This window comes from Mesocricetus auratus, unplaced genomic scaffold (assembly GCF_017639785.1).
Source record: "Mesocricetus auratus isolate SY011 unplaced genomic scaffold, BCM_Maur_2.0 Super-Scaffold_100676, whole genome shotgun sequence".
Taxonomy (NCBI): Eukaryota; Metazoa; Chordata; class Mammalia; order Rodentia; family Cricetidae; genus Mesocricetus; species Mesocricetus auratus.
In genome coordinates, this window is record NW_024429266.1 from 167,935,403 (window position 1) to 168,007,491 (window position 72,089).

A 72,089-nucleotide genomic window follows, 5' to 3' on the forward strand; every position below is an offset into this window, starting at 1 on the left:
AGCAATCAAGTTTTCATCTCTTAAAATTGCATTGCTCCCTTTTGTCCCATCTTCTATATTTCAATCATTCCATCATCCCCCAATATGGATTGGCTGACTACCAGTACCAAGCCCTGGAATACATACAAGTGCCACAGGATCTGAATTTTAAACCACTTAATTGATTGGACACTATATGAAGTGGTGGTGGTATGTATAACAGAAACACTGTTAAAATTGTGCTGCAAGGTTTAAAGTTTACACGGGCAGTGGTGGCGCATGCCTTTAATCCCAGCACTCGGGAGGCAGAGGCAGGCGGATCTCTGTGAGTTCGAGGCCGGGCTGGACCGATAGCCTCCGAAACAATACAGAGAAACCCTGTCTCATAAAAACCAAAAAAAAAAAAAAGTTTACAACATAAAACAGATATGGTTGCATCAAAACAGTCCTAAAATCCTAAAATCTGGAAAGAATGAAAGTAAGATGGATATATTAAAAGGGAGAGAGAAGAGAGAGGAGAGTGTGTGAGGGGGGAATGAAGAGAGGGAGGGAGGCATGAGTGGAGGGAGGAAGGGAGGGAGGGAGAGAGACAGAGAGAGAGAGAGAGAGAGAGAGAGAGAGAGAGAGAGAGAGAGAGAGAGAGAGAGAGAGAGAAGAAGGTAAGGGTGGAGGGAGGGGGAGGGACAGAGGGATGGAGGGAGATAGAGAGCAATTCCAGAGTAAGAAGGCATAGAGACAGAAAACAAAGGTCATCTCTGAATATCTGAAAGTGGTTGCAGGGTTTGAGGATTGAGAAAAGTAGGCTGGTAATTCAGAAAGAATACTGGACTAGAAAAATTGGGTGAAATAAAACCAGAGGGGCAGACAGACGGAGAAGAGTCATCCAGAAATGAGAATAAGAGAGGATATTATTATGTGGGGATGAAGGACAGAGTATAAGCAAAAAAAAACATATGAGTCATGAAATATGACATGAAGGCAAAGTTTCTAATTTTAACCCCAACGTAAATTACTGACCTCTTGGTGTATCCAGAAATTCAACTTTTTATGTGTTGAAGTAGAGAAGTAGAAGAACCTTTTGTTTACACTCCAAAAGCAGCTAACATGTGTTATTCTCTGAAATAGTTTTCTTTGTAATTCCACTAACCCAGTCTTAATAAACAAACAAACAATAAAATAATGCCAGGTCATTTTATGATAGCACTATTTAATACATAGATTATGTTGCCATATATAAACCATCCTGCTTGCTTTTTTTAATTGAAATGTTTACTTCCAAATAATAGAGAATGTGATAATTAAAAATCCTCAATCTATCAAGAACCCCAGGGTCAGCCTCAATTTCAGTTACCTTTTCCAAGATCATGATCTCCCTGGAAAAGGCTTCCAAGTCTGAAGTCCTGATCACTCCGCCCTGCATTAGACATTAAAATTGTTCTCCATGATGGAAAGACATGGCAGCAGGAATGTGAAGCACCTAGTCACACTGCACCCACGGTCAGGAAGCAGAGAGAAAAGAGATCTGACGTTCTGAACCCTTTCTTCTGGTGATTCCGTTCCAAACAATGGGCCGCAGGACAGTACTGTCTGCCACTCACAACTAGGGATAACCATGCTCCCCTCTTCCTAGCTTCTGGCATTGCTGGCACTCCTTGGCATTTGGGACTGTACAATTTTTACTGCTTGACACTTCATTATACATCTTTGGTGTTTCTGCTAGTAAAGCACAACCTGCCTCATTCTGACCAGTACATAACACCTATGCATCTCAGAGTCTTGTTTGTGCATCCTGTGGCTGAATGCATCCTTCCTGAGGTACATGAATCACTGAGAGTTTGAGAGTTTGATGGGTTTTGCTAATAAAGTGCAAAGTCTCTTACCTTGATTTGTCTACAATGTTGATCTCATAACATTGTTATGAGGTTTAAACACAAGATTTGCTTAGCACTGTGTCTGCCACATATAAAGTCCCAATTAAATAGAGTTTTCATTATGTCCAAGAAGGTAAATATACTGCAATATTAACATGACAAAAAATCTTGTCAGTTAATTTTCATTCTTGTGTTTGAGAGGAAAAAATAACTCATAGGTACAGTTTGTCTATTCCATCCACATTGGTAATAGTCACTGAATGCCTCCTATTCTACCAAGTACTATTGTATTAGCTTGACATGCATTAACTCTTTCGTTCTTCAGCGTGGCCATTGTTGAGAATGCTAGAGTTATCTATTTTCAAAAAATAAGGAAATTAAATCACAACACTTTAATCCCAGCACTCAGGAGGCAAAGGCAGGTGATCTCTCTGAATTCAAAGCCAGCCTGGTTACAGAGTTAGTTCCAGGACAGGCTACAAAGCTACAGAGAAACCATATCTTAAGAAAGAAAAATAACAAGTCCCATTCTCCACCCATGGGACAGGCAAGTTAAGCATGGGTCTATCTCCAGCCTGAGCTGAACCACCAGAGACCTAAGGACTAAGCACAGTGGATCCCATCCAGATGGGATTCAGCCCACCCAGAGAGTAGCAGCTTCCAAGTCCCAGTCTCTACCATGGGACAGGAGAGTTAAGGCAAGACTAACTTCTGGTGGTCTGTGCAGAAACACTAGAGACCTGAGGACTGTGCACAGCTGATCTGGATCCCAACCCAATGGGATTCAGCCCGCCAAGAGACTACCAGCTTCCAAGTTCCATTCTCCACCCATGGGACAGGCAAGGTGAGGGTCCAGACTACCCAGAGTTTGCTAAGGTCCTGATACTAGGACAGCCTCCATCCACACAAGAGGAAAGCCACCAGGGTATTGGACCTGCTCCCACCCACTGGAAAGGAACCATGGTCACTCCATCTGCACCCACAGGAAGAAATGATGGGAAGGATACAATACAAAAAACACACCCACCAACAGAAAAAGCAATATGACACCACCATAAACTAGAGAATCTATACCCGCAAGACCTGAAGAATCCATTGCGGAAGAAGCAGATGAGAAAGACCTTTAAAACAACTTCATGAAAATGATAGAGGCCATCAAAGATGAGAAAATCCCTTAAAGACATTGAAGAAAAAACAAACCAAAAAATATAAGAAATGGAGAGAAAAATAAAAAAATGCAAGAATTGCAGGAAATGGAGGAAAAAACAATGCAAAAATGCAAAAATGGAAGAAAAGATAAATCAAAAACTTCAACAAATGCAAGAAAGACATTACCTCAGAGTAAAGAGTTGGGAAAAGATTTTCCAAAAAATGGACCCAAGAAGTAAGTGGGGGTAGCAATCATAATATCTAACAAATTAGATTTTAAAATGAAATCTATCAAAAGAGATGAAGGAGGGCACTTTATACTCATCACAGGAGAAATCCACCAAGATGAAGTTTCAATTTTGAACATTTATGTCCCAAATACAAAGGCACTCACATTTATAAAAGATATATTACTAAAACTCAAATCACATATAAAGCCCCACACACTTATAGTGGGAGACTTAACACCCCACTCTCACCTCTAAACAGGACTACAGAAACTTAACAAAGAAGCAAAGGAAAAGAAAACAGAAGTTATTGTAGGGTGAAGCCTTCCTGACAGCCTGGTTTCAGAGCCACATCAGTCCCAAATAAACACACAGGAGGCTATATTAATTATAAAGCTATTGGCGATTTGCTTCGTTTCTTACTGGCTATCTCTGACTTAAGTATTTACTCCCATAATTGTTAGTGTAAGTATTTCTCTTACCAGAGAAAGGGTCCGGACTTCTTACCCTTATGGCAGATACATCGTGACTCCCTGTGTTTCTCCTTCCCAGAGGCCTCCTTAACTCCTAGTCCCGCATATCTTGCTTCCCTATTGGCCAACAGTGCTTTATTCAACAAACAATAAGAGACAGATTTCAGGACATTAGCAGACATCCATAGAACATTCCACCCAAATGAAAAAGAGTATATGTTCTTCTCAGCGCCACATGGAACCTTCTCAAAAATCCACTACAAACTTGCCAACATACCTAATCTCAACAGGTACATAAAAATTGGAATAACTCCATGCACCTTATCAGACCAACATGCATTAAAATTAGAATTCAATAACAACGCAAATTGCAGAAACCATAGAAACTCATGGAAGTTGAATAATGCACAATTGCACTATTCCTTGGTCAGAGAAGGAATAAAAAAAGAAATTAAAACTTCCCAGAATTCAATGAGAATGAGGAAGTAACATACCCAAACTTATGGAACACTTTGAAAGCAATGCTACAAGGGAAGTTCATAGCACTAAGTGCCCACATGAAGAAACTGGAGGATAGTTACACTAGAGAATTAACAGCACAACTGAAAGCTCTAGAACAGAAAGAAGATAATTCATCCAGGAGGAGTAGATGGCAAGAAATAATCAAATTGAGGGTTTATTTTTTTAACATGCATTCAAATACCTTTCTTTTTTTTCCAGTTTAAATTTAGATAAGAAATGAGGTTGCTTCACAAGTCAGTTCCAGGTCCCTCTCCCATTCCCTCCCCTCCTCCCGTGCCCTCCCCCCAACCCCCCCATTATCCCCTCATTTCCCCAGGGAGGGTGAGGCCCTCCATGGGGGTGTCCATAGTCTGTCATTTCATATAGGGCAGGGCCTAGACCCTTCCCTAAGAGTTCAGAGTGCACCTCACATTGTTCTATGGGAGTCCAAAGTCCGTGTGTATACTTGGGATGGGTACTGATCTGCTGCCCAAGGCTCAATAGGTTCGCTAGGCCTCCTCACTGACACCCAAATTCAGGGGGTATTGATCAGTCCCATGCTGGATTCCCAGGCTGATGCCTGGGATTCAAGAGTTAACCTTTGTCTGGTCAGCTGTTTCTGGGGGTTAAACCAGCCCAGTCTTAATCCCTTTGATCATCAGTCCTCCCTCTCTGTTACTGGCTTTCTTGAGTTACTGGCTTTCTTGAGTTCAGCTCAGTACTTAACCAGCCGCTAAATGAAGTTTCTGTTTCCCAGACTCTCTGGCCATAGGATTGTAGGCTGGCACTCCCCAGATCTATGTCTAAAATCCATATATGAGAGAGTACATGCCATGTTTCTCTTTTTGTGACTGGGTTACCTCACTCAGGATGGTTTCTTCTAGTGTCATCCATTTGCCTGCGAATCTCATGATTCCGTTATTTTTTTCTGCTGAATAGTACTCCAATGTGTAGATGTACCACATTTTCTCTATCCACTCTTTGGGTGAGGGACATCTAGGTTGCTTCCAAGTTCTGGCTATTACAAATAAAGCTGCTATGAACATAGTGGAACAGACATCTTTGTTGTATGAATGGGCATCTTTGGATATATGCCTAAGAGTGCAGTTGCTGGGTCTTGTGGTAAGTTTATTCCCATTTTTCTGAGGAATCTCCATACTGATTTCCAAAGTGGCTGAACCAGTTGGCACTCCCACCAGCAATGGAGGAGTGTTCCCCTTTCACCACATCCTCTCCAGCATGAATTGTCATTGGTGTTTTTGATTTTAGCCATTCTGACAGGAGTGAGATGGTATCTCAAAGTTGTTTTGATTTGCATTTCCCGGATGGCTAAGGATGTTGAGCACTTTCTCAAGTGCCTCTCAGCCATTTTAGATTCCTCTATTGAAAACTCTCTATTTAGTTCTGCAGCCCACTTTTTAATTGGGTCCTTTGCTGTTTTGGAGACTTGCTTCTTGAGTTCTTTGTAAATTTTGGAGATCAACCCTCTGTCAGATGTGGGATTAGTGAATATTTTTTCCCATTCTGTGGGCTGCCTTTTTGTCTTGCTGACTGTGTCCTTTGCCTTACAGAAGCTTCTCAGTTTCAGGAGGTCCCATTTATTAATTGTTGATCTCACTGTCTGTGCTACTGGTGTTATGTTCAGGAAGCTGTCTCCTGTACCAATTCGTTCAAGGGTACCACCCACTTTCTCTTCTAAGAGGTTCAGTGTGGCTGGATTTATGTTGAGGTCTTTGATCCATTTGGACTTAAGTTTTGTGCATGGCGATAAACATGGATCGATCCGCATTCTTCTACATGCCAGTCTCCAATTATGCCAGCACCATTTGTTGAAGATGCTTTCTTTATTCCATTGTATATTTTTAGCTTCTTTGTCAAAGATCAGATGTTCGTACGTGTGTGGGTTAATACCCGGATTTTCAATTCGATTCCATTGGTCTACCTGTCTATTTTTGTGCCAATACCAAGCTGTTTTCAGGATTATAGCTCTATAATAGAGCTTGAGGTCAGGGATGGTGATGCCTCCGGACGTTGCCTTGTTGAACAGGGTTGTTTTGGCTATCCTGGGCCTTTTGTTTTTCCATACAAAATTGATTATTGTTCTTTCAAGGTCTGTGAAGAATTGTGCTGGGATTTTAATGGGGATTGCATTGAATCTGTAGACTGCTTTTGGCAGGATTGCCATCTTTACTACATTGATCCTACCTATCCAAGAACATGGGAGATCTTTCCATTTTCTGAGGGCTTCTTTAATTTATTTCTTTAAAGATTCAAAGTTATTATGATACAGGTCTTTCACTTGTTTGGTTAGCGTTACCCCAAGGTATTTTATGTTGTTTGTGGCAATAGTAAAGGGTGATGTTTCTCTGATTTCTTTTTCAGCCCTTTTATCATCTGTATATAGTAGGGCTACTGATTTTCTTGAGTTGATCTTGTAGCCTGCCACTTTGCTGAAGGTGTTAATCAGCTGTAAGGGTTCCCTGGTAGAGTTCTTTGGGTCATTGATGTAAACTATCATATCGTCTGCAAACAGTGAAAGTTTGACCTCTTCCTTCCCAATTTGTATCCCCTTGATCCCCCTTTGTTGTAGTATGGCAATAGCTAGAACTTCAAGTACCATGTTGAAAAGGTATGGAGAGAGTGGGCAGCCTTGTTTTGTTCCTGATTTTAGAGGAATTGCGTTGAGTTTCTGTCCATTTAGTTTGATGTTGGCTGTTGGTTTACTGTATGTAGCTTTTATTATGTTTAAGTATGTCCCTGTTATCCCAGATCTCTCCAAGACCTTTATCATGAAGGGGTGTTGGATTTTGTCAAAGGCTTTAACTAGGAAAACAATACAAAAAAATCAATGTGACGAAGAGTTGGTTCTTTGAGAAAATCAACAAAATAGACAAACCTTTGTCCAAACTTACCAAACGACAGAGTATGAACATGCAAATTAACAAAATCAGAAATGAAAAGGGGCACATAACAACAGACACTGAGGAAATCCAGAGAATCATCAGGTCATACTTTGAAAACCTGTACTCCACACAATTTGAAAATCTAAAGGAAATGGACAATTTTCTGGATAGATATAAATTGCCAAAATTAAATCAAGAACAGATAAGCAATTTAAATATACCTATAACCCCTCAGGAAATAGAAGCAGTCATCAAAAGTCTCCCAACCAAAATAAGCTCAGGGCCAGATGGCCTCAGTTCAGAATTTTACCAGAAATTCAAAGAACATCTTATACCAATTCTTCTCAAAGTTTTCCATGCAATAGAAGCAGAAGGGTCTTTGCCAAACTCTTTCTATGAGGCTTCAATTACCTTGATACCCAAGCCACAAAAAGACACAACTAAGAAAGAGAACTTCAGACCAATATCCTTCATGAACATTGATGCAAAAATACTCAATAAAATACTGGCAAACCAGATCCAAGAACACATCAGGAAACTCATTCACCATAATCAAGTAGGCTTCATCCCAGGCATTCAGGGTTGGTGCAACATACAAAATTTCATCAATGTAATCCACCATATAAACAGGCTGAGAAACAAAAATCACATGATCATCTCACTGGATGTTTGAAAAAGCCTTTGAGAAAATCCAACACCCCTTCATGATAAAGGTCTTGGAGAGATCTGGGATTACAGGAACTTACCTCAACATAATAAAAGCCATATAAACAAACCAACAGCCAAAATGAAACTAAATGGACAGACATTCAAAACAATTCCTCTAAAATCTGGAACAAGACAAGGCTGTCCACTCTCTCCATACCTTTTCAATATTTTACTTGAAGTTCTAGCTAGAGCAATATGACAACAAAAGGAGATCAAGGGGATACAAATTGGAAAGGAAGAGGTCAAACTTTCACTATTTTCAGATGATATGATAGCTTACATAAATGACCCAAAAAACTCTACCAGGGAACTCCTGCAGCAGATAAATACCTTCAGCATAGTGGCAGGATACAAGATCAACTCAAGAAAACCAGTAGCTCTACTATATACAGACGATAAAAGGGCTGAGAAAGAAATCAGAGAAACATAACCCTTTACAATTGCCACAAACAACATAAAATACCGTGGGGTAACACTGACCAAACAAGTGAAAGACCTGTATAGCAAGAACTTTGAGTCTTTAAAGAAAGAAACTAAAGGAGACATCAGAAGGTGAAAAGATTTCCCATGCTCTTAGGTAGGATCAACATAGTAAAAATGGCAATCTTACTGAAAGCAATATACAGGTTTAATGCAATCCCCATTAAAATCTCAGCATAATTTTCACAGACCTTGAAAGAACAATAATCAGCTTTGTATGGAAAACAAAAGACCCAGGATAGCCAAAACAACCTCATTCAACAAAGCAACATCTGGAGGCATCACCATCCCTGACTTCAAGCTCCATTATAGAGCTGTAGTTGTGAAAACAGCTTGGTATTGGTACAAAAATAGACAGGTAGACCAATGGAATCAAATTGAATACCATGATATTAACCCATACATGCATGGACATCTGACTTTGGACAAAGAAGCTAAAAATATACAATGGAAAAAAGAAAGCATCTTCAACAAATGGTGCTGGCATAAGTGGATACTGGTATATAGAAGAATGCAGATAGATCTATGTCTATCGTCATACACAAAACTTAAGTCCAAATGGATCAAAGACCTCAACATAAATCCAGCCACACTGAACCTGTTAGAAGAGAACGTGGGAGGCACCTTTGAATGAATTGGTACAGGAGACCACTTCCTAATCATAACACCAGTAGCACAGATACTAAAATCTACAATTAATAAATGGGACCTCCTGAAAATGAGAATCTTCTGTAAGGCAAAGGACACAGTCAGCAGGACAAAAAGGCACCCCACAGAGTGGAAAAGATATTCACTAACCACACATCTGACAGAGGGCTGTTCTCCAAAATTTACAAAGAACTCAAGAAGTAAGTCTCCAAAACACCAAAGGATCGAATCAAAAAGTGGGGCACAGAACTAAATAGAGACTTCTCACTAGGGGAGTCTAAAATGGCTGAGAGACACTTGAGAAAGTGTTCAATATGCCTAGCCACTCGGAAAATGCAAATCAACTCTGAGATACCATCTCACTCCTGTCAGAATGGTTGAATTCAAAAACTCCAATGACAGTTTATGCTGGAGAGGATGTGGAGAAAGGGGAACAGTCTTACACTGCTGGTGGGAGTGCTGACTTGTACAGCCACTTTGGAAATCAGTATGGAAATTCCTCAGAAAAATGGCAATCGGTCTACCACAAGACCCAGAAATTCCACTCTTAGGAATATACCCAAAAGATGCACATTCATACAACAAGGATGTCTGTTCCACTATGTTCATAGCAGCATTATTTTTAATAGCCAGAACCTGGAAGCAACCTAGATGCCCCTCAACTGAAGAGTGGATAGAGAAAATGTGGTATTTACACAATGGAGTACTATTCAGTGGAAAAAACAATGGAATCTTGAAATTTGCAGGCAAATGGTTGGCACTAGAAGAAACCATCCTGAGTGAGGTAACCCAGTCACAAAAAAGAAACACGGTATGTACTCATTCAGTTATGGATTTTAGACGTGAATCAGAGGAGTGCCAGCATACACTCCCACTGCCAGAGAGTCTAGGAAACAGAACCTTCATCCAGTGAATAATGAAAGCACAGGCAGATACCCACAGACAAACATTGAACTAAACTCCTAGAATAGTGTCAGAAAGAGAGAACTGATGGGCAAAGGAGTTAAGACTTGGCTGGCTTAACACACTGAAACAGTTGACTGATCTCTTGGACCCCAGATTGATGGATGTATAGAAAGTATGGGACTGACACAGACCCACTGAATGTGGGTATCACTGAGGAGACCTAAGTAATCTATGGGTCCTTGGGTAGTATTTATCCCTGGCTTACAAATAGACTTTGAATGCCCATGCCACAATATGGGAGGCTCTCTCAGCTAAGACTCTTGGGGGAGGGCCTATGCCTTGCCCTGTATGAAATGACAATCACTAGAGATCCACCATGGAGGGCCTCACCCTCCCTGGGGATCAAAGTAGAGATTGGGTGGGGGACTGGGGGGCCTGCTGGGGAGGGTGGGGGAGGAAGTGAGGGAGAGGGAGCTGGGATTGACATGTGAAACAAGATTGTTTCTAATGTAAATTTAAAAAAACTAATAAAAAATAATAATTAAAAAGAAAAAATAAAACAAACTGAACAAACAAATAATAACTTTTCCAAAGTTCCACCAACAGGGCATGGCAGAGTCAACGGATGCACCCATGCTGTCTGGACTCATCAAGAGCCTGGCCTTGGACTTGCAGTCTCACAAAGTACACACATAATATAGTGGTAAAGTGTACCTGAGAACCTTCCAGTATGACCATGGAAGGAAGAGCAGATGCCTAGAATGAGGCATTGTTCTGTGAAGATGCTCCAGAGTCAAATGAACCATTATCCCAGGGGAGCAACAAGATGCTGCTAGGTCTCATCTGTTCAACTTGGGCAAGACAAACAAAACATTTGTGAGCTACAGTCTTCGTTTTGTAGCTCCATCAACAACACACCACACATTTGGCTTAACTAGACCTTTCTGAACAACCAGGGCATGGTGCCTCCAGGCTGAGCACACACAGAAGTGACAGATGCTGTCCACAGAAGGCTAATGCCACTGTTCTCTGAGACTGCAGGAAGAATGAGAATTCTTGTAGAACCTGAGCATCACACATTTATTACAATTCCCTCAAACTATTATTTCTAGGTTCACATGATTGGCTGTCTTTCTTACTCTCCATGGAAAGCCCTAGTAGAGTAGGTAATAAAAGCACAGAGGCTTTTGTTGAGCTAAATTTTATTTGCTAATCAGGATCTTTATTTCTGACTTCAGGATCTTGAAGTCAGAAGACCAGATGTATATTTTATGTTATGTGGCTTTCTATCGGGAAACATTTAAAAAGACCCATCTGTATCAGATTCCTGGGTCTGACAGACAAAACATCATAGTCTGGGTGGCTTAACCAGTTCAGATTAACTCTCTAACAATTTTGGAAGCTAGAAACCTGGGACGAAGGATTCAATGGGAGTGCTTTGTCCTAAGGGCTTTTCACTTGACTTGCAGATGACATATCTTGCTCTATTTTCTTATAACTCAGATCCTGGTGCCCACTTCTCATGATTGGACAATAGCTTAATAGCCGGACTTTAAATTCATTATTTCTGGAATTATTCTTCCTCCAAATACTGTCACATGCCATAGCACTAAAGGGAGGTGAGAAACTCAACCTAGAAATGTATGGGGTTGGGGGAGAGGACACAACTGAGGAACCATCTGCATATCACTAGGGTAACTGGTCCCACCACCTCATAGATAGAAGCCATGTGGAATTCTCTGAATGGGATTATTTCTCTGAAATTTATTCAGTTGGTGATAACACTCAAGGGCTTTGGATATCCTAGAGAAGTACTGTACCACTGAAATCCACCAAAAGCCTCTATATTTTTTTGAAGCTAGTTTAATTTAATCCATTATTCTCTTTTATTTGATCCAAGAAATGTGAAGATAAGTGAAAAGGCTACTTCTATTTCTATAGATGTACTTGTGGTCAGAAACTAAAGATTGATGAAGGGCAGTTCTGAAATAAAAACATCAATCCATCAACCAATATAAAGGTGATCCACCAGTCAGTTGTATTGAATGTATAACCAACCTCTGTTCGACACCATGGGCCATTTCTATGTAAACAGCAAGCAATTTGGAATTTCAATACCAGGTAGAAATAGGGTAGGAACAGAATTGCTGGGATCCTATAGCTTCTAAGAGCTCAGTAAGCACAGACATGCCTCCTGTGGAAACTAGTGCACAGTACAGAAATTCTCTGTCTCTGTCTCTGTCTCTCTCTCTCTCTCTCTCCCTATCACTCCCTTCTTTTTAATGACTATTTCAGTTAGAGGCTCATAGCCACAATGACAGATGAGTAATGTCTCTCAAACAGAGCTACTATTCTATAAATGACTTAAAAAAAAAAACAAAAAGAAGATATTTGTCATTTTTGGTCAGGGACTTTCAACCTCAGCACAATTGAGATTTTGGCCCAAACAATTTGTTACTAGGGCTCTCCTGAAACTTACATTCTAGTTAGAAGAGTTCTAGGCCTCTGCCAACAAATAGTATCCTACCAAATAATAATAATAACAATAATAATAATAATAATAATAATAAGTTATCCAAGTATTTCTCCTCCTGGGTCTCAAAATTCATGATACTATAGTAGGTTCAAAGAAAATGACCTGTGCAAATCTTTAGGAAGCAAATGTAGCTAGCATGTGCTCTCACAGTAAAAGTCCATCAATAAAATTTTAGCTTAGATATGGTACTTTATTCATTCCTCTCTAGAAACCATTAGCTGGAGAAATTTTTTTTTAGTGACCTAATCACTGTAACCCCAGTACTCTCACCATAAAAACAGAAATATGAGTCTTTTGGATTCTATCTCTTCTTGGGTTCCTATAATTCTAGACATTATATTACTCATTAAGTTCATAATTATGCCACATAAGTAATATACAATGCTCTGAATCTTTGACTGAAATTATTCAGCAGTCAGACATACATAAGCAGTTCAGTGTGTGTGTGTGTTTGTGTGTGTGTGTTTGTAAGAGAGAGAGAGAAAGAGTAGCAACAACATATGTGTATACATATTTAAAGATATTGTAACAACAAAATCTTAAATGCCATAGTCTGTTTCAGAAAATGAGTTTTGCATGTGAAAAAACCCTAAAAAAAGAAACAATTGAGAATATTGTAGAAATAAAAGTAAGATAAATCTGCTGATGAAATGGAAATAATGTGTAATAACTTACCCTATGAGATAGTAAAATTACCCATTATATGACTAATATATTATAAGATACAAGGACAGTGAAAAAGACAGATGAAACAAAATTTCATAAAATAGGATCACATCAGAGATTTAGTAGAAAAATAATGCCTAGGAAATACACATAATAATATTTAACTATTATTTTTATCACAGAAACATCAACTAGAATGTAAATCTGCAAATATCAAATGCCAAATTCACAGTATAAATTTTGTAAATCATATACTAATAGCCAAATAAAGCCCCCAGAGACAATAAGTCTTAATGATTTTCTGTTTTGTTAATCATTTTTCATAGATGCATAAAATAATACCTTTAATTAAAAGACAAATCTCATTTTCTTTTTTAAAAATATAATTACAGCTCATAGTTTTCATGGAAAACTTTGAAAATATGAATATATATAACGAGTAAGATTGAAGTGACCTTAAATTCTATCCACTACACATAGCCATTACTAATGGTGAGTTTTTAATCCAGTAATTCATTCATATTTATGACTCTGGATGATCTTGGTGAATGTTTTGTTGGTATAAAAGAATACCTACAACTCTGGTATATACAAGCAAATGTGTTTTTCCAGTACTGAAGGCTAGCAGGCTCAATATCAAGATGTCACTACTTGATGGAGGCCTTTTTTCTCTACCATGATGGCAGAATACATCACATAATAGGTGGAGGATTGTGTGAATTCAGGTATTTTGTCTTCCTCTTGAGAACCTAAGCTCACTGTTGGAGCCTAGACCCCACAGGGTCTCTGAGTTGTTTGTCAGCTGATAGCCACAGGTACATCCTGTTTTCTAGTCTTCACTTACTGCCCCCACATTGCCTCACTGACATCAACATCTAGCAGGAGAAAAGCACGTTCTCTTCCACCTGGGGTTTTTCTACTGTGTTGAAAACTATATATAAGACTGCTCCCTCCTACAAGAGAGACCTCTAAGCACTTGCAAAATAAAGACACTTCTTCTTACAAACAGCTGGACATATAGTCTTTCTGTTCCTGATACCTCGGAGTTGCTTGTGGCACAGGCACTGCAATTGGAGGTCACACTGAGATCCAGAGAGACTTGGAAAGACTGGGAAAGATCAGTCCGAAAGAAGACTCGGGAGAGGAGAGACTGGAGAAAGAAAAGATTTGAAAACAGGTACCTCAACTTCTAACAGTAAAATTGAATGGTCAAATCCCCCTGGATTTTGCTTGAGAGATCACCTTCTAAGGAGAAGGTCTATTAAATTAATCTCCAGCCTTTTGCCTGATCCATTGAGGTCAGGTAAGTAAGGGGGAACTGAGAGACTGCCCTCAAAGGCTGGCCAGCAAGTAAGGCTATGAAGATGTATTGGAAAGGAGTACCAAGTTAGGGGTACCAGGTTAAATCTCCAGGCCTTTGTCCACAAGGTCGGGAAAGAAAGGGGAATCTGAGAGATCGTCCTCAGTTGGAGGGTGGATTGAGTAAATCTTAAGGCTTTTGCCTGAGGGATCATCCTCAGTTGGAGGATGGATTAAAAATAGGTAAATTGATGCCGGGCGGTGGTGGTGCACGCCTTTAATCCCAGCACTCAGGAGGCAGAGGCAGGCCAACAGTGAGTTCAAGGCCAGGCTGGACTGACAGCCTCCAAAACAATACAGAGAAACCCTGTCTCGTAAAACCAAAAAAAAAAAAAAATAGGCAAATTGAAAATTGGTAACTGTTAGTAACAGAGACACTGGTGTTAAGTAAAACAAAAGAAGAAGGTAAAAGTATATGGAATAAAAAATACATGGAGAGTCTGGATACTGTGTGCTGTTGTGTTGTCTTTAAATTGTTTAATTGCTAAAAAGGAAACAAAAACTACTAAAAGACATCTGATTACCAATGCTGCTGAAATAATCCAACTTACATATTTTGAAAAAGCTTTGACTTCTAAATTTAAATATAAGGACAGGTTACTTGGGAAAAAATTTTCTGCTTTTGGTTCCACAGAAAATAAAAAGCTATGGGTTCCTTCCAGACTAGTATGGTTTGATGAAGCAAGACCTCAGGAAGCAGTGGCCTAAGTGATTCAACATCTAAAAGAGCTAAAATATGCATCCTTACAGACCCGGAAAATAAGGACTTATACAGGTTTCTGCATTTTGTCATGATCCCCATGGTATGAACAGTGCTCCTTAACAGCAGGAAGTAGTTTGGAAGGAATGACGCCCACATTCCCAAATATTGTTTATGTTTGTTTACATTTATACAGGGTTGGTTATTGCAACAAATTTAAGGTAGATTTTTTTTGTAATCATCTCTAAAAACTTTTTACAAAGAGTGGGTATGGCTGTAACCCCTGATAAAAATAACAGAAGCCTATAACATGGCCTGAGAGCCAAAGAAATCTGTATGAAAGATTCTATAGAGTAGCAAACAGTTCAAACAAAATTTTAAAAAATAAAAAAGGGGGAGATGTTGGGACCTAGCCCCCACAGGGTCTCTGAGTTGTTTGTCAGCTGATAGCCACAGGTACATCCTGTTTTCTAGTCCTGGCTTACTGCCCCCGCATTGCCCTACTGACATCAACATCTAGCAGGAGAAAAGCACACTCTCTTCCACCTGGAGTTTTTCTACTGTGTTGTAAGACTATATATAAGACTGCTCCCTCCTACAAGAGAAAGACCTCTTAGCACCTGCAAAATAAAGACACTTCTTATTACAAACAACTGGACATCTGGTCTTTCTTTTCCTGATACCTTGAAGTTGCTTGTGGCATGGGCGCCACAGCTCTCTATAGTTGTCCTATGCTCATGACCTCATTCAAACTTAATTACATCTCAAAGGGGAATCTATTCTTAAATATGATCAACATCCTGTTTAAAGAAAAATGTTTCTAACACATGAACTTTTGAGAGACACATTGAAGCCATGACATATATTATATTGTAGGTTAAACTTTACTCTATTAGTTACTATTTGAAATTATATAGTAATAGTTACTAAGTGCTCAGATACGTGTTCTCCAAAGGGTATTTGACAGATGCTTGGACCTCAGTTGGTGCTACTGAGATGTAGTAAAAACTATACAAGATGAAGATTTGTCACTGATGGTTTGGGACTGGACAGAATGATCCCAGGTTCTTGACCTCTTTACTAAAGAGTTGAAAATAAAGGTTTAAGCCGGGTGGTGGTGGCACATGACTTTAATCCCAGCACTCGGGAGGCAGAGGCAGGTGGATATCTGTGAGTTCAAGACCAAGCCTGGTCTACTGAGCGACTTTCAGGGCAGGCTCCAAAACAATACAGAGAAACCCTGTCTCAAAAAAAAAAAAAAAAAAAGAAAAAGAAAGAAAAGAAAGGCTTAAAGGCTTACACAGATTTACAAAAGAAGCATGATGACATTATTTGAACAAGGAGATATTACATATTAAAGAGGAATATAGGTCAACAATGATATCAGGTCATATAATAGACACTACATGATGGCTCCACTGACTTTCCGAGCTTCCTTTTGTGGGGTTAAAGAAAAGGAAAAGCTAGTTACTGTCTTAGTTACTATTCTATTGCTGTGAAAAACACCATGACCAAGAAGCAGTTGTTGAGGAGCTTGCAAATCCCAGGGGATAATCTACCAGTAACTATTCTGCTAAATAAACATAATATTATATTTGTGTCTTTCTAACTGTAGCTCTGAGACCTCATCAGCAATAGACAACCAGTCAGGCAGTGGTGGCACATACCTTTAATCCCAGCATTCAGGAGGCAGAGGCAGGTGGATCTCTGTGAGTTTGAGGCCAGCCTGGTCTACAAGGTGATTTCCAGAACAGCCAGGATCATTTCACAGAGGAAACCCTGCCTCAAAAAATCAAAACAGAAAACAACAATAAAAGGAAATTGACAGCGAGCCAATGTTCAGAGAATAAGTAACTGACTCAGGAGTGTTCAGTCACGAATGGAACATTCATACAAAACCCACTCGTCAAGGCTCAGGGGCCATCAAAGGAGAGGTGGCAGGCAGGTTGTGAGAAAAAGAGGTGGGAGAAGACAAAATGGTGTCTTCTGGACATGAGAGAACTACTGCACTAATGAACCTAGCCACTGTAGTTGCTATATTTTTTCAAGACATTCCTCTCTCTTTCTGATATTAGCTTCACATTAATGATTATTAATGATTATTAGTACAGGAGGACCTTCAAGTATTCAGTAAATAATTGATTATTCTGTTAGTTCTTGTAATAAAACAGAAAATTTTAAAAAATATTTCAAAAGAGAAGTGAGGAGCTAAAAGAACCAAAATCAGGGACAAATTAAAATGGAATGAAGGACTACTTTATAGTTAGAGTGAAAAAAATGAAAAAACCTAAGATTGAGAGTTTAATGCATTAGCTCACTATCTACATGACTTGGGGTAAATTCACTCAATTTCTTTACTCCAATTCCTCGAATATAAAATGGAAATAGCTAATAAATAACTAAACAGAATAGCCATAACACCAGTAATAAGCCCTTCCTCACATTCCCAGTGTTTATCACACAAATGCTCCAACAAGGCCTGGTTGAATAGCTGACAATCACTATCCTCATTGGTAAATAGATAATAAATACTGAGCAAATACTTAGTGTTTTGAGGCTCAGTGGATATAGCAAATACAGAATGTAAGCCCCATATAAGTGCCAGCATTTTTTTCAACTTTTTTAAATTTCAAATAGCTTGTTTTACATGTCAATCCCAGTTCCCTCTCCCTCCCCTCCTCCCCCACTCCCCTTTCCCCCCATCCTCCCACCCTATTGCCAAATCCTTCCACATAGGGGATATCAGAGTCTGTCATTTTACTCTGGGTAGGGTCCAGGCACTCCCCTAAGAGTCCAGGCTGAGAGAGCATCCCTCTTTGTGCTATAGGCACACGAAGACTCTTTGTATATCAGGGATAGACACTGATCCACAGCTCAGGGCCCCATAGGTTGCCCAGGCCTTCTCGCTGACACTCACATTTGGGGGGTCCAGATCAGTCCCATGCTGGCCTCCTCACTGTCAGTCTGGGATCCAAGAGCTCTCCCCTGTTCAGATCAGCTGTCTCTGCTGGTTTTGCCAGCCCATTCTTTGCCGATTTGCTCATCACTCCTCTCTCTCTGTCACTGGGTTCCTTGGGTTCAGTTCAGTGATTAATTGTGTGTTTGCCTCTGCTTCCATCAGTCACAGGATGAAGGCTCCCGGATGGTTATAGACATCAAGTTCATTATCAGGAATGGGCATTCGAGGTGGTCTCTCCACTATTGCTTAGCTTGCCAATTGGTGTTATCCCTTTAGATCACTCGAGGTCGCTCTGGTGCCTGATCTGTATTCGATCCTATGATTCCCTCTTCCGCCTATCCTACCCCACCCCCTCAACTTCCTTTTCCCCCATGACAAACTCTCTTCCTTTTCACCCCCTCTCTTCTTCCCAGGTCCCACTCCCCCCACTCCTCGCCGTGTTCCCCATCCATTCAGAGGATCTTGTCTCCATCCTCTTCTCTTGGGTACTATGCATATATGCATATCTTTTAGGTTCTTTCCTGTTTCCCAGACTCTCTATCAGTGGAAGTGCAAACTGGCACTATCCTGATCCATGTCTAAAATCCATATATGAGTGAGTACATACCATGTTTGTCTTTTTGCGACTGGGTTACCTCACTCAGGATGGTTTCTTCCAATGCTATCCATTTCCCTGCGAATTTCAAGATTCTATTATTTTTTTCTGCTGAGTAATACTCCATTGTGTAAATGTACCACATTTTCTCTATCCACTCTTCAGTTGAGGGGCATCTAGGTTGCTTCCAGGTTCTGGCTATTACAAATAATGCTGCTATGAACATAGTGGAGCAGATGCCCTTGTTGTATGAACTTGCCTCATTTGGATATATGCCTAAGAGTGGAATTGCTGGGTCTTGTGGTAGATTAATTCCCATTTTCCTGAGGAATCTCCATACTGATTTCCAAAGAGGCTGTATGAGTCGGCACTCCCACCAGCAGTGGAGGAGTGTTCCTCTCTCTCCACATCCTCTCCAGCATAAATTGTCTACAGTGTTTTTGATTTTAGCCATTCTGACAGGAGTAAGATGGTATCTCAGAGTTGTTTTGATTTGCATTTCCCTGATGGCTAAGGATGTTGAGCATTTTCTTAAGTGTCTCTTGGCCATTTTAGCCTCCTCTATTGAGAATTCTCTATTTAGTTCTGTACCCCACCTTTTAATTGGATCCTTTGGTGTTTTGGAGACTTGTTTCTTGAGTTCTTTGTAACTTTTGGAGATTAGCCCTCTGTCAGATGTAGGGTTAGTGAATATCTTTTCCCATTCTGTGGCCTGCCTTTTTGTCTTTTTGACTGTGGCCTTTGCCTTACAGAAGCTTTTTAGTTTCAGAAGGTCCCATTTGTTAATTGTCGATCTCAGTGCCTGTGCCACTGGTGTTATGTTTAGGAAGTGGTCTCCTGTACCAACTCGTTGAAGAGTATCTCCCACTTTCTCTTCTAAAAGTTTCAGTGTGGCTGGATTTATGTTGAGATCTTTGATCCGTTTGGACTTAAGTTTTGTACAAGGCGATAAACATGGATCTATCTGCAGTCTTCTGCATACCAGTACCCAGTTATGCCAGCACCATTTGTTGAAGATGCTTTCCTTTTTCCATTATACAGTTTTAGCTTCTTTGTCAAAAATCAAGTGTTCATAGGTATGTGGGTTAAAATTAGGGCTTTCGATTCGGTTCCATTGGTCTACCTGCCTATTTTTGTGCCAATACCAAGCTGTTTTCAGGACTATAGCTCTATAATAGAGCTTGAAGTCAGGTATGGTGATACCTCCTGAAGTTCCTTTATTGGATAGGGATGTTTTAGCTATCCTGGGCCTTCTGTTTTTCCATATAAAGTTGATTAATGTTCTTTCCAGGTCCTTGAAGAATTGTGATGGAATTTTGATAGGGATTGCATTGAATCTGTAGACTGCTTTTGGCAAGATTGCCATTTTTATTATGTTGATCCTACCAATCCAAGAGCACGGGAGATCTTTTGATTTTCTGGTATCTTCTTTGATTTCTTTCTTTAAAGACACAAAGTTCTTGATATACAGGTCTTTAATTTCCTTGGTTAACTTTATCCCCAGATATTTGATGCTGTTTTTGGCTATTGTAAAGGGTGATGTTTCTCTGATTTCTTTCTCAGTCACTTCATCATCTGTATATAATAGAGCCACTGATTTTTTTGAGTTTACCTTGTATCCTGCCACATTGCTGAAGGTGTTTATCAGCTCTAGGAGTAACCTTGTGGAGTTTTTTGGGTCACTTATGTAAACTATCATATCATCTGCAAATAGTGAAAGTTTGACTTCTTCTTTTCCTATTTGTATCCCTTTTATCTCCTTTTGTTGTCTTATTGCTGTAGCTAGAACTTCAAGTACAATATTGAAGAGATATGGAGAGAGTGGACAGCCTTGTCTTGTTCCTGATTTTAGAGGAATTGCTTTGAGTTTCTCTCCATTTAATTTGATGTTAGCTGTTGGTTTACTGTATATTGCTTTTATTATATTCAGGTACATTCCTGTTATCCCTGATCTCTCTAGGACCTTTATCATGAAGGGGTGCTGGATTTTGTCAAAGGCTTTTTCAGCATCTAGTGAGATGATCATGTGGTTTTTCTTTCGCAGATTGTTAATATGGTGGATTACATTGATAGATTTTCTAATGTTGAACCATCCCTGCATTCCTGGGATGAAGCCTACTTGATCATGGTGGATGATTTTTCTGATGTGTTCTTGAATCTGGTTTGCGAGTATTTTATTGAGTATTTTTGCATCAATGTTCATGAGGGAAATTGGTCTATAGTTCTCTTTCTTAGTTGTGTCTTTGTGTGGCTTGGGTATCAAGGTAATTGTAGCCTCGTAGAAAGAGTTTGGCAGTGGGCCTCCTGCTTCTATTGTGTGGAATACTTTGAGGAGTATTGGAATTAGCTCTTCTTTGAATTTCTGGTAGAATTCTGCACTGAAGCCATCTGGGCCTGGACTTTTTTCATTTGGGAGACTTTTGATGACTGCTTCTATTTCATTAGGGGTTATAGGTCTGTTTAGATTGTTTATCTGTTCTTGATTTAGTTTTGGCAAGTTATATCTATGCAGGAAATTGTCCATTTCCTTTAAATTTTCAAATTTTGTGGAGTACAGATTTTCAAAGTATGCCCTGATGATTCTCTGGATTTCCTCTGAGTCTGTTGTTATGTCCCCTTTTTCATCCCTGATTTTGTTAATTAGCATGCTCTCCCTCTGTCTTTTGGTTAGTTTGGACAGAGGTTTATCTATTTTGTTGATTTTCTCAAAGAACCAACTCTTTGTTTCATTGATTCTTCTCAGTGTTTGTCTGGTTTCTACTTGATTGATTTCAGCCCTCAATTTGATTATTTCCTGGCGTCTGCTCCTCCTGGGGGAGTTTGCTTCTTTTTGTTCTAGAACATTCAGCTGTGCTATTAATTCTCTAGTATGACTGTTCTCCAGTTTTTTCATGTGGGCACTTAGTGCTATAAACTTTCCTCTCAGCACTGCTTTCAAAGTGTCCCATAAGTTTGTGTATGTCGTGTCTTCATTCTCATTGAAGTCGAGGAAGTCTTTAATTTCTTTTTTTATTTGTTCCTTTACCCAGGGATGTTGCAATTGTGCATTGTTCAATCTCCATGAGTTTGTAGGGTTTCTGTGATTTGTGTTACTGTTGAATTCTTATGTTAATGCATGGTGGTCTGATAAGATACAGGGGGTTATTCCAATTTTTTTGTATCTGTGGAGATTTGCTATGTTTCCTATTATGTGGTCAATTTTAGAGAAGGTTCCATGTGGTGCCGAGAAGAAGGTATATCCCTTTGTATTTGGGTGGAATGTTCTATAGATGTCTGTTAAACCCAGTTGGGTCATAACTTCTATTAGTTCTTTTGTTTCTTTGTTAAGTTTCTGTCTGGAGGTCCTGTCTAGCGGTGAGAGCGGAGTGCTGAAGTCTCCTACTATTAGTGTGTGAGATTTTATGTACATTTTGAGCTTTAGTATTGTTTCTTTCACGAATGTAGGTGCCTTTGTATTTGGGGCATAGATGTTTAAAATTGAGACTTCGTCTTGATGTATTTTTCCTTCGATGAATATGAAGCGTCCTTCTTCATCTCTTTTGATTGATTTTAATTTGAAGTCTAATTTGTTAGATATTAGGATTGCTACACCCGCTTGTTTCTTGGGACCGTTTGATTGGAAGATCTTTTCCCAACCCTTTACTCTGAGATAACGTCCGTCTTTGAGATGTGTTTCTTGTATGCAGCAGAAGGAAGGGTTCTGTCTTCATATCCATTCTGCTAGTCTGTGTCTTTTTATAGGCAAGTTAAGGCCGTTGACATTGAGGGATATTAATGACTATTGATTGGTGATCCTTGCTTGTGCTTGAGTTATTGTTAGTGAAGTTATTTTGTGTAATTTCTCCTCCCTTTTTCTTTTGGTGTTTTGTAAAGTGTCATTATGTATTGCCTGTGTCTTTGTGAATGTAGTTATCTTCCTTGGCTCTAGGTTTTCCTTCTAGCATTTTCTGTAGAGCTGGATTCATGGATACGTATTGTTTAAATCTGGCTTTGTCATGGAATATTTTGTTTTCTCCATCTATGGTAATTGAGAGCTTTGCTGGATATAGTAGTCTGGGCTGGCATCCTTGTTCCCTTAGCGTTTGTAGGACGTCTGTCCAGGATCTTCTGGCTTTCATCGTTTCCATTGAGAAGTCAGGTGTAATTCGGATAGGTCTGCCTTTGTATGTTACTTGGCCTTTTTCTTTAGCTGCCCTTAATATTTTCTCTTTACTCTGTAGGTTTGATGTTTTGATTATTATATGGCGAGGTGACTTCTTTTTCTGGTCGAGCTTATTTGGTGTTCTGTAAGATTCTTGTACTTTCATAGGCATATCTTTCTTTAGGTTAGGGAAGTTTTCTTCTATGATTTTGTTGAATATGTTTTCTGTACCTTTAAGTTGAATTTCTTCACCTTCTTCTATACCTATTATTCTCAGGTTTGGCTTCTTCACGGTGTCCCATATATCCTGGATATTTTGTGTTAAGGATTTGTTGGTTTTGAGATTTTCTTTGGTTGACGACTCTATATCCTCTAATGAGTCTTCAACACCTGAGATTCTCTCTTCTATCTCTTGTATTCTGTTGGTGATACTTGCATCTGTAGTTCCTGATCGTTTACCCAGCTTTTCTATTTCCAGCATCCCTTCATTCTGTGTTTTCTTTATCTTTTCTATTTCAGCTATCAATCCTTCAACTGTTTGAGTTGTTTCCTTCATTTTTTGGTTGTTCTTCCTTGGTGCTCTTTAGATTCTTTGAGAGATTTGATTATTGCTTGAATTTTTCCCCCATTTCATGGATTTTTTGTTTGTTTTTTCTTCTATTTCTTTAAGGGATTTCCTCGTTTCTTCCTTGAGGGTCTCCATCAGCTTCATGAAATAATTTTTAAGGTCTGTCTCCTCTTCTTCATCTATGTAGTGCTTTTCGGGTCTTGCTGGTGTTGGATCCCTGGATTCTGGTGGGGTCATGTTGGTGTTTCTATTGCTGAGTGATCTCTTATTCTGTCTTCTTCCCATCTCTTCTTTCAGTGGGTGCTGGTGGGGTCTTTCCGTCTCCACTGGTCTCCTTCCTTCCTGCAGCTGAAGCTGGGGATGCTGACACGGAGTTTGGGTCCTGGTAGGGCTGATGACTTTCCTGAAGCTGGTCTCACTGGGGTTGGGGTCTTGGAATTGTTGACTTCCTTGTGGGGTTGGGGTCTTGGAAGGGCTGATGTCTTTCCTGAAGCTGGACTCGCTGGGGTTGGGGTCTTGGAGGGGCTGATGTCTTTCCTGAAGCTGGACTCGCTGGGGTTGGGGTCTTGGAGGGGCTGATGTCTATCCTGAAGCTGGACTAGCTAGGGTTGGGGTCTTGGAGGGGCTGATGTCTTTCCTGTGTCTGTGGGTCTTCTGGATGCCGGGCAAGTGCCAGTATTTTTATAAGCCCAAAGGACATGATGAATTTCTCACTTGGAAAACAGGAAATTCCAACCCACTGCCTATCTTCCTTTCTGCTACAAAACAAAAATGGGAGAACTTGCAATTTCAGCATGGAATTAAGAGAGTGGCGTTTAGGAACCAGACCCCATGCCCCAAAGCACAAAGCAGCATTGATATGAGAGTATCTTCCCTAATCAGCTGAGAGGAATCTGAAAAGCAAGAAGGGATAAGCAATGCTGTTCAGAATTGCACTGTGTCCTGCAGGCACCCCTGCCTACAAACTGAGATGCCCTGTCTTTCATGGACCTTGGAAAAGGCAGCCATGTCAGAAGGGCAAACGAAGCATATGAAGGAAGAACAGCACACTGACAGATGAAGCACTGTTTTATAATAACATAAAAGTAACAGTTATGCTAGTTAAAACAGGATTACTTTTAAATATATGCACAGATACACACAAGAGAAATGTCTTGAAAACTGGCAGAGAGAGGCTGTCTGAAGAGGCAGACAGAGTCAAGAGTTTGCAAGCTCTTATCTGCAATGCTGACATAAGGAAGGCTGAAGTAGGGAGGGGGCCAATCCCCAACTGCCTTGCCTTACTGTGGTCTTAACCACTAGGCAAAAATACTAACACATATCAGCTTTACCAAGTGCTGAGCAAACAAACACACAGTGAATCTAAAGCAAAGGGTCCTGGTTAATTATTTTAGGCTACATAATTAGGATTTTAGGTTATCAAATACCTCTTATTTTCTTCAGGAGCATGGTTCTTGGGGCCAACCTGTGTAAGGATCCCTGAATCTGTTTCAGAGTTTGGCCCCTCAATCCAGACAGGTAGATTATCCAAGAACTAAAGTAGGTAGAAAAGAGTATTACTTCCCCACTGAAGAGGAAGATAAATCAAGAGAAAAGAATGTTATTATTTTTCTAAGAATTGATGATATGCCATTAGATGCTTTATATTTATTGACATAGATGAGGAACTCCACATAGATATTATAGGAAATCAGCATTATCTCAGTATGTAATCTGTAATTGGGATATACAACTAATATACTGATCATATAATAAATAAGAAGATTCACAAACTAAAATGCTTACACATTCACCAAGGAATAAATGATTGTTATGGCACAAGTATTTCTTGATTGGAAATAGACCGTATTAGTATAATCTCCTGTGCTTGCTCACATGATCATCTACTGTTAGGGCTTCCTCATTTACGTGCCTCTGGTTGACATTTATCTCAATGATGGTTGGACTAAGGGTTTTCGGATGCACAAGGTACAACTTGGATAAGATTCTTCTCCCGTTGCCAAGTTCAAATACTAATGTGGTTGACTTGAAGGACATCTAGATACTTGAGGACACTGGAGTCTATATACAGCAAGTCAAGGAACTAGAGATAAATTTCTAACTTTTACAAGTTATTATAACTATTACTATTGTTGCTGATGTTATTGCATGTGTCTGGTTATTTTCTCTGCATGAATGACTATGTATAAAATGCATACATGCTGCCTGTGGAGGCCAGAAGACTGTCAGCTTTCCTGTAACTAGAACTACATACAGTTGTGAATCACCATTTGAGTGGTAGGAATCAAATCCAGGTCTTCTGGAAGAGCAGCTTAGCAATGGATCACAGTATGTAGTTCTCAAGACCTTCTGATTTTTTTAAAAAACAAAATATTATCAGTTTATAGATGAGAATACTGTGGCCAGGAGAGAAAGGAATCCTTAAAGCTCTATGGAGCACAACAAAAACCAGACCGACCTAGCATAAGTAATACTGGCCTCCACAGCATGAAACCCTTTGCTTCTCTTTTAATGACAAAATGCTCTCGCCTGTCAAGAAAATCCTCATGCTTGTATTTGGTCTTACTCTATTGGATTCTATTTGGTTCAGACTGCTGATATGAAGCTACATTTCTCGGTGCATATGCCACAAACCAGCTTCTGAAAGGCAGGCTGGTTATCAGTCTACCTTGCATTCACTTGATTCTGGTTATTTTTCTTATGTCATATATTATTCTAGACAATTTTGTTTGTTTTGTAGATAGTACAGGGTTTAATGTTTGGTCATTTTGAAGACAGTAGATACGATTACTTATTGGTAACATTGGATAGCTTTAAAGAAAAATAATTATTTGCTTAGATTCTCCTATGGAAATCTCAGAAAAGATGTGTGGGTTTTCAGTATGACTGCTACAATTATTAATCACCACAATCCTCACAGCATATATAAAAGAAGGCCAGAGGAAAAATGTGGACTGGCACCTTGAACATAGCATCCTGAAGGGTTCCAATGATAGTATCTGCTGTGCCTAGTCTATTCTTTGAAGCAGGAAAAGCTAAGATGGAGAGAATTCTCCATAGAGAAGTCTAAAATGGCTGAGAAAGACTTAAGAAATTGTTCAATATCACTAGCCACCTGAGAAATGCAAATCAAAACAACTCTGAGATACCATCTTACTCCTGTCAGAATGGCTAAAATAAAAAACACCAATGACAGTTTATGCTGGAGAGAATGTGGAGAAAGGGTAACACTCCTCTACTGCTGGTGGGAGTGCCAACATTTACAGCCACATTGGAAATCAGTATGGAGATTCCTCAGGAAAATGGGAATCAATCTACCACAAGACCCAGCAATTCCACTCTTAGGAATATACCCAAAAGATGCACATTCATACAACAAGGATGTCTGTTCCACTATGATCATAGCAGCATTACTGTAATAGCCAGAACCTGGAAGCAACCTAGATGCCCCTCAACTGAAGAGTGGATAGAGAAAATGTGGTACCTTTACACAATGGAGTACTATTCAGTGAAAAAAAAACAATGGAATCTTGAAATTTGCAGGCAAATGGATGGCACTAGAAGAAACCATCCTCAGTGAGGTAACCCAGGCACAAAAAGACAAACATGGTATTTACTCACTCATACATGGATTTTAGACATGAATCATAGGAGTGCCAGCATACAATCCCAATGCTAGAGAGTCTGGGAAACAGAACCTTCATCCAGTGACTGATGGAAGCAGAGGCAATTCCCACAGCTAAACACTGAACTGAATTCTTGGAATCCAGTGACAGAAAGGGAGAACTGATGAGCAAAGGGGTTAAGACTGGGCTGGTTTAACCCACAGAAACAGGGAGAACTCTTAGACCATATACTGATGGCTGGGTGAGGAGGCCTAGGTAATCTATGGGAACTTGGATAGTATTTATCCTTGGTGTACAAATGGACTTTGGCTGCCCATCCCACAATGAGAGTTGCTGCCCTGCCCTGGATGAAATGACAGATTCTGCAGATTCTCCATGGAGGGCCTTACCCTCCCTCGGGATCAGAGTGGAAATTGGGTGGGCCTGGTGGGGAGGGTAGGGGAGGAGGGGAGGGAGGGGAAGCTGGGATTGACATGTGACACAAGCTTGTTTCTAACTTAAATAAAAAAATAAGGAAGAAAGAAAAAAAAGATGGAGGAAAGGTGACATTATAGGCAACCAAAGATCCACTTTGAACTCTTGTCCTCAACAATCCAATTGTGTCAGACATGTCATTTCCCCACTCTAAAAAAAGTATTCATTTTACATACCAGTCACACAGCACCAAGGCTGAGCAAAGTATCCCACCACGTAGAATGGCTTCAAAAAGCCATTTCATGTACTAGGGACAGGTCCCGGTCCCATAATCAGACCAGGCCTAGTTTGGTCTCATGCAGGATTCCAAGCTGGAGATCTAGAGTCCATGAACTCCCACAAGTTCAAGTCAACTGTCTCTGTGGATTTCCCCTTCCTGATCTTGTCCACCTTGCTCATTTGATCCCTCTTCCCTCTTCAACTAGACTTCCATAGCTTGGCTTGGTGCTTAGATGTGGATCTATACATCCGTTTTGGTCAGTTACTTGATGTGTGTCATTTCCTAATGACACCTTTAAGAATCTCCCTCCCTCCATATATATATACATCTCTCTCTCTCTGCCATGCCTAGAAATGCATCTAGAGGGAATAATTATTTTCACAACTCATAACTCAGAAGTGCTTCCTACTCTGTTTACTGAAATCCCAGCATCTTTCAGAACACAGCCAAAGGAAACCCTACTTTGAACACTAATCATATGATTTGTTTGCTGTGTGAATAATGACAAGTTAGGCAGTTCACAATTTCTCTGACTCTCATTTCTTGAGCTGTGAAATGAGTTAAGCAGCTGATCTATTACTAGCCACATAAAATTTTGCACATCCCAGATGAACTCAATAGCATCAACTGGACAATGACAAGTGACATTTGAAATAATTAGCTTTATTTTCCTGACCACTGAAGTTACTTTAGCACTTCAACAGGGACCTTTCCCCCCATATAGGAAATCCTGAGTTAACTGGTTTGGTAATTTCTAAATCATTCTAGTCATGACCTAAAACAATACCCCATGGTGAGTGACTAAGGAACCTGCCCTGTTGAACTGTCCTTTATCTAGCTCTGAGAACAAGATTATATTAATTTTCTAGGCCTGCTGTAACATAACACTAAAAACTGGGTATATTAAAATGTATTATCGCATAATATTTGAAGCTAGAGGCTTGAAATCAAGGTATCAAAAGAGTTATACTCTTGCTCTTAGGGAACTTTTGGGAAATAAATATGTCCTTGTATCTTCCAGATGTGGCTATCCATTGGCTAGCCTTGAGTTTCCTTGGAGATTTGGGTTTGAATGTGTTCCCTAGAGTTCATGTGTTGGGAACTTGATCTCCAAAGTTACAAGGTGCAGCCTTTGGGGGTGTATACGTGGAAAGGTTCTGCTGGCTGTACAAGACTCAAGACTGGGAATTCCATCTCTTTCTCTCCCGCACTTGAGTCCTTGCTCTCTCTTGTTTTCCTGACTGTGGCTTCAGTGAAAAAGACATAAGCTCTTTCCAGATGCTCTTACATTTCTCATCCTTCAAAACTGTTCTGTTCGAGGTTATGTCCCAGTGAGTTTCTTTTGGCATTTTGTAAGCAGGACCATGAGTGAAGTAACACCATTATAGTCATTCACCTATGCCTTCTTTTAAAATGCTTTTTTTCATTCTTTGAGAATTCTATATATGTATGTATGTATTTCAGCCCTATTATTTATCCACCTCTCTTCCTCACTCCAACTTTTACTGACTCCAACTCCTTTAGCCCCACCCCAACTTCATTCCCCTCCCCTTTTAGAACTCATGGAGTCCCACATATACATGGGTATAGAGTCTCCTACTGAAACATGGTCAACCTATAGAACCCCATACCCTTAAGAACACTGAATTTCTCAACCCTAATAGCCATCACCTGTCAATAGGTCCTAAGATAGGGACTCGTGAACTCTTCCCCCATCCAAATGACTGGCTTGAGTTTTATAGGTCTTGTGCAGATTTGCACAGTTGCAACAGTCCTGTCCTATGCAGAAGACAGTTTTCCCCTGTTCTCCTTACCTCTGACTCTTGCAACATTTCTCCCCCATCTTTTGCAATATTCTCTGACCCTTGTGGGAAAGAGATATGATAGAGACATCCCACTTATGGCTGAGCACTATTCAGACACTCCTCTGCACTCTGGCTATTTGTGAATCTCTGTATTAACATTGTCTACTGCACAAAGGAGCTTCTTTGATGAGAATTGAGAGCTCCTCTAATTTACTCATCTATTCTTCAGCAAATCCCCTGGTTAATGCTACTACTATGATCCAACTCTAGTACCAAGCAATAGGATAAGAGGGTGAACCAAAGACAGGAGCCCTTGTCTTCAAGCAGGACATTAAACCATGGATGCCTGCCTCTGGCTAGAATGGAGGGCAGGGACAAAGTTACTAGAATCTTTTGAAACCCACACAGTGGCAAAGACTTGCTTGTGCTCACAGCAGGTGCTCAATAAATAACTGGTGAGTCAGAGACCAGATGTACAGAGTGAACTTTTCTGCCTGGGTAGCTACTGATTTATGGCTCCATATGGTCACCCTCTATAACCTTCGCATTGCCTTCTTATGTCAAGGCCACTACCTTATTTCCATTTGTATCTTTTTCTTTACCTCTACAAATGCGAACTCCCACTTTCTATCTATTTCCTGGGCAGTCCAGCTCCACTATAATAGTAAACATGGTAGGAATTGGATACATGATTCTTCATCTGCCTGCTATGGCTATCATCCATTGACTAGGCTATTCCTACAGATAACATCCAAAGTTGATACAATCCTTAATCACAATAACCATTGCCAGGAATGAGCCAGATAGTTACAAAGCACAGTAATGCAGAGAAATTCTAATTAAAGGAATTGAAGGAATTTAGCACTTATCATCTGTCATTATGCTGTCAACCTTACCAGTGAAACAAATAGTATTTTGTGCCAAGAGTCTGGCTATTGCTTATTAAAGAGAACTATTTATAATTAGACTTTTGTTGAATATTTAAAAGTTACAAAATTACCATGTCTCCAGGGGGAAATTTCTGTAAATCCATGCAAAGGCAAATCCAGAAAGATTTCTGATACATGAGGAGCTTCCAAGTTTGTATTAAACAAGGAAAATGGGGTATAACAATTAAAAGCTACATGCATTTTTATAAAGCCATTCTGCTAATTAATTGTCATCTCACAAATACTTCTAAGTCTATTTGATGATGATGAATGTCAGTGGGTGATTATTCAGTTAATTGAAATTGGAGGATTCATTTCTCACTTACAGGCTTTATAATATAACTTAATACATTTCTTCCATGTCTAGTAACCATTTATGTAGTATACTGTCTGAGGGTCTCAATTGCTGTAATGAAATCCCATAACCAAATACAATATGTAGAGAAAAATATCTGTTTCATCCAACAACCTGTAGTCCATAATCCAGAGAAGTCAGAGTGGGAACCTTGAGACAAGAATGAATCCACAGATCATGGAGGAACACTGCTTATTGTATTGTCCCCATGGCTTGCTCAACCTGCTTTCTTATAGTACCCAGAACCACAGCCCAGGAATGGAACCACTGGATTCATTGAATTGACCCACACATACAAACACCAATTATCAATCAAGAAAATTCTCCAGCACAGGTTTGCCTACAAGCCAATCTGGTAGGGGTATTTTCTCAACTTAGGTTTCTTCTTCCAAAATGATTCTAGCTTATGTCAAGTTGACATAAAGCTAGCAAGTACACATCTCTATCTATATATAGGAACTACCCAAGTCTCAAAAAAAAGCTAATACAAATACCTTTGAACACTGTAAAAACTCAATACTTCAGGAAAACAAATACTTTCATTTTGATTTATAGAATACTCCAATCTATAGAAAAGTACATAGCATGGTACAAGGAATTATCTGTCCACCATTACAATATCAACTACCAACGCATGGCAAGCACAGTCTCATTTATACTCAGATTATTTTAAAACATATAATCAGACCAAAAATGTTTTTCTTTCAATGTTTCAGTTTGTACTTCTAAAAAATGTACCAACTCCAGACACCTAAACATCATGAAAATAATCTTATCAAACTTAAAACGTTTAACAATAATGTGATTCAGGCCAAGTGTCTTACATTATGCCTCTAATCCTAGCACCAAAGCAGGATGTTGAGTAAGAAAACTATCACAACTTCAATGGGCTATATAACAAGACCCTACATGAAAACAACAATAGCAATAATAATAATAATGTGGTTTTCGTTCCTTCAATAGACTTGAAGCAGTAACTTAGATGGAATGAAGAAGGAATGATGTAGCCACCTACTTACTATTTAGACATTTTTAGAGAACTCATTTATTGTCCTCTCAGATTGAATTGAACCAAAAGTAAGATGGTTAAATCTCAAAGCATATAATGTATGCATAAGCTAAGCACAAGGCCAGCTATAACTGAAATAGTCAAATTAAAATTATGCTCAGTTCTGTTTGAGGTAAATCCACTTTCTCTGAAAAGGTACTTCAGGAAGTCGTTAATGAGTACCATGTTTCTAAATCAATAAGAATTCTTTTTAAAGTCATTGACTTCTTGTAGCCTCTGATACAATTCTTAAACACATAACTCCTTTTGGAAGGAATTTTCACCTGGTTCACACTGTACTATACACCCATGTGTAGGCACACAGATTAAGATACACAGGACTAGAATAATTTAGGTTAATTTTATTCAGGGAGAAGTCATGTACATGATAAACTAAACACCTGTAACTTCCAGCTCTGAGGATCAATGCCCAGTTGCTCTCCATGACTGGACTATAATCAAGTCTCTCCCTGACCCCAGACCAAAACCCACACACTCAGGTACGCAGCTGTGACTACGCCTAAATGGGTGTGGTCAGCGCCTCAGGTGCCTCTAATAGATCTCTCACTACACCCATGCTAACCCCTTCCTACTCTCTGTAGAGAACACCTGGCCGTGTCATGGTCACCAAAAGCTGCAGCTCTTCAAGCAGTAGTCGTAATTCTATTTTTCCATATTTCCCTTATAGTCGCTCTAGTTTTTAAGCAGAGGAAATGCTTTAATTGCTATCAACTCTCACCTTGCTACCCCTGGCCCTGATACCATCATTTTCCTGTTTTCACTTGATGGGGCCTTCCTCCTACTCTCAACTCAGCTAATCCTTACTACCATCTCTTCCACACCTCAGCTAAAGCACGATCATTGGGACAGACCTTTCTTTCTTCTCTCTCCAGTCACACATGCTTATACATTCCTCGGAGAAACCCAGGTTAGGTTGCTAAATGTCTCAGGTCATGATGTTTTCATCAACCACCCAACTCATAACCTTGTTTTATGTGCATATTTAAAGATCCCTTCTTTAATATATCTTATTGATTCATTAACATTGAGCTCATGGCCAGGAGCTCTATAACTCATGAGTGAATGAAATAGACTCAGCACATATATTTTCTCCATATGGCACATCATAGACTTGCCACACTTACAAACATGAAGCAACAATTCAGGGGGTATACTTGAGGGGTCATTTTAAACAGCAAAATCACCAATAAAAAAGCACAAAAATGCAAAAAATGACATAAAACCAGCTATAAAATGGTACTTATTTTTTAAATCTGAGAACTGATAAAAGAAGGCAGTCTTGCTCAGTCTCAGCAGGAAATGTGAAGCTTGAGCAGCTCCAACTCTTCATTGCTCTCTGAACGCCCGGGAACAGACATCAAAGTGCTGGGAATATTGACTTGAGGTTTACAGATAAATTTTAGAGGGTAGATGAATTTCAAATAAAGAATCCAAGAATAACGAGGAATCAATATGATTTTAAAAGGCCTTTTCTTGGTAAATTATAAGCTTCATAAAAATAGTCTTATGTATTTTGTTCATTGTATGCCACTATACCTGATGCATAGTAGGTATCTAATAGTATTTTCCTAGTTAATCATCAATTTAATTGTGTGATTCTAGTGAACATGAAAACAATCTCAGTCCCAATTTCTACATAAGATATGAAGAAATGGCAGGGTGCGGCCATCAAGCAGAGATGAATTACACAAAGACCAATGTGAGAAGACTGTGTTAAAATTAGTAAATTTATGAACAAAACAATGGTAGAATTGAGAGGAAGAGCTGAGTCTAGGTGAAAACATGGGGCTGAAAGAGCAAGTATAAAACTGACTGCCAGTGTAGTGACTGACAAAGTGGATGTCTGAACAGCATTTTCTTTTAAGGCATTGTACATAGAACAAAGTAGCTCCCATAGAAGGGTAAGGGAATGAATAGATAAATAACCAAATAGACGAATATACATATGGCTAAGGAAAGCAGAACACTGAATGGATCAAATGTAATCATCATGATTCAATAAGTATAAATTACTATGCTAAAGAAACATCCTCAAGGTCATGTGCATGGGGGAAGAGGCATTTGGGGTGTTAAGTACATTCACAGAACAACCCCAGGAAGTGGTCTTCCAATATTCATATCTAATTCAATTCTGAGAAGGAGCTAATGTTGTGTGAATTTTCCTAAAGTGACATAAACAGACTTCTATTTACCCCAGTTAGTGCACCAACAACAAACCAAAGAAATTATTCCACCAACCTCTAGACTAGTGAACCAGTGAGTTTGCTGGGCTACTCATAGGGAAGAATGAAGAGCTAGTTACCAGAGCAAGGTCCACTTGAAGAGAGCTGAATGGTAGAAAAGCACATATCCCAGTGTGTGATGCCCCTCAAAGACATCCATGGAGGTCCTACAGGACTAGCAAACAGCTCAAATGGTAGCAATCTGGGAAGGAACCTATGATTCTCATGAATCCCAAGAGTTTCCCAAGGTTTAGTTTATCACTCTTGTTTACTTCCTAACCCTTGCAAATTTCATTTAATTGCTGAATCAATTTTGGAAGGGCATTGAGGCAGGGTTTCTCTGTGGCTTTGGAGGATGTCCTGGAACTCACTCTGTAGACCAGGCTGGCCTGGAACTCACAGAGTTCCGCCTGCCTCTGCTTCCTGAGTGATGGGATTAAAGTCATGCACCACCAACGCCTGGCTAAATCCTGAATCTTAATCTATTCCCACAGGCTGGAATGTTTCAGTTCAGAAAAAATAGTCACCCAAGAGTAGCCTGGTTAAGCAAGATACTAAAGTTTCCCACTCATTAGTGGAATCCAAAGTAAGGTTATAGTTCTGATGAGAAAATCATCACTAATCAAAGAGGGAAAAAGAAACAAAATCATGTCTGTACTAGCGCTGTCTGAGAGTCACGGCAAGCTTGAGGTGAAAAGTCTCCAAATTCCAAACAGCATGCTCAGTTGGATTAATATTACACAGGAAAAGCTTTTTCAAAAACCAGGGACCCTCTCTGAATTGGGACTTAGAGGTCAGAGCAGTTGGAAACACTGGTAAGAAGACATCTAGATGTTTCTTGACTGCCTTGAAATGCTAAGAGCCTCAAACAGACAAAGGTCTGAGAGATTCAAACTTTTCACCCTGAAAGATTCAGTGAATTTATTTCAAATAACATTTATTGAACACATACTAGGCACAAAGAACAGAGGGATGTAGTGTTGAGGAGAGGTCAGCACAAGATGAATGTGTCCTTCAACAAGGGTGTGAAATTTCAGACTGCAAGTAAAACCCAATTACTTTAATTTCCTATGTGATTGAAAAGACTACACAGGCTGAGGAGTTTTAATTAGCATCTACAGACAATTGCATACAAAACAAGTTCAGGATACACTGATGGTTCTTGAGAAGTAAAGAATACAAATAAAAAATATTTGGAATGAATCAAAACAAAAGAAACTTCCAGGTCCAAAATGATTGGGATTCCATACTTGGACATATATGGACAATATACTCTCTACATGTCCCTATGTAAATGACACAGTTAAGCATATGACTGCAATGATTGTCCATATATGCCTCCAGTCTCAAAGACCAAGTAAAAACTTCATGTTGAGGAGCAAAATCTACTAGTTTGTTACTCTTAACTCAATCTGGAAATCTAACCTAACAAATGCTGATTTTCCCCCATAAAATATTGCTAAGGAAAAAACCAAGATCACAGAAAAGCCTCCTAGGTTATGTTCAAGATAACCAGCTGAAATCTTTATGGAGGCCTTCTGTTTCTTCATTAAAATAATAGTCTTTATCTAGAGTCTTTTGGACCTTGGAGACAATTAATGGTTTTAGCACTGAACCCAAAGAATAGTGATTGAAGATAAGGGAAAGAAGGTGGGACCCTGGGTTGCAGTAATGTGTCAAACCTAATATAAAACATGAACAAAATTAATTCTCTTCTCTATCTCCCAGGGTTTACTCATATATCCAGTATCCCTTGACAAACATGCATTCTGCATTCAAAAACATGACCAAAGATAAGCATACACCCCCACCAAATACAGCCTTGGGCTGTCACAGATTTCTGATCTTTGGATGCTACAGAAGTCAGCAAATGACCCATTTGTGTAATGTTCTTTTCTGTTCATGTTGGTAAACCCCTAGAAATTTTTAGGGACTCTTGTTAGCTCCTTCTCCTCACCTTTTCCCATATTAACCTATTTCCCTACCAAGATCATTCCTGTTGTATTTTATCCAGGTTTTAATACTCAAGGTAAGTCTTAAATGTCTGTGGTTGGAAGCATTACTAGGACTATAAGATTCTCAGTAAAGCCCTACAGACTGTAAGTATTAAAGGGAGTGCTGCACGAGGTGATGCCAGGTTGTGTGTACCTTCTCATACATCTGTCCACACAGGCATGACTTCCAATCAACTGCCAGTAATGAAAGTGTTCTCTGAGCTTTTTACACTCAAGTCACCAGAGTGGCAGACAGAAACTATGAATGAACTAATGTACCCATGGAGGAGTCTTCAACCAAACACAAGGGGGAAATGGACCAAGCTGTCTAGCCCATAGGTAGCATGATTCTGGGGTGTATATTCTCCCTTTGCTTCTAGTTTCCTCCATTGAACTAAAGTTTCAGCGGTCCATGGCATGTCCAGCTATGTGAGGACATTTCTGTTGGCTAGCTTTCTCTGGACTGTTTTCAAAGACCAACCAATCAGCCAATGCACTGTCCACTAAATAGGTACCTTACAATCTAACTACCCTAAATAGTGATTGTAGAGTCCAGAGCCTAAGGAGTCATTGCCATAATACATGCACCCCCCACACCCCATCTCCATCCGCTTCGTTTTGGACTTCCAGGTTCCCCCTGATTCTGATTGGATGGCTTTAAATCAGGGAATTAGGCTAGGTGAGAGTTGTAAGGCTTTGTGGTTTTGCCCCTCTCCGTCTCTCCCTTCTCCCCCTCCCCCTCTCCTTCCCTCTGTCTCCCCCATCCTTCCTCTCTGTACAGGTGTATGCCACAAACCCCTTGGGCTTGTTTGATCATTGGATACCATATGTCCAATACAAAACTATTTACTTAGGTTTAGCTATGTTTATAATGGAATGGATGCACTACAACCACTAGAAGATGAGAGAGATACACAAAGATGCAGCAGTTAGTGGAGAAAGGGAAACTTTTTCCATGCCCTTCCTGACCACAACATCCTCCCTAGCTGCTCACTGTGCCTATTAACTCAGGAGCTTGCCAGATCTCATTGTTTTAGAGTTTTATGGAACTTAATTTCCAGCCTCCCTTCTCTAATCCCCTTCTGTGTCCTTTCCAGAGGTCAGCAGCTGGTAGTAAAAACCTTAATATTCTTATCACTCTTGTCTTTTTGGTGATGAGCCCAAACAGGAAGCCAATGCCCAGCCCTTTCATACCAAACTTTGGTATGAACACAAAGCATTCAGTATGTATAACAAAAGCACCAAGAACTATGACTTCAGGGTTGATTTCCTTGAAAATTGTGTTGTGTTGAAATTTAATTGCCAATATAATGGTATTAGGAGGGGCCCTTGAACTGGAGAGATGACTCAGCAGGTAAGAGCAATTTATGATGAGGACCTGTGATTGAGCCCCAGGATCAAGAGGTAATTCAACTTCCAGTTTTTATAATTCATCCAATGTGTGACAGTCTGTCAAAGACTTGAAGATGGACTCAAACACTCAGGAAACTCCAAGAGTTTGAGAATCAATATGCTAGTGACTCAGGATGAAAACTAAAGGCACAATACCACATTTCTTTTCATCATTTACTTCCTCACTCCCCCCTTCTCACTAGAGGCTATCTTTACCTCTCAGATAAACTAGAGAGATATCCTATCCTATCCAGGAGTCTTTTGGTGAATGCAGAGACAACAGGTGACACCAGTGACATAGGATGATAGCACATACAAATTTGGTTCTTTCTGGTTTTTTTTTTCTAGAAAGCAGGTAGGCAGAAGATTATATAGAGAGAGGGTTTATACCATTCCCAAGATCAAGATGAAAATGCCTGTAGGGAGACAGGATTCCAACAGCCCTAAATTAAAGACTATTAAAAGAAAGAATTCTAACCACAGTTCACTAGACTGCTGAAAATGAGAACTTTTCCTTCAGAATCTTTGAAGCTGCCTTAGCATTAAAGGTTCCTCTCTGGAGCACTTCAAACGCCAAGTTTTCAGAAAGAACAAGCCTGAAGTTCAAGTTTAGAAAGAGGAGGAAAGTGTAATGAACAGCTCTAATTAGCATACTTCCTAGATGTATTATAAAGGAAACTTTAATGTGTAGATTTGGGTGAAATATAAGCCAATGTTGATTAACCCTCATGCACCTTCTCACCTCTAATAATACCTCTATTTTATTAAATGGGCCACAAGTATTCTGTTGCTGGTAATTAGGTTTAGATTGTGTGTCACAATTGTAATGGGTTATTGATTGCCTCTTAAAGAACTTCATAGCTCCTCAGGCTTTGAAACCATTAATGCGTGCAAGAATTGATAAAGTTGAGTTTAATTACATACAGTATGTCTTGTTAGACATTAACCTTGCATTTATTCTGGTTTATTTTTTTATGTTTTGTACAGCTGAAATTTTATTTCAAACTTTCACAAAATAAATGTCTGTCCTAGTTGTACTTTATTCTTCAGAAGCACGGCATCCATGAAAACTTAATTTGGGAAGAAAATTAGTGCATTATTCTTTATGATTTACTATCTTAGGCAGTGGTAAACATGTATTTGTGCCTGAATGAATAGTGTAAAAGGATGGGAACTAAGAAGGTATACTCCATTGCAAGGGTTTTATTTCCTTGCTCCCTGGGTACCCTACTGAAGACCCTTGTTCATCCTGAAAGGATGTTCTACATTATAACCCTCCTTACAAAATGTTGATAGATATGTACCTGGCCAGAACTACAGAAGCAAACCTTTCAGCTCAGATTAGTGGTTCTAACCTGTTCCCAGAGATCAGGATAATCCTGCTTGAAGGACAGTCAAGGGCTCTTTAACAAGTCAGTGGACTTGATTGGAGCACCAAGTGATATTTCCAACACTTAGGAAGAAAACTACTACCAAACATGGCAATCACTCATTTCAAGGAGACGAGTTACTATTCTGAGCTCTATGCTGTCTAGTTCTCAAATACCAGAAAAAGCATCTTCCTTTTAGAGTTTCTAGATATTCTCTCTCCTCTCTCTCTCTCTCTCTTTCTCTCTCTCTCTCTCTCTCTCTCTCTCTCTCTCTCTCTCTCTCTCTCTCTCTCTCTCTCTCTCTCTCTCTCTCTCTCTCTCTCTCTGTGTGTGTAGACCGACAGCGGGGAGGCTAGCATGGGACTGATCTGGACCCCCCAAATGTGAGTGTCAGTGAGAAGGCCTGGGCAACCTATGGGGCCCTGAGCAGTGGATCAGTGTCTATCCCTGGAATACAAACCGTCATCGTGTGCGCATAGCACAAAGAGGGATGCTCTCTCAGCCTGGACTCTTAGGGGACTGCCTGGACCCTACCCTGAGTGAAATGACAGACTCTAGATATCCCCTGTGTGAAAGGAATTGGCAATAGGGTGGGAGACTGGAGGGGAAGGGGAGTGCAGGAGGAGGGGAGGGAGAGGGAACTGGGATTGACATGTAAAACAAGCTATTTAAAATTAAAATAAAAAATGATAAAAAAACTTTGTAAGTACTTATAATATCTCAGCTATTTTTTTCTAATTTTGCAGTGTTAGGATCTTACATACACTGGGAAAGTCCTGTCAAACCTATTACAGAGCCATAGCCTTTGTCCAATTGAGTAGTTTTAGTTCCTCCTATCCTTGATTTGGAAATGAGCAATGAATTTAGATAACTCCTGAAAGTCAAGTTTCCTGGGAACAGGAATGACTTCATCCTCAAGCCTTCTAAAGGTAATGCAATGATCACCTTGTTCCTGCTCTGTGTTGGCACTTGATTTGGAGCCTGGGGGAGCACTGAGCACATAAAATCTGTTGGGGATTGCTAGAACCTTGAACGAAATGGAGTCTGTCAACCATTTTCTTGGCCTTCTGTCTATGTGACTGTGAGCACACATGCCCTTGAGACAAAGGAAAAGGCTAACCATAAAAGTTAAATTTACACAGGGCAGCCCACCTGCCTAGCCAGGGGGAAGTAACCCTTACAGAGCAATTGTCTTTGTTAACAAAAGATTAATGTGTTCCGTTGAATACTTCTTACCCCTCCCTAATTCCTGCACCTGACTTACGCTGACAAGCATTTGTGGAATGCGACTGTTCACTGATTGAAAATTACAGCTTTGTCTCTACCTTATTTGGTGTATATTTGAGTTGAGACTTGATTGACATGCTTGTGCCACCCCCTGAGGTTCTTCCTCTATAAGTACAAGCTCGCCCCAAAAATAAACGCTCTTGATCAGCGAACGTTGTCTTGAGGCTGTTTCCTTTAACCTCTTGAAGTTTATTTTTCAGATCGGATCTGCTCGTGAAGGCCCACCAAATTAGTAGCAACCCTCATCACCTCATCCCCGAGGGTCGGGGGTCCATTCCCGGGGGTCACAAAAATCCTCATTTTTTGGAGCAAGACAAGAAAAGGTGGGGAGGAGAGAAAGAGTACTAACAGAGAAATATGACTAAAACATATGAGAAAGTGTGGAAACCCCCATGATCTCTAGGAACTTCACCCGTAAAATTCTCTTGATTATACTTGTTCCAGACTTCATCCCTATTTCCTAGGTCAAAGGCAAACAACAAAGAACTGGAAAAGTCTCCTCAGTGTGACTATAAAAGAATCAACTTCATCAATTGAATTAGCATATCTGAAGAAAGAGTCAGACAATAGAAGGGAAATTGTCACTCTGGAAAACAAAGGTTGGAATGCAGAAAGACAAGAATTGGCAGCATCTCTCCAGGCTTGTGGACAAGGTGGCTTCTACTATTCAGCTCTTAGAAACCATGTTAGCATCAAGAACATCATCCCGGAATGCAACCTTCTCTTAAATATAGCAAAGCACAAAGAAGATCTAAAAAACAGGCTTAGCTGTCAGGCACATGAGAAAAGGGTCACAAAAATATTCATATAATGTAAATTGAGACAATCACTGTTTTGAAGTTTAACAAATAAAAATTTCCAGACTCGCTTATCAAAATGGGAAACTAAAGAAGAATTATGCAGTTCTACCAGGGTATCATATAGGAGGAAGTCTAACTTCTCTAAAAATGATAACCATAACCACCCCCTGGAGCTTTAGATTTTAATTGTAAGAGCAGCAGTACCTGGGCATCTAGAGCTGACTTTCCCAAGTGCTTCCAGATCTCTCTGTCTCTGTCTCTGTCTCTGTCTCTGTCTCTCTCTCTGTCTCTGTCTCTCTCTCTCTCTCTGCCTCTGTGTGTGTGTGTGTGTGTGGTAGTGGAGGCAGGTGCTTAAGGAGGTCAGAAGTCAATGTTGGGCATCTAAATCGTTCTCCACTTTATTTTTGAGACAGGGTCCCTCACTGAACCCAGGAAAGTTCACCAACTTGACTAAAGAGACTTACCAGCAAGCCTCAGGGTTCCTTCTGCCTCCACTTTCCCATTATAGGAATTACAGGTGCATACTGTTGTAGATGCTAAGTGTTAGATTGGAGTAGGGGTGCTGGTGACAATGACCGGGTAAACAGAAGGACTGCTATTGTGTAAACAGAAGCCCAAACTAAGTATTCCCAGAAGGCAGTTTCTGTTTGCCCTGAAAGCCACCACTCCCTTATCCACCTCAAAGGTCAGCTGCCTCATACAAGGGCATTTATCACACACCCCCAACAGTCCACAAGAATCAAAGCTAGCCATTGTAAAAGCCCTTCCCTTGTGACATTCAGGGCACAGATAAGTGTATGTTTTCAATCTCGTCTCTATCACATGAGCCCAGCATCCCTTTATAAGATGACAAAAGTCCAAATTTGCTGAACTGGAAGGTTGCAGGGGACAGGGGTTGCTAGATGGTTACCAATGAGCAAAGACTATAAACAAGGGAAGGGGGGAGTGGTAAACAATTGGGTGACTGTTGTACTTGACAGTTTCAGCACACTTGCCATGTTCCCTCCAAGGTAAGTTTAAAAACACAGTTCAGCAGATTCAGCACCTAAAGTTATCCACCACACAAATACAATAGGGCTTTCATTGTAGGTATGATCAAGCGCTACATATTGAAATACAAAGGACAAATAGTTTTTGCTTTTCCTCTTGTCTTATTATTCAGTAAGAAAATAAAAATATGAATAATAATAAAAAAGCAGCATACAGTGCCAGACAGGCACATGAGTTCATGCCTATAATGGCAGCAGTTTGGGAGCCTGAGGCAGGAGGACCACGAGTTAGAGGCCAGATTGGAATACATGGGAAAATTCTGTATTTAATTTTTTAAATCAAAATCTAGTGAAAGAACAATATACAACTGCTTGTGCATTATATTATAATTCCAAAATACCTACTCCAAAATTGATAGGAAACAGAACATACTTTCATTGGCTCCATGACAGAGTGTTATAGATTTGTTTCACTGGAAAACAATGTTTACATTGAAAACTATTACTATTGTCATAATATTTAAGTTGATTTAATGATGATTTTCTTTAACTCCAAGCAATGCCTTAGTTTCTGGACCCTTCTGGAGAGAAGATTTTCCTCTTTGAATTCTTTTACAATTGTTGCCCGTGATATCATTTTTCATACAAAATTTTAATGACTCAGTTCTTGCCCCTCCCTCTACCTTCCTTGCCTCCTCACTATACAGACTTTGCCTTCCTGGAGGACAGAAGCTGTACTTTTATTCATTCGAGGCCCTCCTCCTCAAATGGCTTAGTGTCTTGTTGCCCTTCTGCCCCTATCCCGTTCTTCCCAGCCATACCTAGGGACTCCTAAACTCCATGACCTAGAAAGCCACAATTTGCCTCTCCCTGATCCTACCATCCTAAGAAATTCAGACCCTCTCCTGAGTACATAGAATTCTCATAGAAACGGCTGGGCTATTCCTCCTCCATAATTCCCTCCTTTAAAAGCCTTTATGGGCCCCAGAACAGCCACTGAAACACCAGCTCTGTAAATCAGTCAGCCAGAGATGTGTAGATGGAAGCTACACACCAACAGGGCTGCAATTCAGTTCTGCTCTGTTCTTCCCAGAAGCAAGAGACGCATAGAGTTTCCATGCAGGGAGAGGAGCAGCAAGATAAAGCCTGGAAAAAAGAAAAACAGGATCTGGAAGATGAAATATCCTACTGTGTCTAAGTGGATGCCAATTGTATGATTTAGGATAAAAATGTGGTGGAAGTGAACCTGAGGTTTCAAATGATGGACCTGAATTTCACAGAACTTCCTGGAACACTTGTTGCTCAGCAAGTAGATGGAGGACACTAATAAAGGTATTTCTTGCCCTATACCCAATGTGTCCTCCCCTTTGGGACTTATAAATCTTGGGATCAGTGGACATGCCAATATAGGCCTTAATCCCAGCATGGGGAGTCAGAGGTAGGTGGATCTCAGTGAGTTTGAGGCCAGTTAAACCTATTAAGACACTGTCTAAAACCCTGTCAAAGCTGACAAATGTAAGTGGAAAAAAATAGATGAACTTTGCCCTAAATACTTCCTAATTAGAAATAATAGGACTGTGAGGAAGCAGAGACAAAGTCAGGAGATACTTGGACAAAAAGGGATCACACAATTTTTCCATTGTCCATTTATTAAGAAAATGATAGAAATCACTTCTGCCAAAGTTGATCAATTAGATACAACACTTGCACACATTAAAAAAATTAAATCAGGTCATATGACAGAAAATTAGAGTGGTTTGAAGGAAAATGGCCCCCATTGGCTCATATATTGAATACTTGGACTCCAGTTATTGGACCTGCTTGAGAAGGATTCGGAGGTATGGCCTTGTTAGAGGAAGCATGTCATTAGGGATTTCAAAATCCCATGCTATTCCCAGTTAGCTCCCTCCCTCTCTCCTTCCCTGCCTCCCTTGCTCCCTCTCTCTCCAGTTCAGTGCTTGCAGATCAGATGTAAACTCACAGCTAGTGCTGTATCACCATGCTTGCCTATCTACTGCCATGATACCCACCACGATAGCCATGGACTCACTCTCTGCAACTGCAAGAAAACCTCAAACTAAATCCTTTATTTTATTAGTTGTCTTGGTCAGGGTGTCTCTTCATAGGTTTAGAAAAGTAACCAAGGCAACAAGGAAGAAAGCTGTGTTCACAACATTTGTAGATGTGCGCTCTAGCCTCAATCTAAAAACCTGCTTTCAATGTTGCTTCATTTTATTATTATTTTTTTAATTTTATCACTTCATGTCCTTATGTGAGCTTCTTGGATTTGTGTGAAAACTTAATGATATAGCAAAGGTCCATTTGTAGTGTTGAACACTGGGAAGAGTTGGCCTGGACAACTCTTGCCGTTTGTGCAGATACTTTATCAGTCTACAATTCTTATTTTGACACTGTGCAATTCTACTTCTACTGCCACAACCCCTTCAGGGCATCTTCACAACATTATGTTATTAATACCTTGAAACATTTTTTTCTCCTACCACCTTGCCCCTGTAATTTCTTAAAAAGCTTCTGGCTTCTTCCTCAATGTTCACTGAATTAATGCACTCTGAAAGCAATGCCAGAGCCAGAGGACAGAAGCAATTAACAAAAAACATGCTGAAGTACAAGAGACTAGAGTGGAGGGAATTTCATCATATTACATGACTGGATATTATGCATATTGCAGGATTAATGTGTTTCTGAAATGCTTCTATGCCCAAAGATTTCATATAACAGAATTTCTAATGCAACAATGTACTTTTCTCTAATAAGATAATGTAATACATTTTGGAGAATAAAGAGTAGATATTTTGCTTTCATATTTCATTCCTGTCTTTTATGTCAAATATAAAGAAGGACACCTTGGTGAGAGTGGGTCAAACCTAGCATTGTTCTGTCCATTCTCTGATATGTTCTCAAGAAGCCTTACTTGTTCGCTATAAATCATCTCTCACTCATCATTCAACCTAGTTCCACAACATCCAGGAATCTTTCCCTGAATTCTAGCCTTACTCCCTTTTGTAGATTTGTTTTATTTCTTGTTCCTATGGCTTAGGGGCAGGAACTCCCTGTGATAGGCAAAGAGAAGCAAGAGAAAGACCACTCTGATTGGAACTTTCAGAGAAACATTTATCTTAATGTTAATCTGATAACACGTGTCACGGCTACTAAAGAGAGTTCACTGTCACAATCAGCAAATTACAGAAGCAAGAAGCAAAATGTCAAGAATATGATTACTGGTCACAGAATGGGATTTAGATCCTATCTCTGACTCTGATGGACACTTGACTTTCTAAACTACCTATAGGGACAATAAGGTTACTACCTAGCATGAGGCTTTCTGACAAAGATAAAACAGTTCACTGTCTCCCTTCCTCAAGAGGTCATCCAAATGGCCCTGCAAATCACTGGAGGAGAAAAATTCTCAATTCCAGGCATTATAATGGCTATCATAAAATTTACCTAAAGATGCAGGTAGGTGCATAGTCCTTTGGCTACTGTGAACAATCACCACGTGAGAACATTTTACTCCACAGTGGTCTCTTTAGTCATTGCCCACTGTCACAATTGAGAGCATCTCCTATTATGCTATAACAAACTCTGCCCGTTTCCTCTGTTATGTTGTGTGTATTTCTTCAGAATTCATTCAACAGAGATCATAAGGACCAAGAAGCTATGGGAGACCTGTGTGAGTACTTAGAGTAAGTAACCTAGATATTTGAAAGCCATCCCCCCCTCTCTGGTGTATGTGTGTGTGTGTGTGTGTGTGTGTGTGTGTGTGTCTGTCTGTCTGTCTGTCTGTCTGTCTGTCTGTTCGGCTGAAGAGGGATGGAAAAAGGGGGGGCAGAGAGAGATCATTTTCTTTTAAATCGGCTAACATGATCACAGAGACTGAGGACTCCCACAATCTTCCATCTGCAAGATTGTTTAAGGTCAGTCCCAGCTCAAGAGAACAGTGTCCACTCTCTGTAGTCTGGAAGACAGAGAATTCTCCCTTCTGTCTTTTGTTCTTTTGGATGCTCAAGGAATTGGATGGCGCCTGCCATATTGTAGAAGATAATGGAATTTAGTCCAGAAACATCCTCATAGACACACCCAGAAATATTGCTTAACCAAATATCTAGTCACCCTGTAAGTCAGTTAACACATTATATAAAATTAATCACCACAGCCATTATTTCCAAATTATAAATCATGCCACACAGTGTTTTATCATATATGAAGTTTTAAAATGAATTTTTCAATTTCTCCCCAGATAGGCAAAAAATAGGAGTGGTGTGTAACTTATTAGAATTCACAAATATGTGACCACTACCTAGAGAAGAAAAAAGTATCCCTAAAACATCCTTAATCAGGAGGATAACTCAACTGCTATCTTCTAAGAATATTCAGATGAGCCTGAGAGGAGTATTGTCCTTTAGCTGACCCTTCCCTTGTCACCACTAAATTCCTCTTGTTCAGCCCCATATTGGAACATATTTCATGCTAATAATCATTACATTTCCAAAATCATTCTGAACTACAGAAACCAGAACAATAAGCCTCTTGGTTATTACCAGAGAACATTTCAGTTCCTGCATTCATCAGCTTTCTGTTCATGTTTCAAAGATATAAGAATTTTTTAATTAATAGTAAGAGGTTTAGTATGACTCATGTTTATTAGATTTTTCAGTAGATGATCAGGCGGTCCTTTTTTTCTGGGCCACATGATAAAGCAGCAGACTGATGAAACAAGAACACTCGACTCAGGTCTATAAAGCAAAAGAGAGGAGGGACTTAATCAGGAGGTTCTTCAAGTGTACACACCCACACTCCAGAGGCCCTCCTGCTGGGTAGGTCACATTTGGATCCCCCATGAGATATTTGTCTTTTTGAATCTGACTAATTTTGCTTAACATAAAGAGTTTCAGTTACATCCATTTACCTGGGCATGCCATAATCTCAGTTTTGATATGGTTGCATAAAATCCTATTATGTACATACACTGTACATTTCTTATTAATTCATTTGTTGATGCCCATCTTGGCTAGTCCCATTTCTTGGATTTTGTGAATATCAGAGTTAGAAGTATGAATCTGCAAGAATCTCTATGGTATGTTGACTTGGAGTCCTTTAGGGAATATGCTTTAGTGTGTTAATATCTGGGCCACATGGTAGTTCTATTTCTGGTTTATTGAAGAACCTCTATACTGATTTCTATAGGGGCAACACAAGTTTCTATTACCACTAGCAATTACACTTTGCCACCAGTCATTGCTATTTTATTATTATTGTTGTTATTATTATTATTATTAGTAGTAGTAGTAGTAGTAGTAGTAGTATTGAGACAGGGTCTCACTATAAAGTCTTGACTGGCCTAGAATTTCTCTAGGTAGGCCAGGCTGCTGTCAAACTCAAAAAGTTATTTCCTGTGTGACACCATGCCTGCTGTCATTCATTTCCTTCATGATAGGCCTTCTGATAGCATCCCTTATTTATAAGAGAAATATTGGAGGAATCCTAATACATGGTCTCAAATTGTATTCAAGAGTCATTGTAAAAAAAACCAGCATGGTCCCCTGTACAAATAATGATATAGGACCCTAAAATAAACCCATACAATTATAATTATAATTTTGGCAAAGTTGTCAAAAATACTGGAGAAAAGACAGTGACTTTAACAAATCATTCCAGGAGCACTGGGTTTGTGCAACAATAATGAGAGATACTAGATTCATAACTCTCATCCTGCACCCAAATCTATTCAAAATGAGCAACAGACCTGAGTATGAGAATTGAAATTTTGAAGCTGTCATGTTGTATTGCAAAGAAGTCATAAACTAGTCCAGAAACAGAGGGTGGAGAAATCCTCTCCCTCTTGTCTGGAACCTCTGTACACTCATAACATCAAGGTGACATATAAAGTGAAGAGAAACTTAATGTTTACTATCAGCATGGCTGGATTTAGAATCCCTGTGAAAACACACCTCTGGGCATGACCATGGGGGTGTTCTCAAAAGGGTCTAACCAAATAAGAAAGGTTTTTCTCTGAAGTTAGGCAGCAGCATTCCATGAGCTGGGGAAGCAGTTCACAACCTGACAGTTGTAACACCTTTGGGGTCACATATCAGATATCCTGCATATCAGATATTTACATTATGATTCATAACAGAAAATTACAGTTCTCAAGCAGCAACAAAATAGTTTTGTAGTTGGGGTCACCACAGCATAAGGAACTATATTAAAGGGTTACAGTGTCAGGAAGATTGACAACCATTGGATTCAGGTCTCAGAGTAAAGAAAAAGGAGAAAGTGAGCTGAGAGTAAACATTTATCTCTCTGCTTCCTGCTTACAGGTACTACCTCATGTGTCTACCACCATGCATTTTCCATCATGATATACTTACTCTCCAACCGTGAGCCAAAAGAAACCCTGCCATTCTTAAGTTGTGTTTGTGAAGCATTTTTGTTGCAGTAATGAAAAAAGTAACTGATCTGGGGATGGTAGGTATTGTGGGAGAATTGTTTGCACTGTTACTCTGCTGTGCTGATAAAGTTACCTTAAATCGAGGAAAGAGATCAGCCCCTCCAAGACCCCAACCCAGCGAGCCCAGCTTCAGGTGAGATTGGGTCTCCAGCGGGGGACCGCGCGCCCATGACCCATCCCCCTCCATCTTTGGGGCCACTCCTGGCTTTCAGAAGAGCCGCCCACACAGGAAAGAGATCAGCCCCTCCAAGACCCCAACCCAGCGAGCCCAGCTTCAGGTGAGATTGGGTCCCCGGCTGGGACCACCCGCCCATCACCCATCCCCCTCCATCTTCGGGGCCGCTCCCGGCTTCCAGAAGAACCGCCCACACAGGCCCCTCCAAGACCCCAACCCAGCCAGCCCAGCTTCAGGTGAGATTGGGTCTCTGGCTGGGACCAACCGCCCATCACCCATCCCCCTCCATCTTTGGGGCCGCTCCCGGCTTCCAGAAGAGCCGCCCACACAGGAAAGAGATCAGCCCCTCCAAGACCGCAACCCAGCGAGCCCAGCTTCAGGAAAGACATCAACCCCTCCAAGACCCAACCCCAGGGAGTCCAGCTTCAGGAAAGAGATCAGCCCCTCCAAGACTCCAACCCCAGCGAGTCCAGCTTCAGCATCTCCAGCTTCAGCTGCAGTAAGGAAGGAGACCAGAGGAGACAGAAAGACCCCACCAGCACCCACTGGAAGAAGAGATGGGAAGAAGACAGAATAAGAGATCACTCAGCAATAGAAACACCAACATGACCCCACCAGAATCCAGGGATCCAACACCAGCAAGACCCGAAAAGCACTACATAGATGAACAAGAGGAGACAGACCTTAAAAATTATCTCATGAAGATGATGGAGACCCTCAAAGAAGAAACAAGGAAATCCCTTAAAGAAATAGAAGAAAAAACAAACAAAAAAATCCATGAAATGGGGGAAAAATTCAAGAAATAAACAAATCTCTCGAAGAATCTAAAGAGCACCAAGAAAAAACAACCAAGAAAATTAAGGAAACAGATCAAACAGTTGAAGGATTGAAAGCTGAAATAGAAACGATAAAGAAAACACAGAATGAAGGGATGCTGGAAATAGAAAAGCTCGGTAAACGGTCTGGAACTACAGATGCAAGTATCACCAATAGAATACAAGAGATAGAAGAGAGAATCTCAGGTGTTGAAGACTCATTAGAGGATATAGAGTCGTCAACCAAAGAAAATCTCAAAGCCAACAAATCCTTAACACAAAATATCCAGGAAATATGGGACACCGTGAAGAAGCCAAACCTGAGAATAATAGGTATAGAAGAAGGTGAGGAACTTCAACTTAAAGGTAGAGAAAACATATTCAACAAAATCATAGAAGAAAACTTCCCTAACCTAAAGAAAGATATGCCTATGAAAGTACAAGAATCTTACAGAACACCAAATAGGCTTGACCAGAAAAAGAAGGCACCTCGCCATATAATAATCAAAACATCAAACCTACAGAGTAAAGAGAAAATATTAAGAGCAGCTAAAGAAAAAGGCCAAGTAACATACAAAGGCAGACCTATCTGAATTACACCTGACTTCTCAATGGAAATGATGAAAGCCAGAAGATCCTGGTCAGATGTCCTACAAACGCTAAGGGAACAAGCATGCCAGCCCAGACTACTATATCCAGCAAAGCTCTCAATTACCATAGATGGAGAAAACAAAATATTCCATGACAAAGCCAGATTTAAACAATACGTATCCATGAATCCAGCTCTACAGAAAATGCTAGAAGGAAAACCTAGAGCCAAGGAAGATAACTACATTCACAAAGACACAGGCAATATATAATCATACTTTACAAAACACCAAAAGAAAAAGGGAGGAGAAACTACACAAAATAACTTCACTAACAATAAATCAAGCGCAAACAAGGATCACCAATCAATGGTCATTAATATCCCTCAATGTCAACGGCCTCAACTTGCCTATAAAAAGACACAGACTAGCAGAATGGATACGAAGACAGAACCCTTCCTTCTGCTGCATACAAGAAACACATCTCAACACCAAAGACAGACGTTATCTCAGAGTAAAGGGCTGGGAAAAGATCTTCCAATCAAACGGCCCCAAGAAACAAGCGGGCGTAGCAATCCTAATATCTAACAAATTAGACTTCAAATTAAAATCAATCAAAAGAGATGAAGAAGGGCACTTCATATTCATCAAAGGAAAAATACATCAAGACGAAGTCTCGATTTTAAACATCTATGCCCCAAATACAAAGGCACCTACATTTGTGAAAGAAACATTATTAAAGCTCAAAATGCACATAAAATCTCACACACTAATAGTAGGAGACTTCAACACTCCGCTCTCACCGTTAGACAGGACCTCCAGACAGAAACTTAACAAAGAAACAAAAGAATTAATAGAAGTTATGACACAACTGGGTTTAACAGACATCTATAGAACACTCCAACCAAATACAAAGGGATATACCTTCTTCTCGGCACCACATGGAACCTTCTCTAAAATTGACCACATAATAGGAAACATAGCAAATCTCCACAGATACAAAAAAATTGGAATAACCCCCTGCATCTTATCAGACCACCATGCATTAACATTAGAATTCAACAATAACACAAATCGCAGAAACCCTACAAACTCATGGAGATTGAACAATGCACAATTGCACCATCCCTGGGTAAAGGAACAAATAAAAATAGAAATTAAAGACTTCCTCGATTTCAATGAGAATGAAGACACAACATACACAAACTTATGGGACACTTTGAAAGCAGTGCTGAGAGGAAAGTTTATAGCACTAAGTGCCCACATGAAAAAACTGGAAAACAGTCATACTAGAGAATTAATAGCACAGCTGAATGTTCTAGAACAAAAGAAGCAAACTCCCCAGGAGGAGCAGACGCCAGGAAATAATCAAATTGAGGGCTGAAATCAATCAAGTAGAAACCAGGAAAACACTGAGAAGAATCAATGAAACAAAGAGTTGGTTCTTCGAGAAAATCAACAAAATAGACAAACCTCTGTCCAAACTAACCAAAAGACAGAGAGAGAACATGCTAATTAACAAAATCAGGGATGAAAAAGGGGGCATAACAACGGACTCTGAGGAAATCAAGAGAATCATCAGGGCATATTTTGAAAATCTGTACTCCACAAAATTTGAAAATTTAAAGGAAATGGACAATTTCCTGGATAGATATCACTTGCCAAAACTAAATCAAGAACAGATAAATAATCTAAACAGACCTATAACCCCTAATGAAATAGAAGCAGTCATCAAAAGTCTCCCAAACAAAAAAAGCCCAGGCCCAGATGGCTTCACTGCAGAATTCTACCAGAAATTCAAAGAAGAGCTCATTCCAATACTCGTCAAAGTATTCCACCCAATAGAAGCAGGAGGCTCACTGCCAAACTCTTTCTACGAGGCTACAATTACCTTGATACCCAAGCCACACAAAGACACCACCAAGAAAGAGAACTATAGACCAATTTCCCTCGTGAACATTGATGCAAAAATACTCAATAAAATACTTGCAAACCGGATTCAAGAACACATCAGAAAAACCATCCACCATGATCAAGTAGGCTTCATTCCAGGAATGCAGGGATGGTTTAACATTAGAAAATCTATCAATGTAATCCACCATATTAACAATCTGCAAAAGAAAAACCACATGATCATCTCACTAGATGCTGAAAAAGCCTTTGACAAAATCCAGCACCCCTTCATGATAAAGGTCCTAGAGAGATCAGGGATAACAGGAACGTACCTGAATATAATTAAAGCAATATACAGTAAACCAACAGCTAACATCAAACTAAATGGAGAGAAACTCAAAGCAATTCCTCTAAAATCAGGAACAAGACAAGGCTGTCCACTCTCTCCATATCTCTTCAATATTGTACTTGAAGTTCTAGCTACAGCAATAAGACAACAAAAGGAGATAAAGGGGATACAAATAGGAAAAGAAGAAGTCAAACTTTCACTATTTGCAGATGATATGATAGTTTACATAAGTGACCCAAAAAACTCCGCAAGGTTACTCCTAGAGCTGATAAACACCTTCAGCAATGTGGCAGGATACAAGGTAAACTCAAAAAAATCAGTGGCCCTATTATATACAGAAGATGAAGTGACTGAGAAAGAAATCAGAGAAACATCACCTTTTACAATAGCCAAAAACAGCATCAAATATCTGGGGATAATGTTAACCAAGGAAGTGAAGGACCTGTATATCAAGAACTTTGTGTCTTTGAAGAAAGAAATCAAAGAAGATACCAGAAAATGGAAAGATCTCCCATGCTCTTGGATTGGTAGGATCAACATAATAAAAATGGCAATCTTGCCAAAAGCAGTCTACAGATTCAATGCAATCCCTATCAAAATTCCATCACAATTCTTCAAGGACCTGGAAAGAACATTAATCAACTTTATATGGAAAAACAAAAGGCCCAGGATAGCCAAAACATCCCTATACAATAGAGGAACTTCAGGAGGCATCACCATACTCTGACTTCAAGCTCTATTATAGAGCTATAGTCCTGAAAACAGCTTGGTATTGGCACAAAAATAGGCAGGTAGACCAATGGAACCGAATCGAAAGCCCTAATTTTAACCCACACACCTATGAACACCTGATTTTTGACAAAGAAGCTAAAACTGTACAGTGGAAAAAAGAAAGCATCTTCAACAAATGGTGCTGGCATAACTGGGTACTGGTATGCAGAAGACTGCAGATAGATCCATGTTTATCGCCTTGTACAAAACTTAAGTCCAAATGGATCAAAGATCTCAACATACATCCAGCCACACTGAAACTTTTAGAAGAGAAAGTGGGAGATACTCTTCAACGAGTTGGTACAGGAGACCACTTCCTAAACATAACACCAGTGGCACAGGCACTGAGATCGACAATTAACAAATGGGACCTTCTGAAACTAAAAAGCTTCTGTAAGGCAAAGGACACAGTCAAAAAGACAAAAAGGCAGGCCACAGAATGGGAAAAGATATTCACTAACCCTACATCTGACAGAGGGCTAATCTCCAAAATTTACAAAGAACTCAAGAAACAAGTCTCCAAAACACCAAAGGATCCACTTGAAAGGTGGGGTACAGAGCTAAATAGAGAATTCTCAGTAGAGGAGGCTAAAATGGCCAAGAGACACTTAAGAAAGTGCTCAACATCCTTAGCCATCAGGGAAATGCAAATCAAAACAACTCTGAGATACCATCTTACTCCTGTCAGAATGGCTAGAATCAAAAACACCGAAGACAATTTATGCTGGAGAGGATGTGGAGAGAGAGGAACACTCCTCCACTGCTGGTGGGAATGCCGACTCATACAGCCTCTTTGGAAATCAGTATGGAGATTCCTCAGGAAAATGGGAATTAATCTACCACTAGACCCAGCAATTCCACTCTTAGGCATTTATCCAAATGAGGCAGGTTCATACAACAAGGGCATCTGCTCCACTATGTTCATAGCAGCATTGTTTGTAATAGCCAGAACCTGGAAGCAACCTAGATGCCCCTCAACTGAAGAGTGGATAGAGAAAATGTGGTACATTTACACAATGGAGTATTACTCAGCAGAAAAAAACAATGGAATCTTGAAATTTGCAGGGAAATGGATAGCACTGGAAGAAACCATCCTGAGTGAGGTAACCCAGTCGCAAAAAGACAAACATGGTATGTACTCACTCATATATGGATTTTAGACATGGATCAGGATAGTGCCAGTCTGCACTTCCACAGATAGAGAGTCTGGGAAACAGGAAAGAACCTAAAAGATATGCATATATGCATAGTACCCAAGAGAAGAGGATGGAGACAAGATCCTCTGAATGGATGGGGAACACGGCGAGGGGAGGGGGGAGTGGGACCTGGGAAGAATAGAGGGGGTAAAGAGGAAGGGAGTTGGTCATGGGGGAACAGGAAGTTGAGGGGGTGGGGGTAGAATAGGGGGAAGAGGGAATCATAGGATCGAAGACAGATCAGGCACCAGAGTGACCTCGAGTGATCTAAAGGTATAACATCAATTGGCAAGCTAAGCAATAGTGGAGGGACCACCTCGAATGCCCATTCCTGATAATGAACTTGATGTCTATAACCATCCGGGAGCCTTCATCCTGTGACTGATGGAAGCAGAGGCAAACACACAACTAATCACTGAACTGAACCCAAGGAACCCAGTGACAGAGAGGAGTGATGAGCAAATTGGCAAAGAATGGGCTGGCAAAACCAGCAGAGACAGCTGATCTGAACAGGGGAGTGCTCTTGGACCCCAGACCAACAGTGGGGAGGCCAGCATGGGACTGATCTGGACCCCCCAAATGTGAGTGTCAGTGAGAAGGCCTGGGCAACCTATGGGGCCCTGAGCTGTGGATCAGTGTCTATCCCTGGTATACAAACTGTCTTCATGTGCCTATAGCACAAAGAGAGATGCTCTCTCAGCCTGGACTCTTAGGGGAGTGCCTTGACCCTACCAAGAGTAAAATGACAGACTCTAGATAACCCCTATGTGGAAGGATTTGGCAATAGGGTGGGAGGGAGGGGGGGGAAGGGGAGTGCGGGAAGAGGGGAGGGAGAGGGAACTGGGATTGACATGTAAAACAAGCTATTTAAAATTAAAATAAAAAATGAAAAAAAAAGTTACCTTAAATCAAAGAAAGGACTCCGGAGTCAGCGATTGGGTGACTGAGATTAGCAATAAAGATATTGGAGGACTGATGAAGTCAGATAGGGAGGGAGAGGAAGAGAGGAGGGGCTAGGAGATAATTTGTGGGGCTTTTGGATGTGGAAAACATGGAGAGCAGGGTCAGGCTATCATCCTTCCTCTGTTTCTTGGATTTGTCAGGTTTTTTTCTCAATTTCTGACTCCTGATGTTTTATTAATACTAGCACAATTAGGTAGAGATGCATACATGCCCTGCCAGTCTCCTTTCTGCAAACCAAATTCTTCCAAAAAACATTCAACTTCCTTGGTCACCACTAGCCACAGTCTCCTCTTTTATGTGGCATTGAATCATTTACCAAACTCCCACCAAAACAACAATGCTGGTAAGAGTTCTCCCTAGGAGGAGGGGAGGGAATGGGAGCGGGACCTGGAACTGACTTGTGAAGCAACCTCATTTCTTATCTAAATTTAAACTGGAAAAAAAAGAAAGTTATTTGAATGCATGTTAAACATTAATGTAATTTTTGAAAGGTTATATCTGATTTTTTTTTACCAAAATAAATCTGGAGAAGAAAAAAAAAAAGACTCAAAAAAAAAAAAAGAGTTCTCCCTAGACACAGAAGCTTTTAGCCATATGAAATGGGATGGGTGATGAGTACCCCAGAACACAGCATCCTTATAAACACATGCCAGGAATATCTAGTTCATCTCTTTTTTTCTCAGTCCTACATGGCTTAGAATCAGGGAATTAGAAACTACTGAAACCAGAAATAGACCTCAAGATCGTTTCATACAGGTGTTGCCAATTAAAATGTTCCCAGGACCCAAGAGGTAAGAGAGAGGAGTAAAACTCAATTTAAGGCAAAACACAGCTGGAGAGCCTGGCTGGCCATTGCCCCAGTGACAGACACTGAAACTCCTATTTTTGTTGAAAGAGAGAAAAAAAATAGCTCAGAGTTCAATACATGTGCAAACTAAATCCAGACGTCAAACCTCCACTTCCTCCTTCTTGGTTCCATCATTTCTCAATTTACAGAGAGAAAAACAGACCAAGGGAGATTAAGACATTTTCCCAAAGTGGTTCACCTAATTAACAAGAGAAACAAAATCAAAATCCAGGCCCAGCTTGATGCTGGGTCAACACTGCCTAGAGTATAATTTTGCAAGTTTTCTTCCTGACGCAAAAGCAAGATTCAATCAATTCACAAAATAGTTGCCTCATGGGTTTTGTCAGAGTAGAAATACTCTCTTGGAATCAGCTGTCTTTTGGGACTGCCCACCTGGGCCAAGCCTGTGAGAGCAATGACAGTTTGATTTGTGACCCTCACCCTTGAGATCCCAGCCATTCTTACTGCTTCTACAGAGCAGGCAGGAGTCCCTGGAATGCTGGGGTACAACAGTCTGCATCTTGTGCTGCTAGATGCCACCAGCCTGGCACAAGCTGTGCTTTCAGACAGCCCAGGAGACACAGCTAACTCACCTCCTGGCCTTCCAGAAGAAACTACCAGGAAGAAGTATAAATGGCAAGGCAGGATAAGAAAAGAGAGAAAAGAAATAAGATTTTGACCTCTTATGGATAAAAGTTGATATTTTAAATGTCCAGACTCTATGAGTCTGTTTATTCCCATTCTAAAATTGTTCTTGATCATCCATCCTTTGTCCAAGGAGGGAATGGGTTCTTTTGTTCAAGGAAATGGAGGAGGTGTAGCCAGTTTATAAAAATAAAGTATATAAAAACCACAAAGAAATGTTCTTACAGGAAATCTCACCCCAAGTGTATGCAGGAAAGCAGGTGGCAGTTCAACCTGCTGCTGGCTGCATGAGACCCCCAGGGGACCCTCTAGACAAACCCTGGATGGCTACAACAGCAATGCTCTTTATCTAAATCACATGTCCACTCAAAACTGGTGTCTCTGATTCTTCTATCCATAGAAGAGTGTATGCTGATGAAACTGGCAATCAAGAAATCATTTCATTCCAAATTCTTTTCTAGTAGTCCAGGAAGGTTTTACTAAAACACATGCAGGTTAACAATAAAATATTAGAGTGTACAAAAGCCAACAGACCAACCAGTGATCTAGTTAGACTTGGGTTCTAAGCCACACTTAGAAATGTTGTAATCTAAGCATTTCAGCCAACTACTTTCAGCCCAGATCTGCACAATCAGGATTCCTGATGGCCCCATCCTGTTCCTTCGAAAGTGCTTCACCATATTTGAGAGGGAATGAAAGTACCTGATTGTCTGGGGTCCATTTGATCCAACACGAAGAGAGATTAAAAGGCAGCAGTTTGTAGATCTCCGTATTTATCCCTTGCATACGAATGAACTTTGAGAACCCATTCCACATGGAGGGATGCTCTGTCAGTCTGGACACATGGGGGAGGGCCTAGGCCCTGTCCCGACGATAGGAAAGACTTTGGAGATCTTCCATGGAGGGCCTCACCCTCCCTGGGAGCAGAGTGGGAATTGGGTGGGAGATGGAGGGTTGGTGGGTGTTGGATGAGGAAAGGTAGGAGAGGGAGCTCAGATTGACATGTGAAGCAAGCTTGTTTCTAATTTAAATAAACAGGTAGCAATTTGGGACAGGTGTTGTCCTCTGAGTGTTTTCAGGAATGCATATGCACAGGTGGTGTCAGTCCCAGTTTTCACAATCTGTGTTCAGCATCCATCTTCTTCCATACAGCATCGAAAGTGTCACATTCTGGTGCACAGGAAATGAAAACTAGGAATGTGCTGGGCCAGTGTTCAGAAGACACTTTGCTAAGAATGGGACCTGTAACCTCCTGAATCTTAGGATTCCGTTCTTTCAACAATGTTTTTGCTTGTTTGATGTCTTCTGTTTGTTTGCTTCGTTTTGTTGAAAAAGAATTTCTCTGTGTAGTCTTCTTAGACCGGAACTCACAGAGCTCTACCTGCTTCTCCCTCCCAAGTGCTGGAATCAAAGGCATGCACCACCACTGCCCTACTTTAAAATGCTTTTGTTGTTGTTGCTTTTAGATTTATATATTTTATTGTTCTATGTGTATGAGTGTTCTACCAACATGTAGGTATGTGGCAGCCATAGGGTCAGAGGAAGGCATTGCATCAACTTAGAATGCAGTTATAGAAGATTGTCACTTGCCATGTGGATTGTAGACATCAAAATCAGATCTTCTGCAAGAACAACAAATTTTCTTAAACAGTGAGCTATCCCTGCAACTCCCTCTGCTTCAAGGGCTTTTCAAATATTTTACTTGTATTTTTGTTCATGTCTATACATGTGTGTATGTTTGTATCTGTGTAACTGTGCACAGGTGCCTGAAGAGCAAATCAGATGTCCTGGAGCTGGAATTACTGAGAGTTACAGCTGCCTAATGTTGGTTCTGAGAACTGAACTCCTGTCCTTCACCAGAGCAGTATGTGGTTTTAACTGCTGAGCCATTTCTCCAGCCCCAGGATTTCTTAATTGTATGTTGAGGAAATGAAGGAAGAATGTATGAAATTCTCTTGAACTTGGCAGCTTCAACTCTGTTTACTTGCTTATTTAGGTAGGGTCTTGATAAGTAGCCCTGGCTAGTCAAGTACTCACTAGATAGACAAGGCTGGTCTTGAACTCATGGTGATCCTCCTACTTAAGTCTCCGAAGTGATACATTCACAAGCATGAGTCACTACACTATAGCTTCATTTTCATCTATTTTGACAAATCATTTACTCATTGATTCTTGATTTTTTTTGGCCCCATTACTTAGCTATTCTATTAAACCCTAGTCTTTAACTATAAACCCATCTATAGAAGGAACAGTGCTATTCTTTGAGTGTCTATTATTGATAGTGAGACAAGTTATAGGAAACATAGTCAGGAAGTATGATCACTTCAGATCACTTCCAAAAGTCTTAATAGCCAGAATAAGGGAACAACTCAGAGGCCCTAGAGATTAATTTGGATTTCAATAGTTGGGATATATAACCAACAGGTAGTCAATTAACTCCCCTACCCCCTCATGCCCCGGGATGCCTCCTAGCTGTGTCACAACTGGGTATGTAACATTAGCTACATCTCTATTCTTCACTGTGCCTATACTAGTTTACCACTGCTGTTGTAACAAATCCACAGTTAGCAGCTTAAAACCTTAGAGATATATGTTGTTACATTTCTGTATGCCAGAATACTCTATAAGTCTTCTAGGGCTATAGTCTATGTTGACAGAGCTGGACACTATTTTGTAGAGTGCATTTTCTTGTTACTTTGGGCTATTGGTCATATTGACTTCTGTGCTGCTGTAAGGTCTCAGCTCATGTTCTCTTGCTGCCTATACAATTAAGGCTAATTCTTGTGCTTTCAGGTATCTCCTCCTAATCCCTACTCTTTTAAAAGGTAATAACCACTGATGAAATTCTTACATAAGACTCAGAGCCATCATATATATGCCTTCCCTTTTATTTTTACTCATGTACTCACATTGTGCTCAACAGGATCATTGAGGATACTGTTTCCATATCAAAGTCATCAATCTTCATCATATCTACAAAATAACATTTCATTGTATAAAGTGACATCATCATCAATTATAATGAAGCTAGTATGCTGAAAATTAGGACTTGGACATTTTGGGAAACCCTTATTCTGCCATCTGCCATGCTCCAACATCTGTTAAAGGTATGGGATTAAAGCTCTTACAAATGCAAAATGCCTTGAACCACTTTGCTCTCCTTTTCTTTCCCTATAATGTCTCATGAAGAAGTTTGCTACAAGGGTGGGCAGAATCTTCCCTATGATAACAGTGCTCACTTCCTTCAGGACCAATGATGAAGGGTAAGTTACAGTGTTATAACTGAGTAATCATTAAGCAGTTTTGAGGTGCAACTGGTAACACATTCGAAGTTAATTTCTGAGGTTGGCTGTTGGGGTTTCTTTGTATTGTGTGTCTGCTAATGAGGCTCCTGGCTGTGGATAAAATAGAGTCAATTTTCTTACTGTCACATTGATGTTCAAGCAAGAATATCAACATGATATGCTGAATAAATGTGTAGCTCTGGGGGAAATACACTCAACTCACAGCTTCTCCAAATGTCTCCCCAAAAACATGTCCTGACCAGCTTCTATTATTACCTCTCGAAATGTGGGTTCACCACAGACACAGACACAGGAAACTCTGCGTACACGTGAGTCTGGGTTTCTACCTGATCAAGCCCTGGCTAGTAGGTTCACAACTCTGTTTTTAGATATTTCAAGAAGTTTGACTCTGCTAAAGAGAAAAGGGAATTTTAAACTCTTATCTGTTTGTCTCTTTGAGTTGAGAGAAAACAAGATTTATGCATATGTGTACTAGCATCCAGGCACAGCTTGGCCCCACCCCTTGGGGACCTGGCAGAGTACATTACCCCTGTGCACATGGCAAGCAGTACCCTAGCTCTGGATTCAGCCTCAATAGGTTCCTTTAAGAGACAATCTCCAGCTACTCCTTCTCTCTCCTCTGTCCCTCTGAAAAGACAGGCATGTCTTTGGCTCTCTCTTTCTTTTTTCCTTCTCTCTCTTTCTGTCTCTCTTTTCTTTCTCTCTTTCTTTTTCTTTATCTCTTCACACTCTCCCTTCCCTTTTCCTGACTCTCTTTGCTTTCTCAACTCCCTTCCCTACTCCCAATAAAAGTTCCTGCTTTTAGTTTTGTCTGCATGGGTTATTTGTCCCTCACCTGAGGTAGGGCTTTCTGCCAAGGTCCCACCCAAATAACATAACATTCTGCCTTCATGGTGTATTTTTCTCTTATCCACTGTGGAACCTGCCAAAGTCCCCCTTGTGCCACATATCATAACAAGGTGTACATCAGGAATCATAGCATACTGGCTGGTATCTGAGGAAGGGAAGAAATTATGAGTATATTCTCACAGGCCTTCCCTGGGGTCTTAGAGGAACTGGGTGGGCTTAGAACAACTATTAAGTGTCAGCCCAAGAGACAAACAGTTGTCTTCAGGGAAGGAAGTATGGTGTTTGGCCTCAATAACAAAACTTGAGCACAAGTAACTTGAAAAGCTTATTTTTTGTAGCCACCATGTAGGTCAGACAATTTTATAAATTCTTAGTTTAAAAAAAAAAGAGGTTTGGGGGAAGGGTCCAGGCCCTGTCCTGGATGAAATGACAGACTATGGACACCGCCATGGAGGGCCTCACCCTCCCTAGGGAAATGAGGGGATATTGGGGGATTGGTGGGAGGGCATGGGAGGAGGGGAAGGAAACAGAGAGGGACCTGGAATTGACATGTGAAGCAACCTTGTTTCTAATTTAAATTTAAAAATAAAAAATATCAAAAAAGAAAATATATTTCTAATATTTTTGATTTATAACTCATGATGGTGAAACTAATTGTTTCCTCATCTTTTTTTTATTTTACCTTTTTTTTTAAATTTTTAAATAGCTTGTTTTACATGTCAATCCCAGTTCCCTCTCCCTCCCCTCCTCCCCCACTCCCCTTCCCCCCCACCCTCCCACCCTATTGCCAAATCCTTCCACATAGGGGATATCAGAGTCTGTCATTTTACTCTGGGTAGGGTCCAGGCACTCCCCTAAGAGTCCAGGCTGAGAGAGCATCCCTCTTTGTGCTATAGGCACACGAAGACTCTTTGTATATCAGGGATAGACACTGATCCACAGCTCAGGGCCCCATAGGTTGCCCAGACCTTCTCGCTGACACTCACATTTGGGGGTTCCAGATCAGTCCCATGCTGGCCTCCCCACTGTCAGTCTGGGGTCCAAGAGCTCTCCCCTGTTCAGATCAGCTGTCTCTGCTGGTTTTGCCAGCCCATTCTTTGCCAATTTGCTCATCACTCCTCTCTCTCTGTCACTGGATTTCTTGTGTTCAGTTCAGTGATTAATTGTGTGTTTGCCTCTGCTTCCATCAGTCACAGGATGAAGGCTCCCGGATGGTTATAGACATCAAGTTCATTATCAGGAATGGGCATTCGAGGTGGTCTCTCCACTATTGCTTAGCTTGCCAATTGGTGTTATCCCTTTAGATCACTCGAGGTCGCTCTGGTGCCTGATCTGTATTCGATCCTATGATTCCCTCTTCCCCCTATCCTACCCCCACCCCCTCAACTTCCTTTTCCCCCATGACCAAATATCTTCCTCTTCACCCCCCTCTCTTCTTCCCAGGTCCCACTCCCCGCCACCCCCTCGCCGTGTTCCCCATCCATTCAGGGGATCTTGTCTCCATCCTCTTCTCTTGGGTACTATGCATATATGCATATCTTTTAGGTTCTTTCCTGTTTCCCAGACTCTCTATCAGTGGAAGTGCAAACTGGCACTATCCTGATCCATGTCTAAAATCCATATATGAGTGAGTACATACCATGTTTGTCTTTTTGTGACTGGGTGACCTCACTCAGGATGGTTTCTTCCAGTGCTATCCATTTCCCTGCGAATTTCAAGATTCCATTGTTTTTTTCTGTTGAGTAATACTCCATTGTGTAAATGTACCACATTTTCTCTATCCACTCTTCAGTTGAGGGGCATCTAGGTTGCTTCCAGGTTCTGGCTATTACAAATAATGCTGCTATGAACATAGTGGAGCAGATGCCCTTGTTGTATGAATTTGCCTCATCTGGATATATGCCTAAGAGTGGAATTGCTGGGTCTAGTGGTAGATTAATTCCCATTTTCCTGAGGAATCTCCATACTGATTTCCAAAGAGGCTGTATGAGTCGGCACTCCCACCAGCAGTGGAGGAGTGTGTCTCTCTCTCCACATCCTCTCCAGCATAAATTGTCTTAGGTGGTTTTGATTTTAGCCATTCTGACAGGAGTAAGATGGTATCTCAGAGTTGTTTTGATTTGCATTTCCCTGATGGCTAAGGATGTTGAGCACTTTCTTAAGTGCCTCTTGGCCATTTTAGCCTCCTCTACTGAGAATTCTCTATTTAGCTCTGTACCCCACCTTTTAATTGGATCCTTTGGTGTTTTGGAGACTTGTTTCTTGAATTCTTTGTAAATTTTGGAGATTAGCCCTCTGTCAGATGTAGGGTTAGTGAATATCTTTTCCCATTCTGTGGCCTGCCTTTTTGTCTTTTTGACTGTGTCCTTTGCCTTACAGAAGCATTTTAGTTTTAGAAGGTCCCATTTGTTATTCTTAATGAATAATCAATCAGTGAATGAATATACTAAATAGAAAGAGGAGAGAGTAGGATAATGGGGGAGGGAGCAGTAAGTAAAAAAGGAAACTCAACTACAAATGAATATTGCTGGCAGACAAAGTGTTGTCTGTAGCCACATGCTATGCTTCCTAAGAATTTTTAACCAATTGGCAGTTATTATATATTGATTACATGTTATATACAATTAATTATCAGTCTACTTCTTAAAACATTCCTTTGAGGGGGTGGTACTTTTTATTTTCTTCTTATTTTGTGCAGGAGATTGAAACTCACAAATCCTAGAAAAGCACTCTGTCACTGAATTACATCCTCAGACCTAGGAGATGCTATTTTGAACACCACATTTCAGATGAGGGAACTAAGGTCGAGCAAGTTCACATAGTGAATAAGTAATGGAAATAGTTGAAAGTAAAATTGCATAATTTACCTTGGATTCTGTGCTGTGTTTTTCCATACTAAGGTTTGTTTTGTTTTGTTGTGGCTTAGCTTTAAAAGTATCTCAAGTAAACCTGCATGGAAGACAAATGACCATAAGTAGATATGTACAGATAAGCAAAAAGTCTATGCATCCCTTCTCCCTAAAACACACTAGATAGAACAATACCAGGTCAACAGAAAGAAAATGCTACAGTTTGCTGTCAGACTTCTTTCAGATAAATCCTATAAATAATTTTTTAAAATTCAATTAAAAAGAAATAGTTCTTATTTAAAGATGTGGCCAGGTAAAGTGATAAATGGTATATCTCTTCATTTTCTCTCAAGCATGCAAAATTTAGCTGAATAAACATAAAAGAAATCAATCTACATGGCACGAATATGGAGAAAACACTAAGTTCTATGTCAGCAATAATAAAAGGCATCTACTGTTTTAAAATAGCTAGTTCATTGAAAACAGATACGTTGGGGACTGCTAGAACCTTGAACAAAATGGAGTCTGGCAACCGTTTCTTGGCCTTCTGCCTACGTGACTGCGGGCACACATGCCCTTGAGACAAAGGAAAAGGCTAATCATAAAAGTTAAATTTACACAGGGCAGCCCACCTGCCTAGCCAGGGGGAAGCACCCTTACAGAGTAATTGTCTTTGTTAAACAAAAGATTATAGTGTTCTCTTGTACACTCCCTACCCCTCCCTAATTCCTGCACCTGACTTACGCTGACAAGCATTTGTGGAATGCAACTAATGACTGATGGAAAATTACAGCTTTGTCTTTACCGTATTTGGTGTATATTTGAATTGAGACTTGATTGACATGCTTGTACCACCCCCTGAGGTCCTTCCTCTATAAGTTCCAGGGCGCCCCAAAAAATAAAGGCTCTTGATCAGCGAACGTTGTCTTGAGCCTGATTCCATTAACCTCTTGAAGTTCACTTTCCAGATTGGATCTGCTCATGAAGGCCCACCAAATTAGTAGCGACCCTCAACACCTCACCTCACCCCCGCGGGTCGGGGGTCCCTTCCCGGGGGTCGCACAGATACAGATACCAGAAGAGGAAAGCATGATGGGAAAGCCAAGAAACCTCTTCCAGTCAGTTCTAAGATGTCAGCATTCAATTAAGGGCATACTCTTTGAGAAAATGTTTCATAAAAATTCTGCAATAAGAACTAAATAAAGGAAAACTCTTTTTATTCCCTCTGTGATTACCAGGAATTGAGATCACAGCATGGTTTTAAAATAGTAATTATCTCTCAAAAAATCCCAGGAAATAACATCTATACTATAGTGTCTAATTGCCACATGGCTTATAAGAATAAAAAAAAGGGGCAGGGCAGTTATCTTGAGGGAAAGCAGGGGTCACTCCAAAAACTAATGACATCACTTCCTATCTTTAGCAATCTTAGTTTAGAATATGTAGGAGTTGGAGAAGAATATTGATGATCTAAGATGAGCAACTCCTAGCAAAGGGGTTAAATCTGATCCATAGCAACATCTGACAACTGCGGTTCTGTGGTATTTTTGTTTGCTTGTCTTAATTTTACTATAGCTTCTGACATGAAAATATAGGGACAGTCCAAAGGTTAAAAAAATCTAGATTTATCTTGAAAGTGTGGAACACAAAAGAATGCTAGATATTTATTCCTAATGGGAAATTGTTTTTTAAACTAAAAAAGAGGAGAATCCTTCCAGATGGAACCCGTTCTCTCTAGATGGGGACTGCCCCTCTCAGTCAACACTATCTTAGATTCATTCATCTCCACTTGTTTGTATTGTCAGCAGAGTCATTTCTGGGGTCTAGCCCTGTGACTTTAAAGTAAAATATTGACAGCTACCAAGTTTCAGTTACTGGAGACTGAACCCTCATATACAATAGGCAAGTCATCTACTAGGAAGCTATATTTCTTAATCCAGTTTGGATTGATCAAGTTCAAAGAAACAGGCACAGTTTACGATTGGGACTCAAACTTAATCCTTGTGGTATTTAAACTAAGCTCATGTCAGCTTCTTGAGTTCTTTGGAATTTAACAATGACCAAAAATACTCCAACCATTCAATTTACTATTTTCCCATACCTATTACTACTTCTAAATATGTTAATTATTTACATGTGTCCTTATTCATTTATTCACAGGGTGTTCACATACACATTGACTATGTGGCATACATTGTTTTAGGTCCTGGAACCCAAAAATTAACACATTTCCCTCTCATGGCAAAGACAGAAAAATACATAAGTATTAATTCCTCCAAAAATTCTGCAAGTCTTAAAGGCATGACACAAATCAATTTATATTTAAGCTCACACTCAAAACATGCCCAGGACCATGCATTTGTTTCCTAGCTCCATGAAATTGGAGTCTGTTATTCACAACAACCGTAAAAAGGAAGCATTGGAGAACATGGAGATCATGACACAGTCATTTAGTGATTTGTCAATATCTGGTAAGTTTCAGAAAGATAATCTGTCCATACATCATTAATTAATTATACATCTTTCTGTAAGGGTTTTTGCTCAACAATCAGAACTAAACCATGCACTTTATTCTCTCAAGAACACTACTTCTGGCTAATGTTCATCATATTCACCTGTCACATGACTTCTAGTTATGGTTGAACCGAGATACAAACATAGATAACTCATTTGAGTGACTCCTATTTCTTTACTGACAAAATATTAGGTAGGACAAAATTTAAACCTGGCTCACTTCATTGAATAAAATTCCATAAGTGTACCCCAACATGGGTTTGATCATCTACCTTGTAGATTGATGAAGGTTAAACCATACTTTGATTTTCAAGTTCCAGATTATACTTTGACTTATGATTAAATGAAAATAACCTTAAATTACCAAGCTCTTCTTAATCAGTTTAGTGTATATAAAGATAACTATTTTTCATTTGGAACATTTTAGTGGACATTTTTGAAATGTTGCCCATTTATTACAAATTGACTCTTTATTAAATTGCTTTTGAAGCCCACAAAACTAAGGTTCTCCTGTAATTTAAAGCTACTTAATATTAATATTTTATATGGAAATATGAGAGTTATATATGCTCCGGAAAGCTGAGAATCATTATATTTTATTATGCACAGTGAAGCACCAAAAGATAGGCAACTAGATGAAAGTTCGTTTTAGAAGGGTCATAATTTTAGAAGGCTTTTATCTTCCAGGCAATGTCTTTGAGCAAATCCCTGTGTACACATTCCACCCTGGCCTCTCATATAAAGTTTTTCTCTTGATCCATTATGATAAGGGTATATGTAACCTTTAGAGCAAAGGAGTTGATATGATCATTCTCATGATGTGGGTCAAGTGCCAGACATCTCAGAAAAGGACAATAAACTATACATCTCTCATATTAAGTACTCTTTAGACCCAAGACTGTGATGTAATTGCTGTTTTTTTACTTAACTTCTTAATACAACTATATTAAGATGTTTCAACCCTTTCATAATGTATTCATTTTTAATTTTATACTTATTTCTATCAGTTGCTTCCCTCCTTTAAAAGCTTGTGTGGTACCTTCAACTACCATGAAAGCTGGTCCTCAGGAAGGAAACATTCAGGTCAGATCCTCAGGGTGCTTTAGAGGCTGTGTCTGAAATACATATTGCCTTCAGCAATAGGGGCCTTCCACCTCTGATAGGTAACCAAGAGCAATATCAATAGCCTCAAATGTGTGGAGAGACTATTGGACAACCCTGACCAATAACTCAAAAGATGCCTGGTGTTCAGGTTTTTGCTGGAGTCTTTGTTTCTTGGAGAGGGCATTGTCAGTCCAGATAGGAAATTTTCATTTAAACTATTTATCTATAACTACACATAGACTTACATGCATTATAATTTTTAAGTAGCTAGTAAATATTAAGTTCCTTATGACCTTTTAGATTCACCCACTTTTTTAATATGATACTCTCTCATTACTCTGTATTTATCTCAATCTTCTTGCCTAATTTAAGTCCCCAGAGCATGTTTTTCATTATGTGGCTCTGGTTGCTTGCACCCTGTTATTCTTCTTGTTAGTTCTCCCTCAAACTCCAGTGCAGCAATGGTCCCTTTTCATTTTCCTTGTTTCTGAAGTGCCTTGTGAAACCTATGAAAATAGCACAGTAACCGTAAGGGTGTAGTAGTGGTACTCACACCTTGGCAGTAATCCACAACTCTCTATTTGGTCTTAATACAGGCTCATCAAGAAGGAAATCATTCCACACACTCTTAACCTATCAAAATATCAAGTGCTAGCAAAGTCATGGATCTTGGAGGAGAACATACAACCAGCATTTTGCTCAGCCTTTAGTTAACATATTTCCTAAGTATACTCTAATTATTTATCCTTATACCCACAGATACATGTGGTTCTTACCCCTCATCAAGGAAACTTCTCTTTGCAATAAAAGAAGACCACTACAGTGAACCAGAACCATTCAAAATGTACATTTGTAGAGCCTAATTCCAGTAGATACATGTATAAAAAACAACTCTGGCATCTATGGCTCAAGGAACATTATAGCAGAAGGCACAGAAAGAATATAAGAGATGAGTATCAGGAAGTTGCTGTGAGACTGATTATGGTCATGTAACAAGCACAGAAGAGTAGTTGTCTGACTCTTTATAACTGACCATCATTCCTCATCTCACGCTCACTTGGAAACTATAACTTAATAATCAGCTGATAGAATTTGGAGATGGAAGAAACTTGTAGACCTGGCTTTTGTGGGAGGGGGACAAAATAAAACAATAACAACAAAAAAACCCAAAGATACGAGAACTGGGTTAGGAAAGGGGAGAAGGGATTTGAAAGATAGGGCAGACTACAGGAATCATAAAATGCCATACAAGGGAAAGCAGGTCATTCCTGGAGAGGAAAACAAAAACAAACAAATGAAAAACAGATTGGGTGATGACCCCAGCATCCAATCTGACCATGGAATACCTAAAGTCCCCAATTCCTCACACTTGCCTGGAGTCATAACTCTTATCTTTCTCAAATAGTAGGCATGGCAAATTGGTGTGAAATTGCACTTAGGATCATTCAGAGAGGAAAGGACAGAGCCCATTAGACATGTTCCCTGGGAGTGAGAGTTCAAACAAACTTATCAATGTTACTGTATTAAATAGACTTATTTCCCATTTTTGGATTTTAGCTACTTTTTTCTTCATCTGTTATACTAAAAGGAATCTTCTAATGCCTAATATCATTCCACTTTCCAGACTTCCCAGAAGAACACTAGTTTATTCATCTCACACCAATATGATATTCAATTATAATAATAAATGATACATTATCAGCTTATCATTGTTCATTTTATCTATAACAATATTACCTATTCTACAAGAGAAAGTGTAATTATTATCTTCTAGTAGATAACATTTTTAACTTCATAGTTATCATTACTCTCCTGGTTTGTTTTTAAAAGGGTTATAGTTCTAGTCTGTCTTTGCAGAATAGCACTCAGTACATTGTGAATATATCCTTTCTTTTCCTAGACTAAGAATCAGCATCATAATTCTTCCTTTATTCTTACTTATTATAACTTGTATGTACATAGTCGAAATATAGTTCCTGACAAAGATTAAATCATACATGATATAAACAATAATACTTTAATTAGAAAATGTGTGTACAGGTTTTCCAGAAAATTAGTATTAATAGTTAAGTCAACTTTTATGAGCAAACTCAATATCTGTCTGTTACTCAACACATTTTATAACTCAGGGCCATCCCAGTGTTAGTATAATTATTATAAATTATTACTGTTATGCCATATTCTAAAAAGTTGATTACTTCACTGTTTCCATCAGTTCCCACACAAATGCCACAATATTTATCATGTGGTATTTTAGTATCAATTACAATTTCACTAAAACACACAGGTTTGTTAGCAACTGTAGCAAAATGGCTTCTATATAGAATAACTGAAAAGAAATAGAACACACCCAATGCAAATAATTTCTGATAAGGAATTTCTATCTACAACACATAAAAAACATGCATCACTCAATAAGGAAAGAGGGTAAGGGTATAATTTAATAGTGAGAAAAATATTTGAACAGACACTTCTGGAGAAAAATAAGGGGTAGATGCCATATAAAAATATACTGGGCACAGATAGTCAATTCCATTCCATACTCACATCCATATTAACATCCAATCCATACTAACATGACATATCCATAAGGATGATTACAATTTAAGAGACAGGCATTAGTGAGAATACACAGACACTAAACTTGAACATATTACTAGTAAGGATGTAAAATGTTAAACTTACTTTGGGAAAGAATTTGATAATTCCACAAATGGCCAAAAACAGAATTATTCTATAACTCAGCAATTCGACTCATAAGTATACCCAAGACAAGTAAAAGCATTATAGAGACTGGTGATGGGAGATGTCATTCTGTAAATATGCCTCTCTTATTGGTTGATGAATAAAACACTGTTGGCCAATAGGAAAACAAGATAGGCAGGACTAGGAGACAAGGAGGATTCTGGGAATGTATTCAGGAGAAGTTGCCTTGTGATCCTGGGAGGAGAGGACACATGATTCTGGCAGTGTCAGTAAGATAAGGCCTTTTAGAGATAAACACATTAGTAGTTATGGGTTAATACTTAAGACAGAGCTAACCAATAAGAAGCCCTAGACATTGGTCAACAGCCTTATAACTAATAGAGTCTCTGTGTGTTATTTTGGGCTGACATGGCACTGGGACCAGACTGGCAGAAAGAGTTATCATGACAGACAGGGATACAAATATTCACAGCAGCATGATTTAGAGTCACCACCCAGTTCCATCATCGTGACGACATTCAACAGAACCTCTACAGTGTGCTATACTGTAAAACTCTGATGTTCAGTATATTATGCAAAGTATAAGATCTTCAAGCAAGGTATTTGCAACTTAAGTGTGTTATCAGGACATAGCCTGCCTGTAGTCTGAGGAACATGTGTGCTTGAAATTGCCTCCACTTTAAGCTTGGAACTGACTTCCAGTGCCCTGTTTGGAGCATCCTGAGGCCTGGAACTGCGCATTGTGGAACCCATACTGGCAGTCCATCCCATCCAGAGATTGCCAGCATCATGCTCATGTTTTACCCATGAGAGAAAGTAAGATTGGGCCTAATACCAGCCTGTCTTCCAGTGCCCTGCTACAAGCACCCTGAAGGCTAGGTACTGCACACAAAGGACCCTGTCCCAGTGGAACAGCCCATCCACAGTCTGCCAATGTCCTGGTACTAATACTGATTCCACCTGCAGGAAGAGGAGAGCCATTGAAGTATTGGGCCTGCTTGCATGCACCCAATGGATGGGAACCTTGGACATGCACCCACCAGGAGAGGAAGAAACTGTACCCATTGGAAGAAGGGATGCAAAGAAGACAGTAAAAAAATTCAACAATAGAAAAACCAATAAGATACCACCAGAGTGTAGGGACTCTAGGCCAGCAAGATCTGAACATCCCAATGCAGATGATGGAGAAGAGAATGACCTTAAAAACAACTTCATGAAAATAATAGAGGCCATCAAATAGGATATGAGAAAATCCCTTAAAGAAATAGAAGAAATAACAAACCAAAAAAAATGTAAGAAATCAACAAATCCCTTAAAGAAAGCCAAGAAAAAAACAGTCAAACAGATGAAGGAGACAAATCAAGACCTGAAAACTGGAAGAGAGACAACACTGAAGGAATACTGAAAATAGAAACGCTTGGTAATGATTAAGAACTACAGATGCAGGCATAACCAACAGAATACAAGAGATGGAAGAGAGAATCTCAGGCACTGAAGATACACTAGGAGAAATAGATTCATCAACCAAAGAAAAATATTAAGTGCAACAAATTCTTAACACAAAATATCCAAGAAATACAGGACAGTGTGAAAAGGCCAAACCTAAGAATAATGGGTATAGAAAAAGGTGAAGAAAACCTCCTCAGAAGTACAGAAAACATATTCAAGAAAGTCATAGAAGAAAACTTTCCAAACCTAAACAAAGACATGTCAATGAAGGTACAAGAAGTTTACAGAACACCAAACAGAGCGGACCACATAAAAAAGTCTTCTTGCCACACAAAAATCAAAACAATAAACATACAGAATAAAGAAAGAATATTAAGAGCAGCAAAGGAAAAATTCCACATAACATATGAAGGCAAACCTATCAGAATTACACCTGACTTCTCCATGGAAACACTAAAAGCCAGAAGGTCCTTAATAGATATTTTAAAAACATTAAGAGACTACAGAAACCAGCCCAGACTACTATACTCAAGAAAGATTTCAATAAATATAGATGAATAAAACAAGATACTTTGTGACAGAACCAGATTTAAACAATAAATATCCATTAATCTAGACCTACAAAAAGTTCTAGAAGGAAAACTCCAACCCAAGGAAGGTAACTATAAGCACAAAAACATAGGCAATAGATAATCCCACTTT

The 72,089-nt window shown here is 39.8% G+C and overlaps 1 long non-coding RNA gene across 1 annotated transcript; it reads right to left on the reverse strand.

Annotated features, from left to right (window-relative positions):
- Window positions 1-46,543: 46,543 nt before the first annotated feature.
- On the reverse strand, window positions 46,544-57,845 carry LOC121137168. Its single transcript, XR_005874402.1, has 2 exons — window positions 57,314-57,845; window positions 46,544-46,655 (listed from the first exon to the last, which is right to left on the reverse strand). It is a non-coding gene; the product is annotated as an uncharacterized LOC121137168 (long non-coding RNA).
- Window positions 57,846-72,089: the final 14,244 nt, after the last annotated feature.